The following is a 72,089-nucleotide window of genomic DNA, read 5'->3' on the forward strand; positions in this document are numbered from 1 at the left end:
TTATGTTGTGCATAATACTGCTACATTTTAATGCAGACCATAACCTTTACATAGGTATTTGTAGCCTTGGGGGCATGGGTATAGAGCATGAATAGATAAAATCATGTATTTTTTCATTGTAATATCTCTTATTGGTAGTTTTTTAGAGGATGGCAACACAATAATTTATCTTTAGTTAATTTATATAAAAAACATTTTTGAGATAGGACTTTAAGAAAATTAACTTGCGAGCTTTTGTCCCAGAATGCATTTTGCTCTCATATCAGACATGACTGTACAGTAGGCGCGGCTAAAATGAGATGATCAGTTCTAGGAACGTTTACATGATAAGGATTTTTCATTATAAGAATGTTAACATACATGTAAATTGTCTAAACCATTTCAGGACCTTTCCAAACTCGCTCATGTGAGAATCCGACTTAAATTCTTTTGAATGTATTGGCGGTGCCTTAACTGTATTATTGGTTTTCATTGACAACTTTTCATGATCAACCTCATTGGTTTAATAGACCATGATTGTGGTAATTTGACAATAATTTGATGAAGAGCGCATAGTTTGACGCGACAGCGACTTACAACAATTGACTAAGAAAAAAAGTTTCACTATAAAAAAGCGATAGTACCTTTTCGTCATCTATTCGTTCTTAAGAGCTCAAGATTGCAACTCCAACTTATGACATTCAGATGCACCGACCAATAGCCTTAAAGTATTTATCAACAATTGCACTGCTATATGTACCTATTCTCTGTTCCGTTGTCACTTCAGACAAATTATCACAAGAGTCAGAATGTCATGGAAATTGTATGTATTATATGTATAATGCTTTATGTACAGTGTTGGGAAAAAATCTTTGTCTGCCTGTTTAAGTAAGTGTAGCACTGCAATAAATTCATCATAATTTGGAAATATTTTGCACTGCATACATAAAACCCTGTATCAAAACAATCCTAATGAGCTGAAAAATAGAAATAACTAGATTTTAAAATTGCCAAATATCTTCTATTGTATCAACCGCTGCCTACTACTTCGCACTGCATACCAGAAAATATGTCATCGCAAATTTTGTTATTATCTCTTCTTTAATTATTTTCTAAATTGAAAATAACAGTCTTTTACTGTTATGGGCCCAGAAAAAAGCCATTGGGGTTGTTTTGCATTTTAATATTTTATCTGGTAGCCTTTGCAGACTATAACCATTCTGCAGCCTTAGGCATGCTGTGAACAAGCCTCACGAGCGCTTGAGTGTTCATAATCTGAAACCAGCAATCATGTTGGACAGCTGGTTTTTTCAAACGCCTTGATCGTGGTAGATCTTTGGTGGTTTGATGCTGCATTCATTTCTTTTCCACTTAATTTTCTTTTGATTGAAATACTCTAAGCTTCTTCGCTATTTTTCCATTGCTCAGATTGCCCATCGTATGCAGGCGAATGATGAGGTCGTTGACACATTTCTTATCCATGGTTGATGTTGACGCTGGTATGAATTCTGGGATCTCTAGCTGTTCCTCTTTTAACAAGCAAAACTGTAAACCTTTGCTGCACATGCTGTCCAACAGGATCTCTATTGTTGTGATAATATTCCACTTGAAAATTAATAATGTCATATTGCGTTTGAAAATGAGTTAATAAGCACTGATTCACATTGATTGGCCTAAAAATGATTATTGATCCCTGATTAACCGTAATTTTATTACTGATGGTGTCAACAAGATGTAATGTTAATTTACTTTTAAATGATGCATGGTTTGTCAGGGTTCAATCCCTCTACATGACTACTACAACAAATTTACCTAAAATGGGCAGTGAGGTTTGAGGTGGACAAATACTTTCTGACACCGCTGTATGTTGCTTTCTTTTCTCGCAGGTGTGGCGAGACAGACTAACACTCAAATCAAACTTTAGAACTCGCCCGATGATACACTTTAAGTTATATGGAGTTTTTTACGCGGTACGAAGCAAAAACTTCACAAAATTGCCCGACTTTTTCTAGAATTTATGCTATAGGAGGTATACGTTATAGGAGCATCTACTTTACTCTAAAAGACCATGTGAGTTTGTGAGGTACAAATATCATGTTTAAAGTGTGCAATAGCTCCCATGTAGGATACTTTTGCTCCCTCATCACTAATTGAACTTGAAAGTTTATTGTGTATTATCTAATTTTTATCACTTTTAGCCTTGCTTGTCCTCTAGCGCAAAGCCGACCTATTGCTCCTAGATGTGACTCTGGCACTTATGGAATAAAAGTGCAAGCTGAGTTATCAGTAAATTTTTTGACAGAACTGTTCATGAAGTGAGTGTGAGAGTGCTTTAATTTCAATGCTGTAGTTTATCCCATTTTCTTTCCACTTAACATGGAATGTTTGATTAGTACGATATTTTAGGCAGTTTGAGGCCGCTTGTTTTTGGGACAATGTTTAATTATGACTGCTGATGTACTGGTGGTTAAGACATTTGAAAAGCTGATAATGGTGTTTTTATAAAACCCCGACAACAAATTCAGAGTAATTTTTTGCTTTGTAGCATATTTGACTCAATAGAACAAGTGTTATCGCTGAAGCATTCTCTTAAGGTGAAAACAAATTAGAGCGGTATTGCGTTAGAGCTAATTAAAATTCACTCAGCGTGTTCATGCAGAGCGATAAAGCTAGAATTTCTCTACACAACTTTATTGCTAACGAGATGCATTTCGATTGGTTAGTTCTTACCAGAATGTAATTTTACGGCGGGTAATTATTTCTTACCGATGTTCAACAACGTACATCAGCTCCAATTTTCTATTTTGTTACGAAACATCTTCAGAACGAACACTCAATTGTTCATGAATTTAATAATAGCACTCCCAGTTCTGTCCATCATAACAAAATTTAAAAAAATCCGAGTTGAAAACCAACATCCGGAGTCAATCGTTGCGCCGGTTGACCATCTTGAGAATGGTAAATATTTAATATATTAAATATAAAAAACCACTACAAAATAAAATATGTATAAAAAATTGTAAAAACAATACAGCTAAAAATACAAGAATCGTTTTTCTTTTGTCTTCTTGTAGTGTAGGCAGTGTACACTCTTTGAAAGGGAGATAGGTTTAATAACAAATGTGGAGGTTGTTTATGTTGTAGCTTAGACGACGACATTTTGACTGGCCTAAATTTATCAACAACTCCGAAAAAACTAATGATACGGATTTTTATTGGCAGTTTGTGAGCGTGCCCATTATATCATTTGCTAGTAAATCGCTCAAGTGTGTTTATGCACGCACCAGCGATATCTTCGCCCTCATGACGCTTGCAATAAAATCGCCTAGTGTGTTTGGACCTTAAAAGCTCCTTGCTATATTTTCACAAAAGGCGAATATACCTAAACCTATACATATACTGATAAGGTAACTTACCTCCTCAAATAGAGTTGGCGTTCATTAAAAAGATGGCGCTCGATTTTCAAAGCAATCTCCTGATGTGGTCCCAAATAGCGGTGCCAATCAAATCAAGGTGCATTCAAATATAGGTTTAACGGTAGCTCACTTTCAACATTTTTTCCAATACCAAATTGAAGGTGGTCAGAGACTCTGTGCATAAAGTCCTCATCAACTTATTTTTTTATACAATGTTAAAATCTTTGTTCTTTTGTAGAAGTTGTTTAATCTGGAGAACGAAGATGAGCTCACCACGCAGAACTATTGTTCTTTAATCATGTTCTCACAGAACTAATCATATTGGCCTACAAGTGTTTTGAAAAACTGAAGGGTAAGTTGATGAGTCCTCTACTTTTTGTAGTCCTAATCTTCTGATAATTAAATTGGGTTTTGATGACTAAAGTGAGCTCTGGAGACTGCAGTCATTACATTGGGTAGTTGGCTACACTAAAATACTATAGCACTGACAATCCGCAAAAACAGTAAAACAATAGTTATGAAGCAAAATAACCATGTAAGGAGTGGCATGTACAATTGATATTTAAATTGTACAAATACAATATCAAAGTATTAAAATATTAACCATTTTTTAAAGATTGAATGTATTTCTTAATGAGTGTAGCCTGGGTTTTCCGAATGGAAAAAGTCTAAAACACAATCAGATTTTGGTCTAGTCCATTAACTGAGTGCGTACAACAGCCTGCGCAGTGCAGCTCAGCACAATGTACGCTTATAACCAAGAGCAATGCGCTAAAACATCTTTGTACAAAACATTTCTTATTAGTGAGTAGGCAATTAGTTAGCCGGTCATATGTGTACCTAACAGGAAAAAACCAATCGCCATCCTGCATCTAACTAATAGAAAACATGTTAACAGCCAACAGCGACCAAAGTTTTTTGAGAATCATTATTTTTGTTTTTACAGTTTATTATTGCAATAAACAGCTGTGTTAGACCTTTACAGCTACCAAGGTTTTAGAAATGGGCAATAAATAAACCTTTGGAAAATGGACTACTGATTGCTACCTATTGTATCAGCAAAAGAGGATGAGAACCTGACCAAGCTCATACTGCAACACACTTTTTAGATTTTTTGTCGGTAACATTAGGCGTAAAACCTTCTGCTGATTAATGTGTATGTTAAAAAACTCTGATAGGCGGTGTGGTTCATAAATAAGGTCATCTTAATCTGAGGGCACACTTCATTGGTGAAAATTAGGTTTTTAATAAGAGCCATCACATGTAGGACAAATTAATGTACCAAAGTCTGTTCTATTCTAATAAAAAGTGTATTACGTTATTCAATAGAAAAATGATATGGTAATGATGCTACCACTACCAGGCACAATAGCCTTTTGGCTTTTACTTTGAAACAATTTTTATTTACCCTTTATGGCCACAATGTTTGCGCTTTAATTCTGGAATTGTCTGTTTGTGTAATAATGTTCTATCTACCAATCTTTCATAGAAATAAAAGTGTCCTCAAGAACCCTGGCCATCATTTTTAGCTGTTTTTTATGAAATCTAGAGGCATTTGAAACGTTCTCTCTTCCAACAGCGTCAATAATTTTTTAACCTTGTCTTAGCATTTTACAACATATTGAAGGGTAAAGTAACAATTTGTTCAAAACTTCATGAACTTGTAGTATGGCTCTTACTCTGTTTTTTTTTACACTAAGCCTGCTTATAAAAATGCTGATGAAATGCAGTTGCATTTAAGTTCTGCATAAATTGTCTAAATTGTTTTTTATCACGGCTTCATTAACAAATTAAAGACTTGGTAAATTTTGATCTTGCAGCCATTTTTCCTAATTGTGCATCCTTCATGCCTTGTTGTAATGATGCTCAATTACAACAAGGCATAAAGTAAATGTAATACGAAGCAGTTTCTGCACTGATTTCTTATGTCTTAATTTTATGTTGAAGCTGTTTCAGTGTGAACTCTTAAACTACCAATAGTACAGCTCGTTTGGCAGTGTGTTTCTGTATGGCCAAGTGCTGCATGATGCGGCTTTAGCAAGCTTTTGTACAAATTGTTTCCGATTACTGATTAATTAGTAAATTATCTTATTACATCTATACCTGATTGAAAAAAGCTATTATTTGCATATGTTGAGCAAATAAGAATGCGTTTACAACCTGAGCATAGTTTTGCTTTGCAAAAACTTGTTTTATGAAATCTTCTTACTGATGACCAGTAATTTCAGAAGCAATACAGCCATAAATGGTTACTAACTTCAGATCTATAGACTAAGCAACTTTATTGAGCATTAGTACTAATGAGAGTAATTATGTTCATCAGATTAATTAACATGTAAACTAATAATATTCATAAATCATCCGACTAGAGTTTTGTGCTTACCTCACAGTAATTTCAAAATGGACGAAAAGTGGTCCCTCTCACTCGACAACTCGTTTGTAATATTTTTGGGGGCATGAACTAACATAAAAACTTATGCTGACAAACTTGCTATAAAAATATTGTTAATAAACAATTGGGGTGTAAAGTTATAACCATTTATACACTCTTTTAGAAAATAAGTTTCACGAAACACTTATGTCGCGGTAGAGAGATCCATTTGGTAGTAAAGGAGTTGAAGTTATCAGCAGGTAGATCATATGGGTTGCGGTCACAGAAACCATGGTTAAGTCGCAAATCACGAAGTTGAATTATTCGACTTTGAAGTTGCACCAACTGAACTTATAATATTGGTAACAAATTTTGTAACCTGTAGGTCTGTACCAATCAAAGAGTGATCTTTCTGAATCTGAAGTCAGTTTAACCAATAAAAGTATTTTACCATTGAAAAAAAACTTAAAACCGCTGCTATGCTAAACAAGAAGTACTGAAAAATGGTGTCCGCTAAAAATAATTGTTTCTTTTTTGCCGATTTTAAAGGTAACTTTGACATTTTGGACGCTTGTAATGAGTACTTTGGTATTCTAACTGATGTCAAAAGCAGTGAAAGTAAAGGGAGTTGTGGTGATATTTTCCTAACGATTCTTACAAGATTACTACAATATTTAATAATAAGAATAATTATTCAATTTTTGTGAAATTATAATCAGATTTAGTTATGAGAATAATTATTCGAGTTTGCAAGGTCGAAGTATATAGTGACCGATGGTGTGCAATATGTTACTGTTGTTAATTTTCTAAAGATTTGGTTGATGATTTGGGTGTGCCCAATATCGCGATACAATCAAGCTGTTTTTTATATCGGCAAAAATAAGTAATACACTTTCTTATAAATATACAGCTATTTCTTTGACAACCAGCTAAAATCTGTTTAGATTTTTAAATTCAGCATAGGTTTTTGGATCCAAGTACAGAAATCTAGATAAATCACAATATCTTGATATTGGTTGCTATGTCATGTTGAAATGTAAACAAAACTTTACATTGGTTTTCGTTTCTCAAACTTTAATACCAGTTTTCTTGGAACTATGTTTTTGCACTAATGGTAAACGTTCTTCAGTTTTTTGACCATATAATCTGCTGTAATTAGGCTAGAATCAAAATTTTGTTTGCTAAATCTTGTAATCCCGACTTACCATGAATTCTGTGATCATGACACATTAATAGTTAATGCACTGTTTGGAACTTATAGTGCTATTGTAGAACTACAATAAAAAATATGTCATCACTAACAGAAATTAACTACCAGTTTTGATTTTGTATAGGTGTCTTGTTTTCTATTACAGATTTTAATGTGTTTGCAGGACAAAATGAAGCAACTGCAAGAGGTTTATTATAGAATTTATTTCAAATTATGTTCTTATGATAGAACTTTCCGTAACAAACTTTCATTTGGCTAATACTTGTATCCATTTTTGACTAAAATAAGTCGAACCAATTTGTTTCACTCCTACTACCTGCCCTAAATTGGTGCAAATGGTCATCAGAAATGTGCTTTCTTTGCGCTGCTAAAATGGCCCATTAAATGTACTTTAATTTGATGAAAACTCAAATATTGGTTAATTATTGGCCTTTCCAAAATACCGTAAAATACTCATCTGATTTGCATGTACGACTTAGCTGCCCAAGTTGTCAATGCATGGTACTGGAGCTTGTTATCATTTTGCTTGTTGAAGGTTGACTTGCAACAAAATTTCATTATGGTGATTTGATATCAAAAGATTCACCATGGCTTACTCTGCTGTGTTGTGGGTGCAAAATATGGAGAACTGTGATTACAAGCTCTTAAAAGCTAAAAAAGAAACAGATAATCTCCGCGATCCCGAAACCGCCGTAGATTGGAATCAATTCATTTCTCTGACATAGTAAAATGATTTGGTTATTGTTTTGACACGTGATCTTCTCACATGAATTGTAAGTTCTGTAAAAGGCTCAATATAAAACTTCTTGTAGCACTAGTTTATGACATAAACTTTGGGTTTCGCCAAAGAGCTCTTACCAATTATAGATGCTCGCTAGTTTACAATTTTGTTTTGGGTTGATCTAATCGTCTAGTCGCAATCTGATCATGTGACCCATGCTTCCTGCCAAACAGCGCGCATAATTTTCGCAGCATTTTTTGACTATCACAGGTGACCAACAGGCTTGTCATGCTTATCAGATGATGATATGCAATCCTTCGAGCTAAGGTTAAAAATTAAACTATTTTTTACGGTAGGTTTTGAGATATCAGTGCTCAAAGTGACATCAATACAGTGATGAGGAAACAGATGCTTGAAGACAATAGACATCGTTTCATTGAATGCGTGAAGTGTAATTGTGAAAATATTTGAATGAATGAGGTTGCATGAAAGTGTAAACAGAAGCCATCTTGTTGAGCTACGTTCCATTTGACCCATTTTTGGAACGGGATTCTAATCTTCGGCAATTTCGTGATGGCGGCGATTAACTTTTCGCTTTTGAGCTTTTAAGAGCATGTTATCACATTTCTACATATATTGCACATGCAACACAACAGAGTAAGACATGGTGAATCTTTTGATACCAAATAACTGTAGCGTGAATTTTGTTGCAAGTCAACCTTTAAGCATTAGTAATCTTTTAGAAAAATGACAAGATTTTCTTTTGGAAACATACCTTTCAAGCAACAACGGTATGCGAGTGCCACTGTACGTAATTTTGATTAATATTCTTAAACGTCATAATCATTCTTAGTATTGACTAAGTATAATTGCTTTTTAGTTTGTGTATTTTCTTATGTAATTATTATCTGTGAATGTTTAGCTGAAGCTTGTGCAGAGCTGTCATCAACAACAATTTAGTTGAATGTCATTTACTAGTTATTCCGTTTTACAAATTGGACTATGCCTTGTGAAATAACTGCTTTATTTTAATTGTGTATACAGCTCCTATTCACCCTTGCATGTTTATAGTTGTCATGTTCTTGCATTCTGGTTGCCTGTCCACTGACGATAGCACTTGTACAGACTATATGTAAGCATAGTGTCTGGGATAGGAACTGAAACTCACAGTTAAAACCTATGGTGATCAGCTCTAAACTTTACTTTGCAATAATATCTAAAAGCCAAGTCCAGATCAGGGTCAGACTACTGACTATCAATTTTACGAATGAGTAATTGCTTTTGAAATACCACTCAATATTTGAAGTCCTTTTTTTTAATAGGATATGAATGTGTTTACATTGCTTAACTCGCGTTCTTCTATTGCCTACAAATCACAATGGTGACAAATATCAAAGCGGGGATTGAGAGTCATAAGCTAAAATATCAGATGCACTTCTGCTTGCTCAGTTTTTTCCTTTTTTTGCAGCAAGCAATGAGCTTTCAATTGATTAGCTATGAAAAGAGTTTAATTTAAATCGGAAAATCATTCATTCAAAAAATGTGATATTTCAATTTTGTTATTACTAATTGCAGGGTGTTGCTATAACATGTTCTGCACCCACTCTGGTGCTAGACAAGTTATCTAAAGAATTGGCGATTCAAGGTTACAAAAGCTTACATATTTGGGGAGGTTTCTGGTCAGAGGAGAGCGGACAAAGGAACTTAGTGAAGGTAAATTAGGGTGTCAAAACACCAAAATATTGAGTGACATAGAATGAACCTTGGTGAAAAACCATATTTTTTTAGATGTATTTTACAAATATTGAGATAAAAAATTTTGTGCTAGTCCGAAAATTTCAATAATATGTATTTGGACAATGTATCTAATAGTATGCAACAAGCTATAGCTTTTTTTAAACTCTGAATGACACTCGTATTGCTTAACTTGCATTTTTGTACCATTTACAATCTCTGTTTGTGAGAAATGTACCTTTTGTTCCAAATCCTGTTCGGCCTGTCATAGCTGTTTTCTGCAGTCACCATTCAATTTTCGGGATTAACGGGGACCAGGGTCTTTTGTGGACAGTGAAAACCCACAAAATAAAAAGTAATGTTTTTAAGTATATACATAAATAAGCCAAACTTTAAGGCCAAAACACTTGCATTGTTTCATAAGCATAATGTATTTGTTTCCTATGTGAAAAGTAAACTTAAGTTCCTTTCATTGACTTTTAGGTCATATGCTAACTTAAATCCAAGTATTTTAACTCAAATTATGAATTTTTTGTAGTATGGGCATAGGTCAGATTTTTATCTGGTTGAAATAGCTGTACAGAAAATTTTGCTATAATGTACATGTATACCTATTATAACGCAAATTCCTCTCAATGTAATGAATTTATGTAAAGCTTTTGTTTGACCAACATAAGTAATGCCATATAGGGTAAAGTGTCAAGTTGGTGAAAGTTCCCAAAATTATTAACAAAATTTTCATAGTTGTCCTTAAAAATATCGCTTACATTCTTGCCAAACTTGAGCAATGATAAGATGCATAGGGTTCGCTATTATAGATACCAATACATTGTTAAACTAGTTTGTCATTAGAGATTGTCATTTTTGTCAAAAATATGTAAAATGATTCGCCTCGCAAGAAATCAGAAATATTTGAAGGGGATCTATCAGTGAAAGCTTTGGAGTGTTAATACAGACGGTTTCCTACTTACGAACATTCGAGTTACAAACAATGGTACATACGAACAGGTCTGCGCGTATATTCATCGATAATACCGACGGTATTACCGATTTATTAGCGGCAGAAAGAGGCGCTACATAGAAGCATCACCCAGCATCCACCTTCCTCTGCCCAGTTCGTTGCAGTGCATAAGTGCGTAAACGTATCTCCAGTGCGCAAAGAACTTTTTTATTTTTCCTGTATGTATTGTAAAGGAGTTTGCCGACCTTTACTTGGCACGATCTAGACTAATAAATAAAAAGAAGAGAGTGTGTGTAGTCCCATTCAGCTTTTTTATTAGCGAAGGAAATTTCACTATTCGAGGAGCGTACATCTATCTGCTCTGCTCAAATAAATGAGAGCGCTCCGTTATATTCAGTAATATCAACTGTTCCGTCCTAACGGCAAACGGTGAGAACACCGGCTAACAAGGTGAATAAATAGGACCGCTAGCGAGTTGGTATGACAACAATAAAAGTGACGATAAATGATAGTGTTATAACATGATATCAGATATAACAATAGCATAACGAGTGAAACAACGGTATAATAAAAGGACAACACATAAAAAGGACAACAAAGATAAGTTCTAGCATAACGATTAAATCAACGATATAATAAAAAAGGACAACACATACGATCAATAAGAAATGCTGTGTCATGGCCTGGCGTCCACCACAGTATTCTCTCCATTTTATTAAAAAGTTTTTTCAGTACAAACCAATTTACAGGTTACTTATACAAGCCTTAAACATACTAATATAAACCTTCAATATACTTATATACATGTAGGCCTTAAGCATAAGTTATAATACAAAATATAGCACTGAAGCAACTTACGAACAAATTCACTGTACAAACAATTGTTCGGAACGTAACTCGTTCGTAGGTTGGGGACCGTCTGTATACCAAGCTGAATGTCATGATATCTAGTCTCATCAAAATCTATCTTGCTCTCAAGCTCTTCCCGACGATGGATAAATGATAAGTCATACAGACACTGATTTTACTTTGTTAGCTAGCCGCAACAAGTAGCAGTCTGTCTCTTGTGGCTTTTATTCACCTCACCTTCTGTTTGATCTCCAAATTCATGTTTACTACCTTCAAAACTGAATGTTTTTTAATTGTCCAATCAGTTGATATGAGCATCAGAATTAAATTTTTTGCTGAGCTAGAATTTATTTTGATCATCTCAAATAGTCTACGAAGATGAACTGTTATAAACGAGCGCATTTGCACAGACATGCTAATGGCAAAGAGTAGCTTTATCATATAAGCAGAGACTAAATGGTGTAAACAAAAGCTGAAAATCTGCTTTAATAGAAACTTCTAAACTATTTAAAGAATTTCAATAATGTCTATATAATTAATGAATAATGTATAATCCTAAATATTTAGGATTTGTTTGGAGTGCATGAGAGGACAACTCTGCTTTGCAGAGTAACCTGGCAGTAACCCTATGCTTAATTTGTACACGTATGCATTGCAGTGAAAGGCATATTCATACACACCAACCTTACAGTGTTAAAGGCCAACTGAATGAAAAGGGACTTTTATACAATTCATAGTCAATCTGTGCATGGAAAAAATTGACCGTGTAGACAGTTAGGAATTTTACTCAGCTCAAGATTTGAATCAACTTGGCTTGTACCAACAAATACCCTGGCAGTGTAGAGTGCTGTAAAAGATTATCAGTTGCAATAATTATGCATTCAAATATTGTAAATTATTACAAGGTTAATTAGCATAGTTTTTGTAGTGTCAGTCTAGCAAGGTAAATGTTGCCAGTTCAAATCCAGCGGGATGCAATATTTTTTCCATTATCCAACGGTGGCTTTATATGGACAGACACGGTTCTCATCACAGTACAGGCTGAATGTGTAAAATTTTGTAGATTTTGGTGCATTTTGCTTAGAAATAAGAGGAATGGCAACGCTGTAATTATTAGGTTGTAAAATAAAGCTTTTCTTAACCCAACTATTCATTACATTTTATATTTAAAAGATACCATTCTTACCTAATAGTTTGACAAAAAAGCTTTAGCTTAAAAGAAAGCATTAATGATAATGTTTGTTGTTTTTTACTTTTATTGAGTTAACTTGTGTTAACAACATCGAAACAAGAATTTTTTAAGGCTTACTAGGTTTATTTCTTTTAGGCAAAACATCAACATAGTGAGAACTGCAATCTCTTTAGGGCAAACATAATTATGCAGAGTTTCAGTAGGAAAGCATCTTCTGTGTGACCTACATTTAGTACAGCCACCAATATAGCTAGCTGCAAAAGCCTACTCTTCAAGTTTCTGGCCAATCTCCTAAGCGTTCTAAAACAACATGATGGAGCACACTTTTTAGTCAGTATTGTTTTAAAGCTGGTTTGATATCTTGGGAAAGTCTGTAAAATGAGTAGTGTTCAACATTCTCCTAATTTTTAACTATACTAACAGGTTAATGACTGGTTTCTTTGCAGGTAGAGCAGCATATTTACCAGTGGAGGCAAAGTGGTCTAGGTTGCCTAACCTTCAAACAACAAGTTGATGTTCAATTTCCAAAAAGGCATCCAGTGACTGGAATGACATCCAACCTTAAAGTTCTTTCTGTAGCTGGGCGTGTCTACAATCAGCAAAGTTCTCTTGCGAATCGCTTCTAAGATTTCTAGCTAAAATCATATTTTAAACGTTCTGCAGAGCCATTAGTTACAGCTACCACAACTTCACACATTATACTCGAGGTGCCAGGAGATGGTCACACAATTTGCAAGACAATTATAGAGCTCAGTGTTTTGAAGCTCTACAGCTTTATTTGACAGAAATAAAATAGTCCACTTTTGTTGATAAATGTTTTATGGTATTCTTGTGAATGCTTTGATTTTTAATCTTTTGGTAATGTAACAGCTGTTTGGCCTGCTTTTGATAGGTTGCTCCATTTGCACTAAAGACTTTTAGATTTATACAAACTCATTGTGTTTTAAGAATATTTTATTTGTCACCGTTGCACTCACTTGAGCAATTTGTTTGACGTACTTATATTGAGCTTTCCTTTTCTGTAAACTCAACTCCTTGACGGGGTTGCTTAAAGAGTCAATTTTTTTCCTTTTGAGTAAGTTTGGGCTTTTTTTAAAGAAATATGCTGACCAATGTTGATAAATGCGAGTTAGATATACATGCATGCAATCTGCACAGTGTGTTCAATGTTACTGCATGGTTTCATCGAAAGCTCTTATCTGAAACCTTTTATAATCCAAAGGGCCCCACATATGCTATATTTCCCAGTTTTGCCTCAGTAGCAATGAATTGACTAAATCAAATTGTATAAGTAATAAATGTGGCCACAGGTATGCAAATCTCCCATGTTTGACATTTATGTTTTAAAAATTGGGTGTCTCTGACTCTACCAGGCATATTTGGCAGCATGAATATATGCACTGTTTTAATTAATATACGTTTTAAGTTTTCTATTTGACAACTAGGATGGTTTCAATACCAATTACTTGATGTCAATACCATCCTAGCTTTTATAGCAACTTATTACAACTTTTTTTAAATGGACAAAGTGCTTGTTTTTGCCATGCATGCCCACTAACAAGCTATTAAGGGAAAGCATAAGTTTTCAATTTTATGAATAATATGTGTGATAAACTTTAGATCAAAGCACACACAGATGTGCCTGCAAATCGGTTTTCTTAGGTTCTGTTGGCAAAATCCCTGAAATGGGGTTTCAGGGATTAGTTTGCCTTTTTAACCAATTGATAGAAAATTAAATGATGCAATAAAGGTTCATTACAAGTAAAAAGAACCAAACTAAATATCATAGTTAGCTAAATTTATATAAAAAGAAAAGAAGTAGAGCTTGGAACTAGGACTATCTAATTCAAGATATAAAAACATAATAGGAGGCCCTGAATTTAATGAGAAGATAACTTCTCTTGCAAAAGAGAAGACAACTCAAAATTTTGTATAAAAATTTTCAAATTTTACGCTAATGGGAGGTCCTCCATTTCAAACTACAGAGCCTCCTAACCTGCAAAATTTTCCAAAATGTTGAACTCTCCGGCAAAATTTATGCAAAATGCAAAATAGATACGTATGCGATCAGCATGACGAGTAGAGTTGTTTAAGCATGTTTCTAGCGAAGCCTCCTATCAGAAGCCTCCTATTATCCAAAAGCCCTATATCGTGGATATATTTTCCAAAGTGGCCTCCTATTCAATCTAATTTGACTATATATATATATATATATATATATATATATATGGTGGGAAGCTCGTGGTAAGGTCAATGAAAATGACCGCGCTAAGATCCTCTGGGACTTCTACATCCAAACTGACAAGCATGTCCTAGCAAACCAACAAGATATAGTGGTGGTAGACAAGGAGAACAAGAGGGCTACTATAATAGATATATCAGTACCCAAATGACTACAATATAGCCAGCAAAGAAAAAGAAAAGGTAGAGAAATATCTTCCTCTTGGAGAAGAAATTGAAAAATGCTGGAATGTAAGAACAACTGTAATCCCAGTTGTCATTGGGGCATTGGGCGCAATAACACCGGCGCATAAAATGTGGCTTGCCCAAATACCAACAACAATCAACTCAGGTGAGTTGCAGAAAAGTGCGCTATTGGGAACAGCTAAGATCTTGAGGCGAGTGCTCAAACTCCCAGGTCTCTGGTAGGAGACCCGAATTAGAGCAGAATTTACCACCCATACGGGGTATCCGGGATGAGGAAACAATTTATATATATATATATATATATATATATATATATATATATATATATATATATATATACATATATGTATATATACATATGATATTGAAACAGTTAAATTGGAATTATTTCTATCACTTCCAGCTTTAGTTCTTTTTATAGATATATAAGAGCATAATAAGAGCATAGGAAAAAAAGAAAATATAATAGTCTAGTTTCCATCTAATAGCTACTGCTAGGTTAAACATTTATTTTTGTATATGCATTTTTATCTACATATCCATCTAAATCATTGTACATTGTGATATATTTCTTTGTCCTCCAGTCTGCTTGCCTGGGCTCCTCTTTTTTCCATTTCAATATTTCATTTACATATCTATAGAGAAATACTCTCTACAAGTGGAAAACCTTAAACAAGTTTCCCAAGTTTAGTTTTGCTTTCAGAAACCTCCTTAGTCTTTAGAAATATTCATGAAGTGTTTTCACTAGAATGTCTCTAATGCTAGCCGCCTTTAAAATTCCAGCGTATTTACATTCATCATTTTTCTCTATTCTTTGCATTTCAAACCTCTCTAATTATACCACCGTTCTTCCCTCCAATAAGTTTTTTTTCTCAACATGATTGTAGCACACTGATCTAGTTTAGACTGCATTCCATTGTTAGAACTGCATACCTTCACAATAAATATAAATGTTTCCATATCAGTCCATATCATTCCATGGTTTCCCGTACAGTTTTAGATCAGCTATATAAACAAAATAGTTAATTTTATCCTTTGTTTTATATGCTGGTGTTAGTCTTCCTGGTACAATAGCAAGGGGAACCTCGTGATCGCAAACTACCATAGGGTTTGGGATAGTTGAACTCTTTCATGCATATGTGATATAGCCTGTGTGATATACATGTACATGTATACATTGTCTTTTAATGTGCATCTAAAATTTAATGGCATATTCATAATTCATTAGTGCATTTGCTGCGATGTTTGACAGAATCTTCTCTAATATATTCTCTGCTCTCTGGTTATACAACTTTCAGAATCTCTCTCTTTGTCATATGTGCTAGATAGAACCATAGATATATAAACCTAGATTGGCCAATAGGGAAAAAGCCTGTCAGACTTAAATAGCATGACGTAACGTCATTGTATTGTACCTCATGCTTGACTGCACTATTGTTATCAATGGAGCTAATGAGAAGAAGCTGACAAAATCACATTTATTTTCACATAAAAACGTTCTTGGATACATAATCCAGTAAACTAAAGCAATTATGTGATAATATCTGATAACCACCATAGATTAAAACTATAAAAGCTATGAATTGTTGCACACAAATCATGAGCCATCAGGGCTATATTTGCCACCCTCTCCTATCCCCATTCTCTATTTTCTCCTTTTCCAAAAAAGAAGTGAAAAGGAGAAAAGAGAGAAGGGGGAAAGGAGAGAGGGGGGGGGGAGGGGTGGCAAATAGCTCACCCACCCGAAGAGCCAGACCCTGGCTAAGTAAAAAACTAATATCATTTTGAACTAAACATGACTAAATGTGATGAGCCTGTGAAGTTTTGATCTGATCAGGGAAATAGACTCAATGGCTTTCTTAGCTAGAGCTAGAACATGACCAAGGAATGCAGGGTCGGACCAGACTCAGGGTCAGCAATGAGGGCCAAGATCGGGTCGGACCGGGTCAGCACGTGCGATTTATTATTCATTTAAGGTTAAGAGATAGTTCTATTACAGCCTAATGTAGTGACATCAATAAACTACGATAAAAGAAACCATTATCACACCAATCATTATATTTTGTGGCTTGGTTTATAGATGCAGTCTACAATTTATGGCTAGACATTGGTGGATCAATGCTATTCAATGGGCGATAGATTAATGGCATGATTTGGCTAGTGTTTTTATTACAGATTTTATTTTCAACTGCTACTATAATCAACAAAAGATTAGTTAAGAAATTTTTTACAAATATAGGAATAGATAACCCAGCATAGTGGAAAGAAAAAATCCATCACTTCCCTAAAACTTCTGGTATTAGTGAAAGAAACTAAAAATAAAATAAATTTGCTGGATTGAAGGTTCTTAGACGCGCTTTTAAGTTCCTCAGGACGCCATCGTTGTAAATGCCTCAATAGTATTGAGATGAACCCTTCTTTTTAGCTTAAAGGTTGACTTGCAACAAAATTCACATTACAATTACTTGGTATCAAAAGTTTCACCATGTCTTACTCTGTTGTGTTGTAGGTGGCAGATACGTGGAAATGTGATTACAAGCTCTTAAAAGCTCAAAAACGAAAAGCCGCCGTAGATTGGAATCTGTTTATTTCTCTGACGCAGTCATTACAGTTTGGTTATCGTTTTGTCACGTGATGTTCTCACGTGAATTGAAAAGCCAATAAAAAGCTCAATATAAAACTTATCGTAGCACTAGTTTATGACAAACACTTCGGGTTTTACCGAATACCCCGTATCAAATATAGTTACTCGCTACTTTACAGTTTTGTTTTGGCATTATTCAATCGTCAAGTGGTAATCTGATCACGTGACCAAATACTGAGAAAATAATTTTTGCAGCACTTTTCTATTATCACAGGTGACCAACAGGCTTTTCAGGATTATCAGACAATGATATGTACTCCTTCGAGCTGAGGTTAAAAAGTTTACTGATTTTTTACCATAAGTTATAAGATATCAGTGTTAAAAGTGACACCATTACGATGACGATAAAACAGACGCATAAGAACAATAGACATGGTTTTATTGAATGCGTGAAGTATATTTGTGAAAATATTTCGACAAATGAGGTTGCATGAAAGTGTAAACAGAAACCATTCTGTAACAACTACGTCCCATTTGAGCCGTTTTGGAAAGCGAATCCAAACTATGGCGGTCTCGTGTGGCTGCGATTAACTGTTCGTTTTTTAGCTTTTAAGAGCTTGTAATCACATTCCCATATATTTCACATCTACAACACAACAGAGTAAGACATGGTGAATCTTATGATACCAAATAATCGTAATGTGAATTTTGTTGCAAGTCAACCTTAACTTGCTTTTGCATATTGTACAAATAACTTGGTATTTTCCTTTTGTGACTGGCTTCTTCATGAACTCCTTGACCACCGGCATGTTATTTTTTGCCAAAAATTGTTGTGAAACCTATAATCCAAAGACTATTGTAGCAGATGTAAAAATATAGTCTGAACTCACCTTGTTTTATTCCGCATGGTCCTTCCGCGCAAGGACTACATGCGACTTCATTTCAATCGCACTTAAAAAGCGATATACAACCACTGTTGTTTAGCCATAAGCCTACCCATGTCTTTGTATAGGAAGACCTGAGGCTCGGGTGGCCTGACCCAGGCACCTCTGACGCGATGGGTCAAAACCAGACAAGCTACCCGTGCCAGCTCTATTCCTAGCTTCATAATGCGCCCTAATCGAAATATATCTCTTTGCTATCTCACGAGCCAGGCTACTAGTATGATTACACTTAAACAATAGCATGATGTTGAATCTCAGCAAATTCTCCATAGTGGCAATTAGTGCTAGCCTGGGAAAGTTTTTCACTAATCCAACACTACTAAGCAACACTCTCCACGCTTTCTCCCTGTGGTTGCAAACCTCAATCACCACAGGCGAAGACAAAGTCAAGCCACCACGATTATTAACCTTGATTAGGGAATTGGTTGCTTGGTTTACATCATAGTTGGTAACATCCACGATGCTAGTGATACAATTATTACACTTCAGCTTTGGTGACCTAGACAGCTACATAGCCAGCAGTAAAGTAATCATTCTGTCTCATTTTTTACTTAAGACATGCTTGCATACTCATCATATTTAGTCTTGTCTAGTTCAGCATGATATTAGTCTATTTACCTAGCCAGGGTCTGGCTCTTTGAGTGGGTGGGCTATTTGTCCCCCTCTCCTTTCCCCCTTTTCTCTTTTCCCCTTCTCACTTTTTCTTTGGAGAAGGGGAAAATAGAGAATGGGGATAGGAGAGGGTGGCAAATATAGCCCGGATGGCTCATGATTTGTGTGCAAAAATTCATAGCTTTTATAGTTTTAATCTATGGTGGTTATCAGATATTATCACATAATTGCTTTAGTTTACTGGATTATGTATCCAAGAAGGTTTTTATGTGAAAATAAATGTGATTTTGTCAGCTTCTCTTCATTAGCTCCATTGTTAACAATAGTGCAGTCAAGCATGAAGTACAATACAATGAAGTTACGTCATGCTATTTAAGTCTGACAAGGAAACTGATGGGAATAGCTATTATTGGCCAATCTAGGTTTATATATTTATGGATAGAACCTTATCAGCACTCAGTCAGACATAAACTTTGTATAACTTTTGAAGTTTATCATATAAGTCTTTAAAGTTTGTTGCATTATCTTTTTCATTTCAACTAGCATTTTTTAAACATAATTGGAGTCTAATGTTGCCATTGAAGTTTAAACATTATTCATTTTCCTATCACTGTTTTTTATCCTATTACTTAGTTTCCAATCTTTATTATTAATATTAATTTTTCACTTAACCATCTTTGGCAGACATTGTTCTAATAAAATTTCAACTACAAAATACTACCATATTCTGTCATATTTTTTATCAATCTGTTAAATACATGTATTCGCAGAAGTTACACATTGTCTAATGTACATGTATCTAAAGAAAAGAACCTGTTCTACACAAAATCATTTCTTCATAATATAAAGCTTGAAAGTTACGGTTGTTTGACAAAGTTTGAAATTAATTAATTAATTTATTAATTTATTAAGACTACACAAAACACTTCTCTCATGATATATATTTTGAAAGTTAGAATGGCAAATGTTGTTATATATGTTAAATACGAATCAATTTTTTGTCCAATGACTTTTTTATTACCCTAGCAACGCCGGGTAGCACAACTAGTATATATATAGATAGTCATAGGTCATAGCATAATGTCACGAAAAGCTGTTCACTCACGTTATTAAATGTACTGGCTGATAGCGCTCAGGCTAATAGCAAGCAACTCTCATTACTTCTCATTGTTTAAAAAACAAAACATTTTTTTCATGATATGTAGTTTGTAAGTTAGAATGACAAATTTTGTTATATTTTAAAAACAAATCAATTTTCTGTCCAAAGACTTTCCTATTACCCGGGCAATGCCGGCTAGCACAGCTAGTATATATATATATATATATATATATATATATATATATATATATATATATATATATATATATATATACATATATTAGATAAGTGGTCAGGCCTACTTCGAACAGAACTCTACGCTTTAAAAATGCGTATATGTATATATATAGCTATTAAAATCTTTGAATAATTAATCTGTACCAATGAAGATTTGATTTCGGACCCAACTGTTCACCAGTCCAACGCCCTACCCATTTGGCCACAGAGACTAGGTAGTTTGCTTGCCGATATAAGTCGTTATATGAGAGATATTACCCAACAATTTTGCATACCATACCGTATATAAACGGCATAAAATCTGTCTGTATATTTATGTGCTTGTGTATGCGAGCGAGTGTGTGCATGCGTGAGTGTGTTTGCCTACCTTATAGACCAAATACAAGTATATGTATAGATATATACTTGTATATAAATTACATATATATTTTTATATATATAAATATATATATATATATATATATATACATGTATATCTAAATATATAAATGTGAAAGTCTATCCTTCAGTACTTCCAGCTATAGCTATTATTAGAATAGCTGTAGCTGGACAACGCTGCCACAATGTCATGGTATGGCGTCGTTAGAAGCCTAGTGCTTATTAGCAAGCTTATTGGAACTTCCATTGGCATTGTGTCAGGCTAATAGCAAGTGGCAAGCAACTCTCATTACTTCTCATTGTTTATAAGCTGATTCTTAATACCATTTTTCATTGGTAATGTGCCAGGCTAATTGAAGGTAGTAGGCAACTCTCATCATTTCTCATTGTTTATAAGCTGTTTTTTAATACCCGGCAATGCCGGAGGCACAGTCAGTCTATATCTATATATGAAATAGAATATATAATATAATCATGCTTGCTGCAGCGATATCAATGAGTTGTTGTTGATGAAGTCTATCAGTCAACCTATTACTAGGTTGACTGCTTCTCTGCCAATATTCCTGCCTTGGTGAATATTACTACTTGTCTCTACGTTTTGTAATCGGAATAGGTTCTGTTTTATTCTCAATCTGCAGTAAACACAAAAGAAGAAAATTTTTTTTAATAAGTGTAGAGGAAGTACAAAAACAATAGCTGAAGTATTTAATGAAAACAATCAGTTTTTAAACAAAAGAATTAACTAACGCAGTTAATTATGGAAAAACGTATCTGCACTGCAAATCAAATACATACCATAATGTCCAGATCAGAATCATTATCGTCATCAAAATTGGTATTAGAGGTTGATGGAGTTGATTTCAATGTAAAAAGACTGTAGGGGAGATTTTTGCGATGACGATGCCATGCCGAATAACTTGTGAAAACCTTGAATAATTTTGTAAAAAGTTTGATTCATTGGCAATGGGGTTAACTCAAAGTCCCGGCGATGATTTAAAAATAGTTTTGGAACTCAGCTACATTTAGTATTTATGCCTAGCGGCTAGTTTTTAATTTGAGGCAGTAGTTATTCTCCCTTGTGATTAAAAAACTTTCGCGAAAGCGCGACTTTTTATATCCATCGAATATTTTCATCCTGTAGGGTATATATATTTACCAAATGTTGTGTATGCTTATATGTGTGTGGTGTGTCCAGTTATTCTTTCTAGCACGGCGCTCACACATTACGATACCTCTGTTAAGAAATATTTTAGGAACTAAGTATATGTAACACAGTGCTTCTTCGTCTTTTTTCATTAGGGCAAATTTGTTCCATCTCACGATATCAACAATAATTGATCTCGAACTTAAAATTAGGCTATTTGTATACTGATCATATACGTCATAAAATGTATTATAAATATTATATATATATAATATATATAAATATATATAACAATAAATATATTCTGTAATGTATATATGACTATTATTACTGTTATCAGTATTATTACTGTTTATAAATATATATATATATATATATATATATATATATATATACCAGTGCGTATAAGTAAATATATATAAGTATAAATACATATATATATATAAATATACACTATATATATTTATTTATTTACACTATTTATTTATACATACTGGTATATATATTTATAAACAGTAATAATAATGATAACAGTAATTATAATAGTCATATATATATTATATATGTATTATTTATTTATACTACAGTGATGGCCCTGCCGATGCCTTTATATGTGCTTGCTTAGCTTTGAGTTGTGGTTTATTGCACACTTTGCTTTTTGGCCTTTCTTCTTGGAGATTTGCCAGATTGTCTTTGGTAAGACATTGGTCTATGTGCTCGTTTACATATAAAGGAAATGTGACGATTTTGGTGATGTATAAATATGATTAGACAAAAAATGTTGTTTAAAATGTACATTGACAATTGTATAAACATCATTATATCATTATACAATAAAAGCAAGCTTTCTAATTAAATCAGTTTTAATCAGTTTTTTCCTGTTGTTTACTTCCAATAAAGCTTAGTACAAAATTTACGTATCTAAAAATGACCAACTAGTTTAGCAAACCGTTAAACATTGGTATCATTTATAACTTAAAACAGTTATGTCATCACACCCTTTTTAAGTACTCTGGTTGCTAAGCAGTGTTCAGATGGCAGGTATTAACAAGTTCTTGCAGTTATTTTCATCATTCCTTTCATCAGCAAGTTGCCTATTCCTCTCGGCGAGAAGAGACTCAGGGTGATTGATGCTTTTGCAAAGGCCACAAGCTTGATGTTTTCTGAATGATGAAACTGAGTAATGCTGACGCCACTCATGGTACCTGTTGTAGGCAGCATCATCTGTCATCAGGTGCTGGAGATATTTTCCTAAAGCCTCTACTGATGAGAAATTGTAGACGTGAATAAAAGAATTTGGAGGAGCAATGTCCGTATATTCTTGCACTGATAAACCTCCGAGAGCAACGGGAACAAAATTTCCTTCACTCTTCAAATTTTTCCAGAATTTCTCGGTTATATACTCCGTACATAAGGAATTCTCAAATGCTAAGTAGAACCGGTAGGGATAGTGTTTGTCAGCCTCGCATTTGGTGTCAAATCGTGAAGGACAAGGTCGTTGTTTGGTGCAGCCACCAAATATGTCTACATTTATGTACTTCTTTAGCTGCCTCATAAAGGGCAGTCTGTTATACTGTTTTGAACCGCAGTGAGAGACGTATGCAAATGCCCCTTTAGTTTTACTCTTTGAATAGTTGATAGCTGGTTGTTGCTGAATAGGTTTACGCTCTTTCTCTGTGCGCCCGTAAAAAAACTGCACAGGTGTGGAATTGCGTAAGTAGGTCATGCTTCCATTAAAGTTGTTGACAATTTTGTTGAATCTATGCCAAGGGTAAGCTGGCGGCTCCATGCTTGTTACAAACCAGAGTTGTCGTTGACGGATAGCTCTTGGAAATTGTAACAAACTCTGCGTTGTGTTTGGAACGAATATAAGAGCGTCGGCTTGCAGAGCATAACTGATGTTATCTGGACTGTAGATGAGGTCACAGTTTGAATATTCACATCCATTAAAGTGGATCTTTGAAAGCACCCAAGGTCCTCCCTTGTCTATACTTAGTATTACTTTCCTTACCTCAATTTTCGCTGTCTGGGCAGTTTGATTTGTAACAATTTGTTTTAACTGATCTCTATCCAAATGCTGATCCGGTTTCTTAGATGATTGCCATTGATCCAAAAGCTGATATCTTGCCTGAAAAGTCTCTGTTTGGTCTCTTCTGTAAACGATAGGGATGATAGCAAGTATAATTGTAATACTAATAATACTGAATGCCTTGGATGAGTTGTTCATTTTTCTGTTCTTCAAACCTACTCCTTTTTACTAGCAGCTGCTTATCAATGGTATCATGGCGTGCATTACAGCAATTGAGTGGAGTTAATACGCTATATCTATATAAAGATTTTAAAGCATACATTCATATCTTTTAGTGAGACCAAAATGTGTAAACAGCGAATGTTGTTATCTCGCTGCTTTCACCATACTTATCTCGTCAATACTTGCGGGTATTTGAGATGAACCGTTCACCTAAGTAAACATAGACCTAATTACGCTGATATTTAGATGAGTGTGTTAAGTAAGCTGTAAAAAAGTTTAAGAAACTGGCTCATTGGAACATGGTAAAAAAGTTGAGTAAATTGATCAGTATCGAAACCTAATATGGGAAATATTAAGACTAAGGTAAACCAAGACAAGTTTTCCAAATTGCAAACAGGGCCGTAATATGTTGCAGAAACCAATTGTCTGACTTTATTCCTGACCATGCTTGGAGGAGCAGTTTCATTTGAAACAACTGGTACCAGCAAAAAATACACGGATAATGATTAAAATTAAAGAAATATCAGGCAACCCTGGGACTTATTGCATGAGAATATTATTAGTAATATTCCTGCACCAAAAGTTTTTCATGTATAGGGTAAAGGAACTTATTCTTAAAACTTTTTCATGTGTAAAAAATGTGACAGCAATCAACATGACATCATCTATGACAATAATAATCCCACGACCAAAAGAGCGGAGCAAAGTTTGAGAGTTTTTTATGATAAATGCATGTGCACACAACTTACGAAAATTATTCATCAACAACGTCGCAAACCCTCCTTTCGAAATCCCATCAACAAATTTAACCATCGTTTTGTAAAGTCGTTTAAGTATAATAACAATACAAAACACATATAAACCTATTCAAATATATTACCAAGTCTTTGAAAAGTGTCAACAGTATCTTAAAACTTACTCATCTGAACAGATTATACACAAGTAGACATATTTATTTGGCCAAAAATTGTTATTAAAACTTGCTAAGCCTTACTTTTATCAAAACTGAGACCGGAAATTGAAACGCCGAGCGACAGAGAATAGAACGATTAAGTCGTGCGCATTTCACGCGCATTGTTGCGTGTGAAATGCGCACGGCAATTCAACAATGCGCATCGTGCACATTGTTGAATAGCCAAAGGTTTCTGTAATTAACGTAGGAGTACTGAAATCGTTTCATTTTTGCCGATTTCAAAGTAACTGACATTTTAGACACTTTTGAGTACTTTGGTATTCTAACTGATGTCCAATGCAGTGTAAGTAAAGGAAATGACCATGATATTTTGTTCTAACTATTCTTATGAGGTTATTACAATATTTAATTATAAGTTTGGATGACTACAGAGCAATGACTACGTATTTCATATTTTCTAAAAATCTATATAAATATTACAACTTTGTGATATTATTAGCTATGACGCTTTGAGATGTAAACAAAATTGTGCATTGGTTTTATATTATTACTATATTAATAATATTGGTTATTCTTATAATAGCAGTGCATTTTACTTCTAATATTGGCCAATATTGCATTTTTCTTATTGCAGGGGGAGTGATATAAACATATAATCTTTTCCTTTCATTATTGCTATTTTTTGTATATAATAACACCCACACCCAGTACATTTCAGCTACCATTGCGGTTATCCTATTGCACTGCAGTGCCAATTGACTGCTAATATTGCATTTCTCAACCATCAGTACATTTTCTTTTTTTTTCATTATCACTCTGGTCGTGGGCTGTATGACAGGGGAATTTCTAGTAATAGTAATAATAGTGTATAATAATAAACACCCTAGTCATTGAGAGGGTCTGTTAGTCTTCGTAGGTGGTATGTTTTTCTACATTTTTTAGCAAACCTTACAAGCTTATGCTTAATGCTTTCTGCCAGATCTTCAAATATTTAGTTTAAAAATTTTATCTAATTCCTGAAAAACAGTCCTTCGAAAACCCACCTACCAGCTATCTGAATGAAAAGAAAAAAAATACCAAGAAGCACACTTCCTGCTTCCTGCTAATCAGCTGATAATTTATGAAATTAAAACTTGTTAATTTTAACTAAATTAAATGGTGAGGGCAACAACAAAGAAAACTGAAGCAGTAGTCTGTAACAAGTGAGTCTCTGTTGAAAATAAGATAAATCACTGATATAAAAGCAGATAAGGAAAAAATGGCTACTAAAGATGAAAGAAACATCAATCATGTCTGAAAAGACGATGGTGAGCGTAACTAAATCTACCAATGATGTTTTATATGCGCTTGACTGCTCAGTTGTTTAGATCGTGGGTAATAAAGAGGTAGACATTTTTAGTGACATCTCTAAGATCAGTGGTTATCATCTAAAAGAGTATTGGAAAAGTGTCACAATTAGGGACAAATCGAGTTGGCATCTGAGTCTGCGAGTCTGCATCTGACTTTGGAATGCACCCTCGTCGAAGGCTTCGAAGGTTTCGCTAACGCTGAGATGATAACTGAGGGTGAAGAACTGCTGTATTACTTTATAAACTTTTCGGCTGATGATACTATTGCCATTTATTCTCCTAGTGGCAGACTAAAGGCATATCTTTCTGGAGACACCTTCTTTAATAAAGTGCATAAAGCACACCTGCAATTAAATGAAAAAGTTTCTGAAGAACTAAAAACACTCCTCCGTGTAAATAGATAGGGTAAGAATGTGGAAACATAAATCTTGTCCGCAGATGGTTTAAGGTTCATGGTCTTGATTAGGCAACGCAAGTGGGCTGTGTCTGTTTACATTCCGATGTCAACGTACGGGTCTTTAAACTTTGCAATTGTTGCCACAGTTGCCCTTGAAGCATTTTGTCAAACTTATGGTTTTGATAAGAAAGTTCACCCCGAAATCCCGTATCGTTACGCAACAGCAAATCGAGATGCTAAATATATTTTAGGTAGTTAGCAAAAATACAACTATTATATCACTAGAAATTTCCCTGTCATACAGCCCACGACCAAAGTGATAATGGAAAAAGAAAGGGTACTGCCGGGTGAGAAATGCAATATTAACAGTCAAATGGCACTGCAGTGCAATAGGAGAACTGCAATAATAGCTGTAATGTACTGGGTGTTATTATTTACAACAAACAGCAATAATGAAAGGAAAAGATTATATGTTCATATCTCTCCCTTGCAATAGGAGAAATGCAATATTAGAAGTAAAATGGCAAGCTGCTGTGTAATGTACACAGGCTGGGGCGAGGGGGGTCTGTATATCATTGGTCATAGCAACCAATATCAAGAAGTTGTGATATTTATCTAGATTTCTGTATTTATGTCTAAAAAATTATGCTGAATTTAAAAATTTAAACAGATTTTAGCTGGTTGTCATAGAAATAGATGTATACCTATAAGAAAATGTAGGCCTATTACTAAATTTTGCAGATATTAAAAACAGCTTGGCAGTACCGCGATGTTGGGCACAGTCGCATTATCATCGCCAAAATCTTTAGAAAACTAATAACAGTAACATATTGCCCAACATCGGTCACTATATACTTTGATGTTATAAATTTGAATGATTATTCTTATAACTAAATTTTATAATAAATCGAATAATTATTCTTACAATTAAATATTGTAATAATCTTATAAGAATCGTTAAAAAATATCATCATCATTTCCTTTACTTTCACTGCTTTGGACATCAGTTGGAATACCAAAGTACTCATTATAAGTGTCCAAAATGTCACAGCCCGGTAAAATCAGCAAAAAAAAGAAATGATTACATTTGCAAGGCTTTTACGTTTATTACAGTTGGACCTTACCTTCGGCAGTTGGAAAATGCCATAGACTGGTGAAATTTGCACATTTTTCTTGTAAAATGAGCACGACTTTATGGTTCTACTCTCTGTCGCATGGCCTTATCAGTGTTTCATTGGCCAGTCTTAATTTTGATTAAAAAACGCTTGTGAAGTTGTAATGGCGATTTTAGACCAAATTAATCTTTCTAGTTATGTATAATCCGATCAGATGGGTAAGTTTTAGGATATTGCGTCAACTTTTCAAAGACTTGGTAACATATTTAAATAGGTTTATATGTGTTTTGCATCATTATTATACTTAAACAAACCTACACAAAAATGGTTAAATTTTTTGATGTGATTTTGGTACAAGGGTTTGGTCGTGGCTGTCAATGGATAATTTTTCGGGAGTTGTGTGCGCATAAGCATTTATCATAAAGCTCCCAAATATCGCTTCGCTCGTGTTTGGTCGCGGGACAATTATTTTAATAATTCATATGTGCATCTTCATTCACTTTTGCCTATGTCAGAACAATATACTACCCTAATAAAATTAAAGAAGCAGTCTGTTTCCTGTTTATTGTGTCTGTGACCTGGAAATACATAGTATTATAGAACTGCCGGTTTCCTTTACTCTTCACAAGGCAGTCAAAGACCAACACCGAGTGTTAAGTGCCAATGAAATATATATTTACTAGATAAATATATAAGTTTCCATGCATTACAGGCAATAAACCACATTCAAAGTATGCAGAAAGGGTGCGCTTACTGCTCTTCCAAAATAATCCAACCTTCTTTTTATGGTTATACTTCTGTTTCAGGCTCCCCTATTCCTTTGTTCTACTCTTGGTTTCTCTTTCACGGTCTTCTCTTTTTTTCTCGATCTCTCGGTTTTTTCTCAGTAGCCCGGGGTGCCTTAACAGTGGCCAAGCCTTCCTTGTGTCTTGAAGACTCGGCCCTAAGTAAGGAAAAACTTGATCGCGGCGACCAGAAGGCCTATCGATACGGCTTTTGCCACAGCGTTCCGCTGCAGCACTCTTCAGAAGTGGACGCCTTGGAGCTGTTCTCTCTGAGCTAGGAGGAGAGAGATGATGTGACCAAAGCCACTGCTGACAAGCACTGAACTCCAACCTGGCCACCTTGATCTTTGCAAACACTCGGTCTGCTCCTTTCAGGCATTGATACATTGGCTCATTTGCAGCCCATGGGGCCAATCGGGCCGCCGGCTCTCTAGGGCGGTCGACCATGGTCAGTGTTAATTAGCAAGCCAGCATCTCTAGATCAACCGACTGACTCTCTGGCATGCAGAAAGGGTTGCCAGTGGGCTTGGTCGACTAAGTACATTGCATGGTTTCGGTGCACATACCTGGGACCCCTACAGCCTCCCAGGGGTCCTCAGGGGTCCCAGGGGTCCTCAGCACTCAAGAATCTTCTACTTTTGAGACCAGTTCCTTTCTTGTTAAAGCTGCGGCACTTGTTATGCCATTTGCTGCATGAGCCGGGCCAGCTGACCAACTGCCTGGTCTTGCACCATGACTGCCTGTTCATTCTAGGCTTTTTCCACAGCCCGGATGTCAGTCGAATCTCTGTCCTTGGGCTCAATTTTCAAGAACTCTGTCACTGCACACATGGCCTCCATTAGATTGGCTAAGGGCATAACCAGCAGATGTCGCTGCAGGTCGCCATAGTTGACCAAGCTACAAAAATGCTCCTTGACCAAGTCAGCTCCATAGGGGTCTGGCAGGTTGCTGAATGTTACTTGAACCAGCCTTTCTACTTGGCAGGCATACTTTTGAAGAAAGGGTGCTGCGGCTTGCCTCACAGGGCTCAGGTTATTGAAAGCCTGCTTGAGCAAAAGGCCAAACCAGGCAAGAAACGCGATGAAGAAGGCTTCCACGTGTTCAACCTGTTTGCATTCATTGGCCTCTTCTTCAGAGCATCCCAGAGTTGCAGTAACCTAGCTTCCTCAATCAAAGACTTGGCTATGGATACCGTCTACAACCGGCTAATAAAGTACTCTTCATCTCTAGTTCCTGAATACTGAAGTGCCTTGAACTGATGGACTGGGGACCAAGGTCGTGGTGCCATTGCGAGTCATTCAAGGATCTCTGCCAGCCGATGCGTCTCTTGGTCCACGCTTCTTGAACGTTGGCCATCCACATTTTATTTAATCAAAAAAGCTTGCTGAACTCCAGTTGGCACTGCTCATGAACCACGGCTTACCAGGATCAAGGAAATTTGTCTCCCATTTAAAAAAGCTTACCAAACTCCGAAGCACTGTTGCTCTTGCAACACAGCCTACTGAGTTCAACAAAATCTTTTTCCACTACTCACTTTAGCAGTGCTCACCACACTGCCTGCCAGAGATCAGGAATGCTCCTGCTTCTTGATTCAGTCTTGTAGAGCTGAAATCTTCAAATTCTACTGCGGCCACCAGAACAAAAAAAACTGATGGTTCCTTTTACTTTTCACAAGGCAGTCAAACAATAACACCGAGTGTTAAGTGTCAATGAAATATTTATTCAATAAATAAATACCGTAAAACCTTTAATTGAAAGCAAAAGTGCTCTATTTTTCTGTTTTCCTTTATAATAGTGACAGTCAGTTGGAGGTGGTGTTCAAATAAAGGCTAGCGTTGTATTTTTAAAAAGACTCGTCAAAGTTTTGATAAGACAAATTTAGCCCTTTTACGGGCAAAGTGAATATTGCCTATATTTTGCCCTCTCTGTCCAATGAAGTGATATTAAACCTTCTAAATGCAATGAATCTGCTAACATAACACTAACTTGTCAAAGACCTCTCAATGAATATGCATTGATAATTGAATAAATACCTCTACCAAATGGTATCTATTGCTTACGATTAAACTGTTGATATTATAGACTGTGTTCTGCTTTGCAATTTGTCGGAGCTTTCAAATTTCATTTCATTCTAAATTTGACAATAATTCTTTATTTTATAATTATATTTAGCGATGTTGCATTAGAGTTCATTGCACTCATTGATATCTTTGCTACAGTTTGAAGCAAGAACTGGCTTTTTATGTGTAATAGAGGAGGAGTTGTGAGTGTCAATCCACTGTAAGCTGTGTTGAGATAACCGCAAGGAAGCTATTAAATAGTAATTATGCTATAAATCTGCAAGTTTATAAGTTATATAACAATAAATGATCAAATGCTACAAATATATGTATTCATAAACAAGTGACATAAATGAACTATACTTGTGATACATGCAGAAACAAAAAATAGTGTTTTTAAAACAAAATTATTTGCATCGTTTGCTCGGATAGCTGCATTCTGATGGGTGCTCTTGATGAAACAAACATCTTCTGGCTGTTCAATACCTTCCACAATGTCTTCTAACCACAACTCTTTTTCTGCACTGTTGAACTAGTAGATATTAGTGCTTAAACAATCTTTTAGCACAGCAATACTTTTACCTGTTGCATTTAGCACAAATGCAATTTGTAAAATCTTTGCTCGCTAAATGCAACCTTTAGCCTAAAACTAGTGGTTCATCTAATATAGAAGATATAAACCATTTTTAGGTACATGTACTTCAAATATCAAGACTGCGTTAAACAAGTAGGTGCTATTAGCCTGAGACAGTTATTAATTATTTTTATGGTGTTACTTTAAAAAAACTAAAAGCCTTGGAGTTGGACAACAAGAGAATGAATTGTTATTGATGTAAACGATTCAATATTAATACAATTTGCAGACAATTTTCTACTGATCAGTTGATATCATGGCTTCATAAAAATCAAAGATTGTCAGAGTGGCGGTCCAATGAAGTTGGCGTTCAAATAGAGGGTGGCGTTCAATTAAAGGCTCTACGGTATATTGCATTTAAAGCATTAAGAGATGGTACGCATACCGCTCAGCCAAAAGTGATCAAATCTTCTTCCTTTTATACTTTTAGTTTCGTTTCAGGCGCCACCCCTTTTACTTTGTTTGAAGCACAGTTTCTCTTTTATGGTCTTCTTGGTGTCTCCTTGGTGATGGTATTACTACTATTATTATTGTCTTTGTTAATATCCTCAGTTCTTCAGCCGGTGATACATTGGTATTGGGCTAGGGTCCCTAACCTGGGATATTCAACAAATTTTTCACTGCTAGCTGATCCTAATAGGGCAGAAAATTGTACTCTATCTACTTCCTTCTTGTCTATGTCCAGCAGCTGCATTTGCTCGTGCTGGTTTACCACTGCTCCTAGTGCTCCCACGATGATTAGTACTACCGTCACTAATGTTCTCTATACTCTTCTTATTTCTCTTGCCAGGTCTTGATACCTCTCCACTTTTTCTTTCTTTTTTCTGTGTTCTTTGCATCTCTTGGCACGGCTGTGTAAATGATGCATGTGTGGTCAATCTCTTTGTCTTGCACAACGATGTTTGGTCCGCGGACTGGTATGATTTGATCTGTTTGTATAGAAAGTCCGACACTGTCTTTGCTTTGACGGTTTTTTTCACCCTCTCCACCTGATGAAGGTACTAATTCCTCTTGTAATCTAATCCATACCGCTTACACAGATTCCAATGAATCAACTGTGTAGCCTTGTTGTGTCGTTTCTTATATTCGCTCTATTATTATAACTATTATTATTATTGTTACTATTATTATTCAGATTTGCCATATTTTCTCAAAATTTTGTCGTGTCTGGCTTTGTTTGTGGATATATAACGTAGTTTGCTGTAACCACTACATAGTTTATTTTACTATACTCTGCGCATGACCACTGCGTGATCCAACATGCATTTCCCATAATCGCGCCATTGATGTTGAATGCTCATGTCCATTGAGGAAATTTCCAAGAGTTTTATTTTAGTCTTCAACCAATCACTGATCTTCAGTAAGAATCAATCCTATTTCAGATGTTATTCAATCAGGATACTTAATATTTTGCAAAGACATTACCTGTAAATAAACTTAGTTATATTCAAGTGACAGAGTGACTTCGTTCATCTTATTGACACAGTGACATTGGTGCCATCCCAAAGTGACATTGGTGCAACCCCAAAGTGACATTGGTGCCACCCAAAGTGACATTGGTGCTACCCCAAAGTGACATTGGTGCCACCCAAAAGTGACATTGGTGCCACCCAAAGATCAATCTCTAAACTTTTGAAACAGCAAAGACTATTGTTGATAAATCCTTGCGCTGTGTTCTATGAAATATCTGCAATACGAGATTATATGCTTGTGCATCTCTGCAGAGTGATTAGCGTTAATGTAAAATTAGAAGTGAGCTCCCCTGTTTCTGTAGATATTCTACTCCGTTACTTCGAATTATGAAATACAAGATGTTCAATGTATCAATTTGCCGTACGATACTAAGAGTCTCACTCAATAGACGGTAAAGTAACTGATTAGTGTACATATACGGTGTATATATATATATATATATATACACCGTATATATACACCATATATAAACATATATATGGTGTACATATACATTATGTTTCCACGAAGCGCATGTTGCGCAAGTTGAACCAATCCGCAAAATATCCGCATCAGAGAAACGGCATAAATCTGCAAGCTAAGCGAGTTTTGCTACTCACAAAACATTATCAAATCTCTCATGCTTGCGAATGATAAAAACAGCACTTGTGAATGATGCGCATTAAAATATCGCCCAAGCTAATCCATTCGAAACATTTTCACGCTTTAGTAATTTTTGATTCGATTTGAGTAGTACCAATACGCCAAAGTTTGGAGTGAATGGTGCTAAGCATAAAAATACTGAGTAGCTTTTTATGGGATCATTTATTAGGTTAATACTTGACCTATGGTGACAAGCGCTCATGTTGAATGCGCTTGATGCCATAGGTCAAGGTCATGCACCGTGCGGATGTTCATTGAAACGCTTAACTTCAAAGTAACTTAACTAATTGACCGCTTTAAATGCAAGACAAAATGCAAAACAAATAAGAAATGAGAGTCAGAACTTACAAAAGATCCTCAATAATCTTCAAGAGAAGAGGAAGAGAGTTGGAAAAACAGCTGAAAGTCGAGCAGGAAAAAACTAGCAGTAGAAGATAATTAGAGAAAAGAAACATCCAGCAGAAGATATAAAGGCGTAACATGCCATGAATAACATAAACTACAAATACGGAAATTACAAACTCGAATTTGATATAACTCAAACTTCATAGAGTTCAAAGTTCAAATGGCTATGTCAAAAGTTCATGACAGTAGTAGCACGCTTCCAAAGTCCCAAAAATTACCGACTTTTAATTATAGTAAAGACGATACACTTGAGCGTTATCCACAGAGAATGGAGGGTTTTGCGACCGTTAATAAATGGGATGAAATGTGTGGGCTACCTTTATGTGTAATTTTCAATGAGCAAGAAAATGGAGGTGTATACTCTCGCTTATCTCACAGTGATGGAGGTAATTACAACACCTTTAAAATAGAGTTACTTTATGGATGTGACCTCGGTAGGGAAGGTTATACGAAAACGTTTAGAAAAGAAAAGCCTGATAGCACTAAATCTCCGCATTAGCTTTTAGCTGCATTGAACACATTGCTCAAGAAACGGGTAAATTCAGCAGCTGTCATGGCTGTTCCATCAGCTTTGGAACACACTGTATGTGAACCGCTCTTTATAGTGTGCTCAAAGAATTTAGCCATTTATTTAAAAGAACCGCAATCTGATTCGAGCGAAGGACTAAATAAAGTTGCGGATAGATATTAAATTGCTCATGAAAGTAAACTTACCGAAGGTTAAAAAATAATGTCAAACAAAAATATTGTACTCAAGGTCAACTCCCGAGCTAATCTGTTCTATGTCGTAACAGCACTGAGTTTAGACATAAATCTCACTACCGTAAAGTTCTAAAACGAAAGTGTCTCAAGTGAAAACACTCTTTCATTTACCCAATTTTTATTCACAAAATGCCATCAAATGTGACCAAAGTAAGCAATTGATTAAGATTGATGCAAGCAAAGAAGGATGAAGATCAGGTTGAATATGATAGCGAGTCTTGGGATTCAGATGTTAAAGATTTGGAAGTTGTCAAGGGCTGCAAAAGTAATCAGGAAGTTAGAGTCTGATAGATTTAGGTCGCAGTGGTAGAGGGGTTATTGATAAGCTTATGAAACCTGAAAAGCTGTGAGATAGCTATTGTAATTTAGTGTTTATGATTGGAATTAAAATATATATCTAGTGAGTGAAACTTCAAATAGACATCCCACATGTCTTTGGTATTGTAAAATCTTACAGTATGAAATGTTCTATTTATGACTCGATAGTGGACAGTTTAAAATCAGCTGATAAAGGTGAATATAAAGTTAATAGTGTAGGAGCAGGGATGACACAACTCTAATCGACATCTAGTAAAAAGCTTTTCTCCTTTAAAAATTAAAGAAATCACTGAAATGAAAGTAGATCGAGAAGATATTGCCAATGTGTGAAGAGAGAAAAAACTCAATACAGTCATTATTGAAAAAAAGTAGACGTAACTAGTATAGGCGCAGGAAACTGGCTTTAACATAAACAAGATGTGTTGTATTGCTCCCTTGTGGTCTAAAAAAGAAATCATTGAAACAGTTGGTTTGGCTTGAGCCATTTAGGAAGTGTGTGATGAAGCAGCCTCAGCCATTTTTTTCAGTGGTCATCTGAGCGTGGCAAAAACCTGCGATCCTATTTTGTCATGCTTTTATTGGCTCCGTTTTTCAGCGAAGGTGGTCAAATTCTGTAGGTGATGGGACATTTGTTAAAAGACTATACCTAATAATAAAGTGAGTAAGGTACCCCTACAAAATATGTCATTGAAAGATGTTCTATTCAAAAAAGTAGCAGTAGATTTAATTGAACCAATCTATCCTCTTAGTGAGGAAATCCAATGTTAAAGCTTGACATTAGTTGACTTTGCAGCTTGGTATCTAGAGGGGGTTCTATTAAAAACTATTGATATTTAAACTGTTTTAAAAGCCATGGTTGATATTCTTAACTGACTAGGTGTTCCAGATAAGGTTCTAAGTGACATGGCTACTCAGTTTGTGTTCACATGTATGAAAGAAGTTGGACCGCCGTTAAGTATAAAACAGATGATAATGACTTCTTATCATACAATGCGCAATAGTTGTGTCAAGAAGTTCAATGGTACCTTTAAGCAGACGCTGAAGAGATAATACAGCAAGCACCCAAGCAATGTTATAAATATGTTAATGCTCTGCCGTTGGTTCACCATTAAGTTATACAAGAGGCAAGTAGTTTTTCGCTATTTGAGTTATTCCATGGTCATGCTGTGTGCGAAACTACCAAAATTTTTTATGAGTTGTGAACTTTGGAAAATCTTGAAGCAGAGGTAATGAGTACATAGCAATATGTGTTTGAGCTGAGGGATAAACTTGAAAACACCCCCAGCAAACAAAAACATCTATAGAAGACTCAGAGCTGAGATAAGCATGATCACGGTCATACAAGTATGAGGGAGTGCCTGTGGTCCAGTGTTCAAGTTCTAATCTTGTTGCCAACAGTTGAAGATTAGTTGTTGTTGCAGTGGATGAGTACTTTTGGCATTGTTGATCTGGTCAGCTTGAATGGCTATGCTATGGGGGCAAGTGAAAAGAGGACAATCTTTCATGCCAATCTTTTGAAGCAGTATTATTCTGAGGTCATTGTTAGTGGGGGTGTCCTAAAGAAGGTTAGTTGCTGTTGATATTGTTGATGAAAATGAGAACGTCAGCTTTTAGTTAGAACCTAGAATGTTACATTTTTAGAATTACGATGCTCTGCAAAATTGAATGGAAATACTACAGTAGTCACACAAATCAGTAAAATTGGTAATGTTATCTTGATTGATTTTACACTCTCATTATATTAAAATTACTTTTACTTTTTCTGTACATTATTCAAGTTTTATTTACAAACCGTTTGCTGTCAGTTCAAGTTTGCTGATTTAGAACTGTCAAAAAAAGAATGCTTATAATTTTCAGTAACTTGCTAGAACAGAAAAATGGTCTTATACTAATATAAGAAATATATATATAATATATATATAAAATATATATATAATATAAATATATATATAATATATATTATATATAATATATATAATATATATTATATATATATAATATAAATATATATATATATATATAATATATATATTATATATATAATATATAATATAATATATATATTATATATATAATATATATAATATATATACATTATATATATAATATATATATGTATAATATATATATATATATATATATATATAGTCAAATTAGATTGAATAGGAGGCCACTTTGGAAAATATATCCACGATATAGGGCTTTCGGATAATAGGAGGCTTCTGATAGGAGGCTTCGCTAGAAACATGCTTAAACAACTCTACTCGTCATGCTGATCACATACGTATCTATTTTGTATTTTGCATAAATTTTGCCGGAGAGTTCAACATTTTGGAAAATTTTGCAGGTTAGGAGGCTCTGTAGTTTGAAATGGAGGACCTCCCATTAGCGTAAAATTTGAAAATTTTTATACAAAATCTTGAGTTGTCTTCTCTTTTGCAAGAGAAGTTATCTTCTCATTAATTTCAGGGCCTCCTATTATGTTTTTATATCTTGAATTAGATAGTCCTAGTTCCAAGCTCTAATTCTTTTCTTTTTATATAAATTTAGCTAATTATGATATTTAGTTTGGTTCTTTTTAGTTGTAATGAACCTTTATTGCATCATTTAATTTTCTATCAATTGGTTAAAAAGGCAAACTAATTTGGGTTTCAGGGATTTTGCCAACAGATCTTAAGAAAACCGATTTGCAGGCACATCTGTGTGTGCTTTGATCTAAAGTTTATCATACGTATTATTCATAAAATTGAAAACTTATGCTTTCCCTTAATAGCTTGTTAGTGGGCATGCATGGCAAAAACAAGCATTTTGTCCATTTTAAAAAAGTTGTAATAAGTTGCAATAAAAGCTAGGATGGTATTGACATCAAGCAATTAGTATTGAAACCATCCTGATTGTCAAATAGAAAACTTTTAAAATGTATATTAATTAAAACAGTGCATATATTCATGCTGCCAAATATGCCTGGTAGAGTCAGAGACACCCAATTTTTAAAACATAAATGTCAATCATGGGATATTTGCATACCTGTGGCCACATTTATTACTTATACAATTTGATTAAGTCAATTGCTTGCTACTGAGGCAAAACTGGGAAATATAGCATATGTGGGGCCCTTTGGATTATAAAAGGTTTCAGATAAGAGCTTTCGATAAAACCATGCAGTAACATTGAACACACTGTGCAGATTGCATGCATGTATATCTAACTCACATTTATCAACATTGGTCAGCATATTTCTTTAAAAAAAGCCCAAACTTACTCATAAGGAAAAAAATTGACTCTTTAAGCAACCCCGTCAAGGAGTTGAGTTTACAGAAAAGGAAAGCTCAATATAAGTACGTCAAACAAATTGCTTAAGTGAGTGCAACGGTGACAAATAAAATATTCTTAAAACACAATGAGTTTGTATAAATTTAAAAGTCTTTAGTGCAAATGGAGCAACCTATCAAAAGCAGGCCAAACAGCTGTTACATTACCAAAAGATTAAAAATCAAAGCATTCACAAGAATACCATAAAACATCAACAAAAGTGGACTATTTTATCTCTGTCAAATAAAGCTGTAGAGCTTCAAAACACTGAGCTCCATAATTGTCTTGCAAATTGTGTGACCATTTCCTGGCACCTCGAGTATAATGTGTGGAGTGGTGGTAGCTGTAACTAATGGCTCTGCACAATGTTTAAAATATGATTTTAGCTAGAGATCTTTGAAGCAATTCGCAAGAGAACTTTGCTGACTGTAGACACGCCCAGCTACAGAAATAACTTTAAGGTTGGATGTCATTTCAGTCACCGGATGCCTTTTTGGAAATTGAACATCAACTTGTTGTTTGAAGGTTAGGCAATCTAGACCACTTTGCCTCCACTGGTAAATATGCTGCTCTACCTGCAAAGAAACCAGTTATTAACCTGTTAGTATAGTTAAAAATTAGGAGAATGTTGAACACTACTCATTTTACAGACTTTCCCAAGATATCAAACCAGCTTTAAAACAATACTGACTAAAAAGTGTGCTCCATCATGTTGTTTTAGAACGCTTAGGAGATTGGCCAGAAACTTGAAGAGTAGGCTTTTGCAGCAAGCTATATCGGTGGCTGTACTAAATTTAGGTCGCACAGAAGATGCTTTCCTACTAAAACTCTGCATAATTATGTTTCCCCTAGAGATTGCAGTTCTCACTATGTTGATGTTTTGCCTAAAAAAATTAACCTAGTAAGCCTTAAAAAATTCTTGTTTCGATGTTGTTAACACAAGTTAACTCAAAAAAAGTAAAAAACAACAAACATTATCATTAATGCTTTCTTTTAAGCTAAAGCTTTTTTGTCAAACTATTAGGTAAGAATGGTATCTTTTAAATATAAAATGTAATGAATAGTTGGGTTAAGAAAAGCTTTGCTTTACAAACTAATAATTACAGCGTTACCATTCCTCTTATTTCTAAGCAAAATGCACCAAAATCTACAAAATTTTACACATTCAGCCTGTACTGTGATGAGAACCGTGTCTGTCCATATAAAGCCACCGTTGGATAATGGAAAAATATTGCATCATACAGGATTTGAACTTGCAACATTTACCTTGCTAGACTGACACTACAACAACTATGCTAATTGACCTTGTAATAATTTGCAATATTTGAATGCATAATTATTGCAACTGATAATCTTTTACAGCACTCTACACTGCCATGATGTTTTTTAGTACAAGCCAAGTTGATTCAAAATCTTGAGCTGAGTAAAATTCCTAACTGTCTACACGGTCAATTTTTTCCATGCACAAATTGACTATAAATTGTATAAAAGTCCCTTTTCATTCAGTTGGCCTTTAACAATGTAAGGTTGGTGTGTATGAATATGCCTTTCACTGCAATGCATACATGTACAAATTAAGCATAGGGTTACTGCCAGGTTACTCTGCAAAGCAGAGTTGTCCTCTCGCGCACTCCAAACAAATCCTAAATATTTAGGATTATACATTAATCATTAATTATATAGACATTATTGAAATTCTTTAAATAGTTTAAAAGTTTCTATTAAAACATATTTTTAGCTTTTGTTTACACTATTTAGTCTCTGCTTATATAATAAAGCTACTCTTTGCCATTAGCATGTCTGTGCCAATGCGCTCGTTTATAACAGTTCATCTTCGTAGACTATTTGAGATGACCAAAATAAATTCTAGCTCAGCTAAAAATTTAATTCTGATGCTGATATCAACTGATTTGGCAATTAAAAAAACATTCAGTTTTTAAGGTTGTAAACATGAATTTGGAGATCAAAAAGAAGGTGAGGTGAATAAAAGCCACAAGAGACAGACTGCTACTTGTTGCGGCTAGCTAACAAAGTAAAATCAGTGTCTGTATGACATCATTTATCCATCGTCGGGAAGAGCTTGGGAGCAAAATAGATTTTGATGAGACTAGATATCATGACATTCAGCTTGGTATACAGACGGTCCCCAACCTACGAACGAGTTACGTTCCGAACATTTGTTTGTACAGTGAATTTGTTCGTAAGTTGCTTCAGTGCTATATTTTGTATTATAATTTATGCTTAACATGTATTTATTTATTATTGATGCCTACATGTATATAAGTATATTGAAGGTTTATATAAGTATGTTTAAGGCTTGTATAAGTAACCTGTAAATTGGTTTGTACTGAAAAAACTTTTTAATAAAATGGAGAGAATACTGTGGTGGACGCCGGGCCATGACACTGCATTTCTTATTGATTGTATGTGTTGTCCTTTTTTATTATATCATTGTTTTAATCGTTATGCTAGAACTTATCGTTGTCCTTTTTTATGTGTTGTCCTTTTATTATATTGTTGTTTCACTCGTTATTCTATTGTTATATCTGATATCCCATCATAACACTATCATTTATCGTCACTTTTATTGTTGTCATACCAACTCGCTAGCGGTCCTATTTATTCACCTTGTTAGCCGGTGTTCTCACCGTTTGCCGTTAGGACGGAACGGTTGATATTACTGAATATAACGGAGCGCACTCATTTATTTGAGCAGAGCAGATAGATGTACGCTCCTCGAATAGTGAAATTTCCTTCGCTAATAAAAAGCTGAATGAAACTACACACACTCTTCTTTTTATTTATTAGTCTAGATCGTGCCAAGTAAAGGTTGGCAAACTCCTTTACAATACATACAGGAAAAATAAAAAAGTTATTTGCGCATTGGAGATGCGTTCACACACTTATGCACTGCAATGAACTGGGCAGAGGAAGGTGGATGCTGGGTGATGCTTCTACGTAGCGCCTCTTTCTGCCGCTAATACGTCGGTAATACCGTCGGTATTATCGATGAATATACGCGCAGACCTGTTCGTATGTACCGTCGTTCGTAACTCGAATGTTCGTAAGCAGGAGTCTGTCAGTATTAACACTCCAAAGCTTTCACTGATAGATCCCCTTCAAATATTTCTGATTTCTTGCGAGGCGAATCATTTTACATATTTTTGACAAAAATGACAATCTCTAATGACAAACTAGTTTAACAATGTATTGGTATCTATAATAGCGAACCCTATGCTTCTTATCATTGCTCAAGTTTGGCAAGAATGTAAGCGATATTTTTAAGGACAACTATGAAAATTTTGTTAATAAATTTGGGAATTTTCACCAACTTGACACTTTACCCTATATGGCATTACTTATGTTGGTCAAACAAAAGCTTTACATAAATTCTTTACATGGAGAGGAATTTGCGTTATAATAGGTATACATGTACATTATAGAAAAATTTGCTGTACAGCTATTCCAACCAGATAAAAATCTGACCTATGCCCATACTACAAAAAATTCATAATTTGAGTTAAAATACTTGGATTTAAGTTAGAATATGACCTAAAAGTCAATGAAAGGAACATTAATTTACTTTTCACATAGGAAACAAATACATTATGCTAATGAAACAATGCAAGTGTTTTGGCCTTAAAGTTTGGCTCATTTATGTATATACTTAAAAACATTACTTTTTATTTTGTGTGTTTTCACTGTCCACAAAAGACCCTGGTCCCCGTTAATCCTGAAAATTGAATGATGACTGCAGAAAACAGCTATGACAGGCCGAACTGGATTTGGAACAAAAGGTACATTTCTCACAAACAGAGATTGTAAATGGTACAAAAATGCAAGTTAAGCAATATGAGTGTCATTCAGAGTTTAAAAAAAGCTATAGCTTGTTGCAGACTATTAGATACATCGTCCAAATACATATTATTGAAATTTTCGGACTAGCACAAAAATTTTCATTTCAATATTTGTAAAATACATCTAAAAAAAATATTGTTTTTCACCAAAGTTCATTCTATGTCACTCAATATTTTGGTGTTTTGACACCATAATTTACCTTCACTAAGTTCCTTTGTCCGCTTTCCTCTGACCAGAACCTCCCCAAATATGTAAGCTTTTGTAACCTTGAATCGCCAATTCTTTAGATAACTTGTCTAGCACCAGAGTGGGTGCGGAACATGTTATAGCAACACCCTGCAATTAGTAATAACAAAATAGAAATATCACATTTTTTGAATAGATGATTTTCCGATTTAAATTAAACTCTGTTCATAGCTAATCAATTGCAAGCTCATTGATTGCTGCAAAAAAGGAAAAAACTGAGCAAGCAGAAGTGCATCTGATATTTTAGCTTATGACTCTCAATCCCAGCTCTGATATTTGTCATCATTGTGATTTGTAGGCAGTAGAAGAACGCGAGTTAAGCAATGTAAAAACTTATTCATATCCTATTAAAAAAATGGACTTCAAATGTTGAAGTGGTATTTCAAAAGCAATTACTCATTCGTAAAATTGATAGTCAGTAGTCTGACCCTGATCTGGACTTGGCTTTTAGATATTATTGCAAGGTAAAGTTTAGAGCTGGTCACCATAGGTTTTAACTGTGAGTTTCAGTTCCTATCCCAGACACTATGCTTACATATAGTCTGTACAAGTGCTATCGTCAATGGTCAGGCAACCAGAATGCAAGAACATGACAAATATAAACATGTAAGGGTGAATAGGAGCTGTATACACAATTAAAATAAAGCAGTTATTTCACAGGGCACAGTCCAATTTGTAAAACGGAATAACTAGTAAATGACATTCAACTAAATTGTTGTTGATGACAGCTCTGCACAAGCTTCAGCTAAACATTCACAGATAAAAATTACATAAAGAAATACACAAACTAAAAAGCAATAATACTTAGTCAATACTAAGAATGATTATGAAGTTTAAGAATATTAATCAAAATTACGTACAGTGGCACTCGCATACCGTTGTTGCTTGAAAGGTATGTTTCCAAAAGAAAGTCTTGTTATTTTTCGAAAAGATCACTAATGCTTAAAGGTTGACTTGCAACAAAATTCACACTACAGTTATTTGGTATCAAAAGATTCACTATGTCTTACTCTGTTGTGTTGCATGTGCAATATATGTAGAAATGTGATAACATGCTCTTAAAAGCTGAAAAGCGAACAGTTAATCGCCGCCATCACAAAATTGCCGAAGATTACAATCCCGTTCCAAAAATTGGTCAAATGGAACGTAGCTCAACAAGATGGCTTCTGTTTACACTTTCATGCAACCTCATTCATTTAAATTATTTCACAAATACACTTCACGCATTTAATAAAACAATGTCTATTGTCCTCAAGCATCTGTTTCCTCATCACTGTATTGATGTCACTTTGAGCACTGATATCTCAAAACCTACCGTAAAAATTTGTTTAATTTTTAACCTTAGCTCGAAGGAATGCATATCATCATCTGATAAGCATGAAAAGCCTGTTGGTCACTTGTGATAGTCAAAAAATGCTGCGGAAATTATGCTCGCTGTTTGGCAGGAAGCATGGGTCACATGATCAGATTGCGACTAGACGATTAGATCAACCCAAAACAAAATTGTAAACTAGCAAGCATCTATATTTAGTAAGAGCTATTTGGTGAAACCCAAAGTTTATGTCATAAACTAGTGCTACAAGAAGTTTTATATTGAGCCTTTTACGGAACTTACAATTCATGTGAGAAGATCACGGGTCAAAACAATAACCAAATCATTTTACTATGTCAGAGAAATAAATTGATTCCAATCTACGGCGGTTTCGGGATCGCGGAGATTAACTGTTTCTTTTTTAGCTTTTAAGAGCTTGTAATCACAGTTCTCCATATTTTGCACCTACAACACAGCAGAGTAAGCCATGGTGAATCTTTTGATACCAAATAACCGTAATGAAATTTTGTTGCAAGTCAACCTTCAACAAGCAAAATGATAACAAGCTCCAGTACCATGCATTGACAACTTGGGCAGCTAAGTCGTACATGCAAATCAGAAGAGTATTTTACGGTATTTTGGAAAAGCCAATAATTAACCAATATTTGAGTTTTCATCAAATTAAAGTACATTTAATGGGCCATTTTAGCAGCGCAAAGAAAGCACATTTCTGATGACCATTTGCACCAATTTAGGGCAGGTAGTAGGAGTGAAACAAATTGGTTCGACTTATTTTAGTCAAAAATGGATACAAGTATTAGCCAAATAAAAGTTTGTTACGGAAAGTTTTATCATAATAACATAATTTGAAATAAATTATATGATAAACCGCTTGCAGTTGCTTCATTTTTTCCTGCAAACGCATTAAAATCTGTAATAGAAAACAAGACACCTATACAAAATCAAAACTGGTTGTTAATTTCTGTTAGTGATGACATATTTTTTATTGTAGTTTTACAGTAGCACTATTAGGTTCCAAACAGTGCATTAACTATTAATATGTGTCATGATCACAGAATTCATGGTAAGTCGGGATTACAAGGTTTAGCAAACAAAATTTTGATTCTAGCCAAATTACAGCAGATTTTATGGTCAAAAAACTGAAGCACGTTTACCATTAGTGCAAAAACATAGTTCCAAGAAAACTGGTGTTAAAGTTTGAGAAACGAAAACAAATGTACAGTTTTGTTTACATTTCAAAACGACATAGCAACCAATATCAAGATATTGTGATATTTATCTAGATTTCTGCACTTGGATCCAAAACATTATGCTGAATTTAAAAATCTAAACATATTTTAGCTGGTTTTCAAAGAAATAGCTGTATATTTATAAGAAAGTGTATTACTTAATTTTGCAGATATTAAAAACAGCTTGATAGTATCGCTATATTGGGCACACCCAAATCATCAACCAAATCTTTAGAAAAATAACAACAGTAACATATTGCACACCATCGGTCATTATATACTTCGACCTTGCAAACTCGAATAATTATTCTCATAACTAAATCTGATTATAATTTCATAAAAATTGAATAATTATTCTTATTATTAAATATTGTAGTAATCTTGTAAGAATCGTTAGGAAAATATCACCGCAACTCCCTTTACTTTCACTGCTTTTGACATCAGTTAGAATACCAAAGTACTCATTACAAGTGTCCAAAATGTCAAAGTTACCTTTAAAATCGGCAAAAAAGAAACAATTATGTTTATCGGACACCATTTTTCAGTACTTCTTGTTTAGCATAGCAACGGTTTTAAGTTTTTTTTAGAGGGTAAAATACTTTTATTGGCTAAACTGATTTCAGATTCAGAAAGATCACTCTTTGATTGGTCCAGAACTACAGGTTACAAAATTTGTTACCAATATTATAAGTTCAGTTGGTGCAACTTCAAAGTCGAATAACTCAACTTCGTGATTTGTGACTTAATCATGGTTTCTGTGACCGCGACCCATATGATCTACCTGCTTATAACTTCAACTCCTTTACTACCAAATGGATCTCTCTACCGCGACATACGTGTTTCGTGAAACCTAATTTCTAAAAAGAGTGTATAAATGGTTATAACTTTACACTCCAATTGTTTATTAACAATATTTTTATAGCAAGTTTGTCAGCATAAGTTTTTATGTTAGTTCATGCCCCCAAAAATATTACAAACGAGTTGCCGAGTGAGAGGGACCACTTTTCGTCCATTTTGAAATTACTGTGAGGTAAGCACAAAACTCTAGTCGGATGATTTATGAATATTATTAGTTTACATGTTAATTAATCTGATGAACATAATTACTCTCATTAGTACTATTGCTCAATAAAGTTACTCAGTCTATAGATCTGAAGTTAGTAACCATTTATGGCTGTATTGCTTCTGAAATTACTGGTCATCAGTAAGAAGATTTCATAAAACAAGTTTTTGCAAAGCAAAACTATGCTCAGGTTGTAAACGCATTCTTATTTGCTCAAAATATGCAAATAATAGCTTTTTTTTAATCAGGTATAGATGTAATAAGGTAATTTACTAATTACTCAGTAATCGGAAACAATTTGTACAAAAGATTGCTAAAGCCGCATCATGCAGCACTTGGCCATACAGAAACACATTGCCAAACGAGCTGTACTATTGGTAGTTTAAGAGTTCACACTGAAACAGCTTCAAAATAAAATTAAGACATAAGAAATCAGTGCAATAACTGCTTCATATTACATTTACTTCATGCCTTGTTGTAATTGAGCATCATACTGCGTGCACAATTAGGAAAAAATGGCTGCAAGATCAAAATTTACCAAGTATTTAATTTGTTAATGAACCCTGATAAAAAACAATTTAGACAATTTATGCAGAATTTAAATGCAACTGCATTTCATCAGCATTTTTATAAGCAGGCTTAGTGTAAAAAACAGAGTAAGAGCCATACCACAAGTTCATGAAGTTTTGAACAAATTGTTACTTTACCCTTCAATATGTTGTAAAATGCTAAGACAAGGTTAAAAAATTATTGACGCTGTTGGAAGAGAGAACGCTTCAAATGCCTCTAGATTTCATAAAAAACAGCTAAAAAATGATGGCCAGGGTTCTTGAGGACACTTTTATTTGTATGAAAGATTGGTAGATAGAACATTATTACACAAACAGACAACTCCAAAATTAAAGCGCAAACATTGTGACTATAAAGGGTAAATAAAAATTGGTTCAAAGTAAAAGCTAAAAGGCTATTGTGCCTGGTAGTGGTAGCATCATTACCATATCATTTTTCTATTGAATAACGTAATACACTTTTTATTAGAAGAGAACAAACTTTGGTACATTAATTTGTCCTACATGTGATGGCTCTTATTAAAGACCTAATTTTTACCAATGAAGTGTGCCCTCAGATTAAGATGACCCTATTTATGAACCACACCGCCTATCAGAGTTTTTTAACATACAAATTAATCAGCAGAAGGTTTTACGCCTAATGTTACCGACAAAAAATCTAAAAAAGTGTGTTGCAGTATGAGCTTGGTCAGGTTCTCATCCTCTTTTGCTGATACAATAGGTAGCAATCAGTAGTCCATTTTCCAAAGGTTTATTTATTGCCCATTTCTAAAACCTTAGTAGCTGTAAAGGTCTAACACAGCTGTTTATTGCAATAATAAACTGTAAAAACAAAAATAATGATTCTCAAAAAACTTTGGTCCCTGTTGGCTGTTAACATGTTTTCTATTAGTTAGATGCAGGATGGCGATTGGTTTTTTTCTATTAGGTACACATATGACCGGCTAACTAATTGCCTACTCACTAATAAGAAATGTTTTGTACAAAGACTTTTTTAGCGCATTGCTCTTGGTTATAAGCATACATTGTGCTGAGCTGCACTGCGCAGCCTGTTGTACGCACTCAGTTAATGGACTAGACCAAAATCTGATTGTGTTTTAGAATTTTTCCATTTGGAAAACCCAGGCTACACTCATTAAGAAATACATTCAATCTTTAAAAAATGGTTAATATTTTAATACTTTGATATTGTATTTGTACAATTTAAATATCAATTGTACATGCCACTCCATACATGGTTATTTTGCTTCATAACTATTGTTTTACTATTTTTGCGGATTGTCAGTGCTATAGTATTTTAGTGTAGCCAACTACCCAATGTAATGACTGCAGTCTCCAGAGCTCACTTTAGTCATCAAAGCCAAATTTAATTATCAGAAGATTAGGGCTACAAAAAGTAGAGGACTCATCAACTTACCCTTCAGTTTTTCAAAAAACTTGTAGGCCAATATGATTAGTTCTGTGAGAATATGATTAAAGAACAATAGTTCTGCGTGGTGAGCTCATCTTCGTTCTCCAGATTAAACAACTTCTACAAAAGCACAAAGTTTTTAACATTGTATAAAAAAGTAAGTTGATGAGGACTTCATGCACAGAGTCTCTGGCCACCTTCAATTTGGTATTGAAAGAAATGTTGAAAGTGAGCTCCCATTAAACCTATATTTGAATGCACCTTGATTTGATTGGCACCGCTATTTGTGACCACATCAGGAGAGTGCTTTGAAAATCGAGCGCCATCTTTTTAATGAACGCCACCTCTATTTGAGGAGGTAAGTTACCTTCTCAGTATAGGTATAGGTTTAGGTATATTCACTTTTTTTGAAAATATAGCAAGGAGCTTTTAAGGTCCAAACAGGGCGATTTTATTGCAAGCGTCATGAGGAGGGCAAAGATATCGCTGGTGCGTGCGTAAACACACTTGAGCGATTTACTAGTAAATGATATAATGGGCACGCTCACAAACTGCCAATAAAAATCCGTATCATCAGTTTTTTCGGAGTTGTTAATAAATTTAGGCCAGTCAATATGTCGTCGTCGTCTATGCTACAACATGAACAACCTCCACATTTGTTATTAAACCTATCTTCCTTTCAAAGAGTGTACACTGCCTACACTATAAGAAGAAAAAAGAAAAACGATTCTTGTATTTTTACCTGTATTGTTTTTACAAATTTTTTATACATATTATATTTTGTAGTGGTTTTTCATATTTAATGTATTAAATATTTACCCTTCTCAAGATGGTCAACCGGCGCAACGATTGACTCCAGATGTTGGTGTTCAACTCAGATTTTTTTTAATTTTGTTTGTTATGATGGACAGAACTGGGAGTGCTATTATTAAATTCATGAACAATTGAGTGTTCGTTCTGAAGATGTTTCAATCGTAACAAAATAGAAAATTGGCGCTGCTGTACGTTGTTGAACATCGGTAAGAAATAATTACCCGCCGTAAAATTACATTCTGGTAAAAACTAACCAATCGAAATGCATCTCGTTAGCAATAAAGTTGTGTAGAGAAATTCTAGCTTTATCGCTCTGCATGAACACGCTGAGTGAATTCTAACGCAGATTAGCGCCTAATTTAGCACCAGATTAGCGCCAATATCGCCAGATTAGCGCCAATATCGCTGTAATTATCGCCTAATTTGTTTTCACCTGAAGATAATGCTTCAGCGATAACACTTGTTCTATTGAGTCAAATATGCTACAAAGCAAAAAATTCCTCTGCATTTATTGTCGGGGTTTTATAAAAAACACCATTATCAGCTTTTCAAATGTCTTAACCGCCAGTACATCAGCAGTCATAATTAAACATTGTCCCAAAAACAAGCTGCCTCAAACTGAGAAAATATCGTACTAATCAAACATTCCACGTTAAGTGGAAAGAAAATGGGATAAACTACAGCATTGAAATTAAAGCACTCTCACACTCATTTCATGAACAGTTCTGTCAAAATCTTCACTGATAACTCAGCTTGCACTTTTATCCCATAAGTGCCAGAGTCACAGCTAGGAGCAATAGGTCGGCTTTGCGCTAGAGGACAAGCAAGGCTAAAAGTGATAAAAAATAGATAACACACAATAAACTTTATTTGTCTACAAAAAATAGAGCATAAATGCTGAGACATTGTGACAAAACGTGGTAACCTGACCAAAATTTGGAACAGAGTTCAATTAGTGATGAGGGAGCAAAAGTATCCTACATGGGAGCTATTGCACCCTTTAAACATGATATTTGTACCTCACAAACTCACATGGTCTTTTAGAGTAAATTAGATGCTCCTATAACATATACCTACTATAGCATAAATTCTAAAAAAAGTCAGGCAATTTTGTAAAGTTTTTGCTTCGTACCGCGTAAAAAACGCCATATAACTTAAAGTTTATCATCGGGCGAGTTCTAAAGTTCGATTTGAGTGTTAGTCTGTCTTGCCACACCTGCGAGAAAAGAAAGCGACATACAGTGGTGTCAGAAAGTCTTTGTCCACCTCAAACCTCACTGCCCATTTTAGGTAAATTTGTTGTTGTAGTCATGTAGAGGGATTGAACCCTGACAAACCATGCATCATTTAAAAGTAAATTAACATTAGATCTTGTTGACACCATCAGTAATAAAATTAGGGTTAATCAGGGATCAATAATCAATTTTAGGCCAATCAATGTGAATCAGTGCTTATTAACTCATTTTCAAACGCAATATGACATTATTAATTTTCAAGTGGAATATTATCACAACAATACGGGTCCTTTTGGACAGCATGTGCAGCAAAGGTTTACAGTTTGGCTTGTTAAAAAAGGAACAGCTAAAGATCCCAGAATTCATACCAGCGTCAACATCAACCATGGATAAGAAATGTGTCAACGACCTCATCATTCACCTGCATACGATGGCCAATCTGAGCAGTAGAAAAATAGCGAAGAAGCTTAAGAGTATTTCAATCTAAAGAAAATTAAGTGGTAAAGAAATGAGCGCAGCATCAAACCACCAAAGATCTACCACGATCAAGGCGTTTGAAAAAACCAGCTGTCCAACATGATTGCTGGTTTCAGATTATGAACACTCAAGCGCTCGTGAGGCTTGTTCACAGCATGCCTAAGGCTGCAGAATGATTATAGTCTGCAAAGGCTACCAGATAAAATATTAAAATGCAAAACAACCCCAATGGCTTTTTTCTGGGCCCATAACAGTACAAGACTGTTATTTTCAATTTAGAAAATAATTAAAGAAGAGATAATAACAAAATTTGCGATGACATATTTTCTGGTATGTAGTGTGAATGAGTAGGCAACGGTTGATACAATAGAAGATATTTGGCAATTTTAAAATCTAGTTATTTCTATTCTTCAGCTCATTAGGATTGTTTTGATACAGGGTTTTATGTATGCGGTGCAAAATATTTCCAAATTATGATGAATTTATTGCAGTGCTACACTTACTTAAACAGGCGGACAAAGATTTTTTCCCAACACTGTACATAAAGCATTATACACATAATACATACAATTTCCATGACATTCTGACTCTTGTGATAATTTGTCTGAAGTGACGACGGAACAGAGAATAGGTACATATAGCAGTGCAATTGTTGATAAATACTTTTAAGGCTATTGGTCGGTGCATCTGAATGTCACGAGTTGGAGTTGCAATCTTGAGCTCTTAAGGACGAATAGATGACGAAAAGGTACTACCGCTTTTTTATAGTGAAACTATTTTTTCTTAGTCAATTGTTGTAAGTCGCTGTCGCGTCAAAACTATGCGCTCTTCATCAAATTATTGTCAAATTACCACAATCATGGTCTATTAAACCAATGAGGTTGATCATGAAAAGTTGTCGATGAAAACCAATAATAATGCAGTTAAGGCACTGCCAATACATTCAAAAGAATTTAAGTCAGATTCTCACATGAGCGAGTTTGGAAAGGTCCTGAAATGGTTTAGATAATTTACATGTACAAATGTATGTTAACATTCTTATAATGAAAAATCCTTATCATGTAAACGTTCCTGGAACCGATCATCCCCTTTTAGGAGCGCCTACTGTACAGTCATGTCTGATATGAGAGCAAAATGCATTCTTGGACAAAAGCTCGCAAGTTAATTTTCTTAAAGTCCTATCTCAAAAAATGTTTTTCATATAAATTAACTAAAGATAAATTATTGTGTTGCCATCCTCTAAAAAACTTTCAATAAGAGATATAACAATGAAAAAATACATGATTTTATCTATTCATGCTCTATACCCATGCCTCCAAGGTTACAGATACCTATGTAAAGGTTATGGTCTGCATTAAATTGTAGCAGTATTATGTATAACATAATTTTGAGTAGTGGCAGTATGCAGCAGTCCATACAGTAGCATACCGTATGAATTTCTGACCTTTCTGAGAGTCATAGCACTAATGACGGTGTGAGAGAGACTTGATGCAACACGCTTGGTACTCTACACTTTTGTGAAATCGCATAAACAAACTTAAAGTATAAATTTAATATAACTGAATTTAGCTTAATAAAACATACTTGAAAAAAATGCTCTGATCTTATATTAGAGCTAATTCTATTTTTTCTTCATTTTCATTTTTAAATCATCTCTTCTTGGATTCAAACTTTTCGATTTGCTTATACTCTCATTTTCAGCCAACCTTTTTAAAACAAAATTAAAGCAGACCTGACGGGAAAACCAAGTGATGTAGTTTCCGTAACTGGCCTCTCGCATCTTTGGGCATTTAGTGATACATCAAAAACCACAGTGCGAACTCGCATCTCTAATTTTCTAGAATTTCAAGGCGAAAGTGGGTAGCGAGATAGTGAATGGTACAGAATTTGTGTAAACATTAATTGCTTGAATTCTTAAATCTATTCATTGGCTATTGTTATATATATATATATATCAATACATTTATTTTGAAGGTTTGGGGTAGACTGACACAATCTTCTGAAGAATCAATTGATTTCCTATAGCCTGTTTGTGGATTGACTCCGGTTTGTGTATTGACTCGTGTTCGCTTCAAATTCTGTATCATTTACGATTTTGCTACCCATGAAAGTTTATTATAAGTTATGACTAATGTGTTGAAAGTATATGGGAGGTCATTAGGTACAAAGCCCATCGAGTCAAGTAGTCAATGATGACTTACCAGCTGTTTAAAATTAGGTTGGGTACATGTCTAATGACAGGGAAGAAGCGTTCAACTGACATTTATGATCTACTAATCGCCAAAATCTTCGCCAAAAGACAATGCAAGGAAGAGGACCTTGATGACCGCCCAGGCCTATATAGATGAAGGAACCGTGAGTCACCACCGGTTTATATGTCGATGAATTTGATATAGAAATACATAAAGTGCTGGTCAAATGAAAAACAATACACGAGATATGGATGAATAGCTATGCAAATGGCTTTGTACTAACCCTTGGTATGAAATATTACCCAAGCCTGTGTCATTAGGCAGCAACCACATTTGCTAGTTAAAGCTCTATAATTTTCAAATAAATTAGACAATGCTATGTAAATACATGTAAGATAATATCATAGTTGTTAAATATAAATACAAACTTGTAAAAACCCATGATACAAAACCGAGTTTTAACCCATTGATCCTTGCTCGATCTAATCAATGCGTGTCAGTAAACCTAGACAATATGTCCAGCAATCCGAAGTTATTAATTTTTTACCAAATATATCTAAACGTGTTAACAATGCAATCATATTTGGTGAAACAGCAGTACAAAAAGTCGGACAACCTACAGCAGATGTCATCAAACAGAAAAAAACAGTATGCCACCATTATTCGGGCTAAAACTATAAAAGTTCGCACGATTTTAAACACTGATTAAACATTTACAGATAATATTCATCCATAGCACACTCATCATCCTTTCATGACTCAAAATATACTGGAAATTTATATTTATTGTCATAAAATTCTACATTTGTATCACAGTCATTTATGACCTACCAACGAATGAGTCGTATTGATTGTTTCGCGATATCATTCTAATAAAATGTGTTATTATAATGAAGGAAGTAGATAAAGATAAGTGAAAAATGTTACAAATGGAAGAGAAATTTAGAATCTAACATCCTGCGAAAGAATTAATTTTATTAGTTTTTGCTTTTGCTTAAAAACATATTTTGTAAACAGAACCATGTGGAAGCCTGTATTCCGCCGTTAAGGTTTCTGCCACAGCCTACGCGATTCCGTAATACCAGCTGTGAGGGTTCAGAGGGCTAACATTGATGAGATACTGCGTTATTTACTCTTTTGGTTAGTATTGTTCCTTATACCTAAATTGTAAAAACAAATGAAAAATAATTTTCTTTTGTTTTGCAGGTACAACTACAAAAACATTGACAACAAGCGTGATAATCTCAAATCAGAAGATTGGAGACTAAAATTATAAAAACACTACACCATTCTATGTCATTTTAATTGAACAAGTTGAACTGACTGAAACATGCTACATCTCCGGTGTTTTTTTTTGTAAAACCTAACTTAAGACATGACACCAGCATAGTCAGCGTGATATTTAAGTGCAACTATAATTATTTCCCGAGTTGCATTAGTCCATAGCAAGCATAGTTGCTGAATATTGCACATCTTTCAAGTGGAGTAAACCCAGCACTTATACATTCTGCTCAAAGAGTTCTTGTGCCAAATCTCAAACTCAGCAGACAGAATTCTAGCCAACAAGATAAAAATACTCAAACTTTTAAATATCAAGATTTGAGAGAAGATAATTCTCGAATTTCCAGTGAGTATAATACTACTTTGTACTAACAAAAGTCAACCACAATACCATGAGAACAGTACTACACAGTGTGGGTAAGGTTAGTCGGCTAGGCTATTGAAAACTAGATGAAATCATAATTGTTATATACAGGGTTTAGCTTTATAAGAGGGTCAGTATGGTGTAATCTCAAGAGTTCAAAACTTTCAAGTTAGAAACAAGTTGGAAAACATTGAAATCAATGTTCAGAGGCTAAGCATGACACTAAACCACAAAAATGTTAATTTTAATGTCATGACTAGAGCTTAATCAATTGCTAATTATGATCTTTGTTATGTGGGCCTACAGAGAAAGGCTATTTTAAATAGTATTCCATAGGCTCTTATTATAATTATTTAAAACAACATGATTTTTAAATTTCTTGTTGGCATGAATAACAGTAAAAAAATAACAAGAAAAAAAGGCGTTCAGCTAATGACTAAGTCACAGTTGTTGTCAAAATTATAGACCATATAATTGAACCCTGAAAAACAAAATTGAAAAAAGAGGCAGATTGTTTTATCTTGTCAGTACATACCTGCAACGAAAGCAAGTCGGGCATCATAGCACCATTACGAAACACAATTGCAGAATCTACAGGAAAAAAAGACAATTGATGGTTAGCATGCATTCTTGTTGACCAAGACAAGTTCGACAGTAAATCACAAGTTAGACAAAGACTATGAGTAAACCATGTAACAAGTGCCAGCGAGGTGTTGACAGTGGCTGATGGGATTAGCCATTTCTCTGAACCAAACAATCACCAGCCACGCTATTACATAATGCCATACACTCAGCTAAACACAAATGGATGTTTAAATAATGCTAGCTACTAGAATATGACCTTCAGTTCTTGAACTGGGTAATGTCTGGCTCTGAAAGCTAAAGCTCGCAAGATACAAAAGGTGTCCCACAGCACATTGGAGAACTATCAAGCAAATTTAGTCATTGATTTTGCTAATGCTACACACAAATTTGTTGCTAACTAGCATATTAATGTGTATACAGAGAGCTTAATTATTTTGCATGTATCTGTATCATGGTTCAAAAGCTAAGCTTGCTGAAAAATTATTTAGTAATTCATATCTACCAAAGCATTACGAATTATAGCAACTCTCGACTACTGCTAATCGCTTGAAATTTCTACAGTTTCTTCGACTTTTATGACTACAGAGGTTTTCTTGGTTTGCGATTAGGTTATCTGGAGTGTTTTTGTCCCTGCATACACGTATCTTTCTTGATCACTCAAACCTTATCTCTATCTCTTCTTCGAGTATATAGAACAATTTAAGTATTATTCAATATATATACTTAAATTGTAATTTTACAGGTAAAAATAACTTTTTATCATTTCGCAGGTAGAACTACAAAAACATTGGCGACAAGCGTCAGAATCTCAAATCAGAAGAACGGAGACTAAAATTATAAAAACACTACTTGGCTTCATGTCATATTTAATTGAACTAGTAGAACTGACTGAAACATGCTATATCTATGGTGTTTTATGTGTACAACCTAATTTATTACAAGACACCAGCTTAGTCATCATGATATTGAAATGCAATTATAATTATTTCCATAGTTGCTGTAGTTCATAGCAAGCCTGGTTGTTGAATATCACACATCTTTTAGTCCCAGTAAACCCAGCATTAATCCATTCTGTTCAAATAATTCATGCGCCAAATCTCACACGCATCAGTCTAAATTCTAGCCAACAAGATAAAAATACTCAAACTTTTAAATATCAAGATTTGAGAGAAGATAATTCTCGAATTTCCAGTGAGTATAATACTACTTTGTACTAACAAAAGTCAACCACAATACCATGAGAACAGTACTACACAGTGTGGGTAAGGTTAGTCGGCTAGGCTATTGAAAACTAGATGAAATCATAATTGTTATATACAGGGTTTAGCTTTATAGGAGGGTCAATATGGTGTAATCTCAAGAGTTCAAAACTTTCAAGTTAGAAACAAGTTGGAAAACATTGAAATCAATGTTCAGAGGCTAAGCATGACACTAAACCACAAAAATGTTAATTTTAATGTCATGACTAGAGCTTAATCAATTGCTAATTACGATTTTTGTTATGTGGGTCTACAGAAAAAGCTATCTTAAATAGTACTCCACCCCTTCCTATTATAATTAGTTAAAACAATGATTTTTAAATTTCTTGTTGGCATGAATAACAGTAACAAAAAAACAAGAAAAGAGGGCGTTCAGCTAAAGACTAAGTCACAGTTGTTATCAAAATTATAGACCATATAATTAAACCCTGAAAATAAAATTGAAAAATGAGTCACACTGTTTTATCTTGTCAGTACATACCTGCAACCAAAAGCAAGTCAGGCTTCATAGCATCATTACGAAACACGATTGCAGAATCTACAGGAAAAAAAGACAATTGATGGTGAGCATGCATTCATGTTGACCAAGACCAGTTAAACAGTCCATCACAAGTTATGGTGCGTTTACACTGGCCAGGACCGACTCCGATTAAGTGCCAATACCCTGACTCAGACCGGTACCTCCGACATTTCACGTATGGGTGCCGACACCGACCACCCTTTACATTGCAATGATCGAACTATTTTTTTCGGTACTAATAGCCAATCACAGCGCTTCGCCGTTCTGACCTTCACCCGACCACGCAAAGACGAGTACACATAAAAATCAACGCGCTTGATGTGGAAAATTATATACTAGTATTACACTATTACTACTGCTCCTACTACTACCGCTAGAAGCAACTACTGATTGCCGAATGGAATCTTCCGATGACGATTAGATTTTGTTGATGGCAGGATCGGCTGCGGGAGCTCTGACAGTCTGTATTATATGTAATTATATGTTTGTATATATTTTAAGTCTATAAATATTTTATTATATGTGTCTTCCTTTTTATTATAGCCTTGTTACTCGTTAGGCTATCAATTGTCGTCGTTTATGTTGCCATATCAACGCACTAGCGGGCCTAATTATTGGCCATTTAAACATTGTTACCTGGTGTTCCTACTCAGTCCCGTTAGCCGTAACGGGCAATTTTATTGTATAGAAGGGAGCAACGCACACTTAGTAGACAGAGCAAATGGCCGTATGCTCCTCGGCTAGTAAATTTCCTTCGCTAATAAAACATTGAATAAAATCACACTCAATTTATTTCTGTATGAAATAATTTAGATCGTGCCAAGTAAGGGCTGGCAAATTCCTTTAAAGTAGTACATGTAGTAGAACTAGTACTAGTACTAGTACTAGTAGTAGTCATACAACTGGCTATTCACTTTTAATTACTTTAAATAAAAGCTCACTATCAGAAAGAGCACTAGGGAAAGTTTAATAACAGTGTCCTAGCCTCTCATTAAACCTAGCCCTTTTGTTTCAGAAACTTAGAACTGTCATTAAAGCTTAGGCTCATTTAATCAGAGGCTCTTAGCTTCTGATTGGCTGATGAGCTGCTAGGATTCACCAACACCGACTTTCAAATCAGTACCAACACCGATCTCTTTGCTCACACCGACCGATGCCGACACCTACTCATCAAATTGGTCTGTGCTCGACAAAATGGGTGACAAAATCGGCCAGTGTAAACAAACCAATAGACAAAGACGCACGAGTAATGCATGTAACAAGTGCCAGCGAGGTGTTGACAGTGGCCGATGGGATTAGCCTGAACTAAACAACCACCAGTCATGCTATTACATAATGCCATACCCTCAGCTATATACAAATGGATGTTTAAATAATTTTAAATAATGCTAGCTACTAGATTATGACCTTCAGTTCGTGAACTGAGTAATGTCTGGCTCTGAAAGCTAAAGCTCACAAGAGACAAAAAGTGTCCTGCAGCACACTGGAAAACTATAAAGCAAATTTTAGCCATTGATTTTGCTAATGCTACACACAAATTTGTTGCTAACTAGTATATTAATGTGTATACAAAGAGCTTAATTATTTTGCATGTATCTGTATCATGGTTGATTAGCCAATCAAAAAAATATTCAAAAGCTAAGCTTATGGCAAAATAGTCATTTTCCCTAAAGTAATATCTGCGACTGGGAATATTAATAATATCATTCGATAGTATAAACATCCATGGTAAAAGATTTTTCTCATGTCATGCGTATCTAATATCCTTCACGAAGCCTTGCTAGCAAAGTTGATGCTACATGTAGTTCTAGCATTATACAATGTTGCTCATTTTACATCCATTTTTCGTCCTAAATTTCTATACTGAAAAATGAACTACTGCTAACTTTTGCCTTGCAATGGAAGCTTTGATAAGCATATGGTACGGAAATAACTTTTGTATGAATATTACAATATAAATTATATACCATTTCACTATTCAATTCTTAAATATCCTTCTGTAAACCATATTATTGAAACAGTTGCTGTACATTTTTGAATCCCTTGACATCTTTAAAAAGTTGAAAAACTTATCATGCGCGACCTTGAAGCTTTAATGTAAAGCATGCATCTAGCAACCAGTTAGCAAGACAACATTTTTCTGTAATCCATATCTACGGAAACATTACCAAGGATAGCGACTCTCAATTCCTGCAAATCACTTGACATTTCTACAGTTATCTGCAGCTTTTAAAACTACATATGTTGTCTTGGCCTGCGCGGTCAGGTGGGTTTTTGTACCTGCATATTTTTTGCTCCCTATAACTTTATATCTAAGCATTCATAACAGCCTTTATCTTCTTTGATTTTCTGCTTTTCAGTTGTTATATGACTAACACATATATTAAGTCAGAGTGACTACGTTAAAAACATGAATATAAAATAAATGCTAGGCTACAATCATTCAGGCTTCTAATAAAAGTCCTAATTTTTTGTTACTTTGGATGAGTGACAACCATAAATTCTTTAGTTCAATGTAGTCTCCAAAGTACATGGTAAGCCAGAGCTAAAGCATAAGCACACATACCTGCTACCTTCACTATCTGTCCTATTTCTTAAATAGAGTTTTAGCCTATCCTTGTTCGTCTAAATCAGAAACTAAAAGCTAAAAGCCTGACTGAAACGAGATGGAATGAGTTAGATTTACTTAGGCCTGGTTCGAACCAATATGGCATCTAAGACACGTGACACAGAGTACCTGTTATGCAAGCGATCGCTTATGGACTACAAGCTCAGAGTGCGCGACTATTATGTCCTACAGAAAGAAATGTCGTCATTTGCGCAATTAAATTAATTTGATGCCCATACGCAGCTACACAATTTGTTTGCTTTCCAGCTGTTGGATACATAATGAGTCGAGATTACGCAGCTGTCCCCAGGTCTGAACCCGGGCTCACCTTAGCATGCGCAGACAAAGGAGTGCCACACTGATAATTTCAAGATAAGATAAACTTCACTACAGGATTTGTAAATTTTTGATGGTTTTAATTTATACGCTACCACGTGCACAATAATATATATATACAATATATCATTATATTTTTAAAACAATAACTGCAAGAGACTTGCCAAATCATGAGTTCAAAAGGCAATGATGAAAGCGGGGATGAATTTGAGCACAAATTTAAAAAACAATATTTGCATAGTGCATGAAATGCTTTAGAAAAAAATATATTTGAAGCATATAGGTGCCTTTTAATGCTTTTTAAATGCTTTCTGGAAGGCTCACCTATCTGGTATGTCTATGAAATTTATTTTAAGACTGCAGGGCTTTCTGCAATGCTTTAAAACAGTATACAGTTCACAAGCTATCGGCATGCTTAATCCATCATGGCTAACTGATCGTCAATGACAGTAGTTTAAAAACACTGCTACATTAAGCGGCAGTAAAAGCTTTTGTTAAATCTTTTCTTTTGCAGTTTAATATATATGATATCTGAGTAAATACAACACCTTTAAAATTTATTGAAAGCCTTTTACTAAAAGCATTGGAGTAAGTAAGAACGTCAAAGTTCAGAGTGTCAGTGAAATGGCATTGCCTTAATTAGTGTGTCTCTATCAAAGCCGGGCACTGCTACACTTTTGCTGTGTCATTTGCTGTTAATTTCTCTCATCCTTTGTCGAGCTGGAGACACTCCATAGGTATTACGTAATTACTCTCGCATTGAGGGTCTGCTGCGCCAAATTGGACATTCACTGATCCCCATAGCTCGTTGCTCTGGCAGTGATTATTTCTAATCACAATCATTCTAAACATAGATGTTTGGATTCATCAAATTGAAAAACATTTAAAATCCCTAATTGGAAATTATGCAACTCCTAATAAAACATACATGATAATAATTGAAAACTACCGTATGATGGAACAATCTTCTGCCAACACAATCTGTTTGAACTATTATAGCAATAACAAGTAATAGTTATTAGCGGAGAACATTGGCTAAGAGAACATTTCAGGGGTTGATGTAGATCTGGCCATCCATAGGAGCCTATTTGAGAATTGAACAATGAACCACAGTTTGAATGCCAAGAGTTCTAATTGAACAGGCAACGGCTGTCTAAAAAGATAATGAAACTTATGAAAGGTTGGGAAGTTAAAAAGGAGCCTAGCTTAATCATTCTCCACGTTTGTGATGACAGCTCACACCTAAAAAACAGAAGAACATTGTTTGGTTTAATCCAAACTTGTAAATACTAATGATTGGATCCGATAAGCGCCCCTAGCCCATATAGGTTGCTGTTTTTTTTAGGTTTGGCTAACAGCTGAAGCCAAATAAGTAACTAATGTATTATTATTATTGTACCGGAAAATTTGGCTAATATCTTATTATTGGGTTATATAACATCTATAATAGATGTTATATAACTCAATTATAAGATATTGGCCAAATTTTATGGCAACAATTTCATTAAGAGTTGAAAAACATGTTTTCTTGAGTTGTTTGTGATAGATAGCCAAGCTACTTAATTGCAACGCAAATAAATGGCATTTTGTGCATTTCAAAAGCATAGTAGCAAGAGCTAATGCTTTCACTTCTACATATACAATTAGGTAGTTGGTATAATGAATCAATTTGGGAGTGGCTACCGGTTTCTGTCTAGATTGCGTAATAGCAAATGTGCTGAGGTTCTACCGTTCTGCTATGTCATACTCTGAACGTTTGCTGAGCCCTATAGTTTGTTGTTGATCTGTATTTCATTTTCATAACAATAATTTTATGAACCTATAAATCTGGAATATTTGATATAAAAATATTTCATTAAAGGCTTTTATAAATAGACTTGGAAACAATATTTCAGTTTGTTTTTATAACTTTTTTGTGCATTGATAAAGCGATGTAAAGTACAATCACTACAAAGCTAAAACAATCCTCCTCAATATTTCTTACTCTTACAAAAATATTACTTTCACTACCATCAGAGTCAGTGCTGCTATTTTTTGTCGGTTTAATGAAAAAAAAGTAAATCTGAATTAGATATAATATCATCAACATAAGTAATTATCTGTTGTCTAATGTAAGTTATGTATCTTGGTCTACTAAAATTCACTAAATGCCTCTCATCTTCAGCTCTGTTGTGATACTCTCCTTTACTGTTAAAGCATACGTAGCTCACTGACTCCAGCAAAACAATGCTACTAGCATAACTCATCAACGACAAAAACAGATACAAAAACCACAGCATAATTGCTTTATAATAGCATACCATAACATACCTTAGGCAAGACTAACTAATGACGAAAAACATCATGAATACTTTAACAGATGATTGAATGTGAGCCAGTGCTAAAACTAATATTAATGACATATTTAATGACAGACTTAATCCTACTCTGCTTATGATAGGTAATCCAATTCACATGTATCTCGGAAGGTTCTTACATAAAACTTACACAATAATGTTGGTTTTTTCGGTTGGAAATTTCCAAACAAAAATTTAAAATTACCTTGTGATTCAATGCTAATTTTATACAACAAATTTTGGACAACATTGTCAATACCATAAAAGTCCTAAATATCATTGGTTATGTTGTCAACGGATAATAAAATTAGGCTACTATGCAATTACTGGGAAGTTCGCGAAAATGCGCAGTCGACCATATATTTCACATAAATGAGCATACGGCAGTGAAAGAGTATACGACACTGTATATTGTTAGTCATATGTATATTTAGTGATCGAATCTTAGGAAAACCAGAAACATGAGTGTACCAGGACCTTTGAAATTGAAATTGAAAATTGAAAATTGAAATCCATTGAAAACTACCAACTAAAAATGTATAATGGTAAAAATTAGATTTAAAAAAACAAAACACCAAAGGTAATATCAATTAGCTACTTATAGGAAGTGCAACTTTGCTTTTCCAATCGTTGAAAGAATATACAGTAGGCCTACATTACGAGCTCCTGCAGCATAAATAATCTTTTCCAGTGAAGTTTACAATAATATATTGATTGTACAATATAAGAACAGTAAAATACATGTGAATTGCACAACCCATTCAAAGACCTTTCCAAACTGACCTTTCGGGCATACAAAGAGGAAAAACTTGACGTAATTTTTTTTAAATATGTGGGGTGTACTGTAACTGCAGTAATATTAGGGTGCATTGACAACTTTTCTCTGTTTTTGATCAACCTCATTTTTTTTACCATTTTTCAGTACTTCCACAATAACTTGGGGAGCGTACATCTTTGACATTCATTTACAACGATTTACTAATTTTTCTAAACAGCAATGTATAATCTGCAAAGGAAAACTAATAACAAATATTTTATGTCTACATGGAAACAAAACAACAAAACATTTTACAAAAGCTGATCTGCCTGCTCATCACCTATCTGTATTCAGAGGTCAAGGTTAGGAAAAAATAGAACTAGTGATGATACTCCCACTCGTTACATTCACATTGGTGGACTTACGCTGTAACACCTGCGCCAATCAATCGCCTTTATATTTATGAAAATTGCACAATTACCCTATTCTCTGTTTTGTCGGTACATCTGGCAATCTGTCACAACCAACTAGATTGCTACAAAAATTATATACATAATATGTATAATGCTATATGCACATAGTCTTCTCTCTTGCATATGAAGCAATCAATATAAACTAACGTTTAAATCAAAGTTGAGAACTTACTCGACTTAGCATGTAATATAAAATTTTTTTGGTAGTCGGAAGCAAAAACTTTACAGAAACGTATGTCGTCTAGACTTTAGTTCTAAGAGGTATAGGCCTACATTATAGGAGCGTTTACTGTATATGGTAAGAGTGATGGGAGTGATAAGAATGGCTTAGCCTTGTGGTTAGTCACTCTTGTTAGTAGACTTGCGGTCTGAATGTCATGAGTCCAATATACTGCAAGGCGATTTTCTCATTGCTAAAGCTTTATCACTATAATTTGGTGAATGAATGCCAGACAGACAAACATTGAGATTCGTGTATATATATATATCTGGATTTAACCCTGCATTTATTTATTCTAGCTTGTTCAAACTGCTATTGTGTTATCTTAAAAATTCTAGCAGCAAGGCCAAACGGCTAACATAAATAATATACAAGCTAGGGCCCAGACAGTTCTATTTTCCAAACAGCTTTCTGTAAACTGCATCATCTGATTTGCTCTAAGGTCAGCATATAGCATGCAAGCATATACCGTAACAAAAATAGGTATTTTTAATGTTTTATGTTTGAATGTACATGTTGGTTCTAGTAAGTGTTTCAGAGCAGGCTTTATTATTCACATGTGTGTTCTACCACTCTTTAACTAGCTCTGCCTTACAAACCTGGCCCTTCAGGCTGAGAGCCACATAATGCGTATATAACGAGTATGTGATAATATCGCAAAATACTAGATAAGCAGCTGTAATAACATTGGCCTTGCTTTGACTGCAGCAGCCGTAAATAACATCTTTGTCACATCTAGCAATACTGTGACGATTAATGTTAGTCTTGCTTCATAAATAGGTGTATTTATAGGCCCACAGGATAAACCCGGCAATCAGCTGAAACTTGACCACTCCGACCTATATTTCTCAGTCCATTGGTCACCTGCACCTAAATTAGGCAGGGCTAAGAATAAAGGGAGTAACAGACAGAAATTCGTGCCTGTCCCAGCAACTATAGGCAATGAATTGGTACACCACAATTAGCTTTAAAGGTTAGCTCTGAGGTTGATTAGGTAACATTGTTTTATGGGCTGGCTTGATGATCTGGCCAAATACAGAGCTGAATGCAAGCTGATGATACTAATTAATCTTGGCTTCACTCACATTTTCATTGCTACATCATCCAATATGACTAATGTTGAAGTATAATCAAAATAACTATATTATAGCATTTGTAGACTCCTCCCCTCCTGATACATGGAGTTTTTAAAGAAGGTGCAAACCAACGGTGAAGGCCTCAACATCGCTTCAAAATCTTATAAATAGCACCGTCAAATACTTAAAAACCACTCCTGTCTCTTAAATAACCCATCTAAGAACTGTGGTAACTGAAGGCCAAAACTTCATGCTGGTTGCTTTCATGACACCAAGGCCAACCTTGCGGGTTCTCAAAAAGGGCACCTGGCTCCATAGATGTTAATTAATATTGAGGTCAAGCCTTTTTACTTGTGGCTGCTACATGCCAACAGACAGCGTGTGTAATAAGAAAAAATGTGATAATAATTGAATTTTCGCATCTAGTTGCGTTTTTTCAACAATTCATCTCAACAACTATTAGACATGGTCATGATAAAAAACACTCTAAAATAATTTGAGTTATGACATACTAAACTTTGAAGTATAAAGAATTTATTGTATTATAAACATTTCCAAGTTTTCCTAATATTTTTCAGATATATGGTAAAAGTGAGAATCTTTTTGTCCCCTTGTTAATAGATGTTTGTGTGAATCCCTGTTGCTATCTTCGTTCAAATGTCATTCATGGACAAATTAAAAGTATGTTGGAAACTCATTAAATAAAAATGAGACTGTAAAAATCAACCATTTCAATTAAGCACACATGTTTTGGCTTTATTTTAAAAATTGGAGTTTTGCAAAAATATATTTGGCATATAATTTACCAAGTTTAACTAAAAAAACCTCATAGTCTCAGATTTTGATGATTTTTTTTAATATGTTGTTGCCTATGTTGAAAAGCGCTTATATCCCAAATTTTGATATTCTAGGGTCATTGGTTCAGGTGCTAAGAAGATTTGAACATTGACCATTTGTAGCCCGAGTTTGAGGGCATAGCACATCTACATGTAGCTGAATTTAGACTCATATGATCTGAAGAATATACAAGTTAAATATCTAGATTTTTGTGTCTACACAAAGTTTCTATATTTACACAAACAAATAGGTTTGAAATTTTTTGGATAAATAATGGGGGAGATAACTTCAACCAAAAATGAACGAAAATGCTATTTTAGCGACTATTCAAAAACATTTATCCCTCCTAGCATATAATTTGCCTTTGTTTCTGTTATTATTTCTGAATTTCCCCATGCCTCAGCTATTCAAAACTAGTCTCATCTTCTCTGTAGATGTATCAGGTCAGCGTCTGGAAGCCATACAAGAATAAGGTCTTTGTCGAATTATTGCAAAAGGAGAGGTCAAGGTCAACCTGCGGTTTCAACAGTCACACATTTTTCTCATGTTTTACACCAATTAGCATATGCAGATTTCATTAAAACTATCAAAAGTTTGTGTTTCAGCCTGTAAAATGCTGAAAATTGAGTTTCAAATGCCCTCCAAACTCCTTTAAAACTTGCCTCAATCAAATGAGGTTATATCCCCTTGTCAAGCTTTAACTTGGCTGATTATTAGAATATTATCCTATCAAGTTCAAATATGCCGTGTAATTGCGGTTTGTGATTGTGATAGTAATGAGCCTAAAATATTTTCTTAACTTACATTCCACAATGTTATCAATTGTTGTAGCTTCAAATGCATATGCTTGCCTGAGTTGGTGGTAGATGGTGGCGCCACAGCTAATAGAACATGCTCTTGTGGTACCCAGCAGATGTCATCTTGCTGTGGCCATGTGAAATTGTTTGTTGAGCCTTTGCACATGAATCTCACATTAACACAAACGTTCTCTCGATCATAGCCAATTGCCATCCCCATATACCATCGACCATCATATATACAGGCCAGATATTGTCCAGGTTGAGGTGTTAAGGTATTGCTGGTAACATGTGAGTCATCAGTCTTCCCAACTTTGTATTCTTGTAGCATACATTTTTCATCAACCAGTGGTGAAAGTTTGCAAACTTCAATGGCTGTTCTACTGAGAAACAGTAGAACAGTAGAACAGTAGCTTGAAACAGTGCTGGTTCTGAAAACCAATGACTCGTTGTGCTGCCTTGAACCTTGGTTTTTAATTCGCTGCTTGTTCTGCGGCTTCTTCAGTGAGTACATAAAACACCTCCACCCCGGCAATGTTTTCTCTAGCATACTTGCACAGTGGTTTAGCACTGAGCAGTCTTTCTTTTCCTGACTTAACTAACTGCTTGGAGTGACGGGTGGCCAGTCTCTTGACCACCCCACGAATCCCATCTCACGGACCTTTTTCATGTGAGATGGCAAAGAAGCTCCAAGATGCTGTAAGATTGAAATCAAGCTCATGGTAACATAAGTTGGCAAAGTTCTTGTAATTCTTGTATTGGGCGCCAGATCCATCACTGAAATAATTCACATGAGTCACTTGAGGTAGGTTTTTTTAATGAATCTGATGAGCGTTCTCTGGAATGTATGTATACAATCTAAAATGCGTTATCCGGATTGTACGCTTTGGATTGTAACCGAAAAGTGCTGCAGAAATTGTTTGCGATGTATTGGGTCACATAATCAGATTACGACTTGCCGATTAGACCAAACCAAAAGAAAACGGTAAAGTAGCAAGCATCTATATTTGATACGGTGTCTTCGGTAAAACCCGAAGTGTTTGTCATAAACCAGTTCTACGATAAGTTTTATATTGAGCTTTTTATTGGCCTTTCAATTCACATGAGAACATCACGTGACAAGACAATAACCAAATATCATGTCTACGTCCAAGAAATAAAGAGATTCCAATCTACGGCGGCTTTTCGTTTTTGAGCTTTTAAGAGCTTGTAATCACATTTCCACACATTTGGCACCTACACCGCAACAGAGTAAGACATGGTGAATCTTTTGATACCAAATAACTGTAATGTGAATTTTGTTGCAGGTCAACCTTTAAGTCAGGAAAAGAAAGACTGCTCAGTACTGAGCAACTGTACAAGTATGCTAAGGAAAACATTGCTGGGGTGGAGGTGTTTTATGTACCCACTGATGAAGCCGCAGATTAAGCAGCGATTTTGGAACCAAGGTTCTAATCAACACAACGAGTCATTGGTTGTCGGGAACAGCACTAGTTCAAGCCACTCAGTAGGAAAGCCATTGAATTTTGAAAACTTTCACCACTTGTTGAAAAAAATGTATGCTACAAAGATACAAAGTTGAGAAGACTGATGACTCACATGTTACCAACAATACCTTAACACCTCAACCTGGACAATATCTGGCCTGTATATATGATGGTCGGTAGTATATGGGGATGGCAATTGGCTATGATCAAGAGAACAATGATGTTAATGTGAGATTCATGTGCAAAGGCTCAACAAACAATTTCACATGATCAAAGCGGGAAGACATTTGCTGGGTACCACAAGAGCGTTTTTTTATTAGCAGTGGTGCCACCACCTACGACCAACTCAGGCAAAACATATGCATTTGAAGCTACAACAATTGATAACATTTAGGAATATATGTTAATAGAATAATTCAAGCTTCATTACTATCACAATCACAAACCAAAAGAAAACAGAAAATTTGATAATGAAAAGATAATAATCAGCCAAGTTAAAGCTTGACAAGCGGGATCATCTCATTTAATTAAGGCGATTTAAAAAGGTGTTTGGAGGGCATTTGAAACTCAATTTTAAGCGGTTTACAGTATGAAACACAAACTTTAGATGGTTTTAATAAAATCTGCATATGTGAATTGGTGTAAACATGAGAAAAATGTGTGACTTTGTTGAAACCACAAGTTGACCTGGACCTCTACTTTTGCAGTATTTCGACTAAGACGTTAATCTTGCAGGCTTATGGCTTCTATACGTTGACCCGATGCATCTACAGAGAAGACGAGACTAGTGTTGGATAGCTGAGGCTTGGGGAAATTCAGAAATAATAACAGAAACAAAGGCAAATTATATGTTAGGAGCAATAATTGTTTTTGAATAGTCGCTAAAAAAGCATTTTTGGTCATTTTCGGTCGGAGTTATCTCCCACATTATTCTTCTGAAAATTTTCATTCGTTTGCTTGTGTAAATATACAAATTGTGTGTAAACACAAAACAATCTATACCTCTCACTGGTATATTCTTGAATTTATAAGAGTCTAAAGTCAGCTAAATATGCTATGCCCTCAAACTCGGGCGAAAAATGGTTCAAGTTCCCCAAGTTTCATGATCAGATAACGACTAGATGATTAGACCAAGCTGAAACAAAACTGTAAAGTAGCGAGCATCTATATTTGATATGGGTTTCTCGATAAAACCCGAAGTGTTTGTCATAAACTAATGCTACAAGAACTTTTATATTGAGCCTTGTATTGGCCTTCAATTTCACATGAGAACATCAGTTGTCAAAACAATAACCAAAAATGCTTGACTAGCCTACGTCAGTAAAATAAATTGATTCCAACCGGCGGCGATTAACTGTTCGATTTATAGCTTTTAAAAGCTTGCAATTACATTTACACATATTTTGCACCAACAACACAGCAGAGTACGACAAGGTCAATCTTTTGATACTATACACCTGTAATGCGAATTTCTTTTGTGCAAGTCAACCTTTACAGCTTTTGATTAAAAGCTCTTAAATTAAAAATTAGATTAAAATTCTTGTTATATATGTTGGATGAAATGTGGTGTACTCTTGCATGTGTGACACAATAGTTATGATATAGTTAACCAAAAAATTCACAGACGTCTAAAACCATCACTTTTTGTGAGATTTACAATGTAGCTCTCTGTTTTAAAGTTCAATGTATTACACGAGCTAATTATATTTATCAAAGCGTTTTCATAAAAAGATTAAAATGTTGATATCATCGAAAATGTTGCAACTCTTACTTACTATTTATTGAGTAGGACGTACAACTAATATTGATGTCATTATTTGGCAAATACTTCCTATAAACCTTTTAAAACCAATATTTTGAAATTGTCCATTGCATCAAGTTTTAAAAATCGTTATATAATCGTTATATTTTCCTTCTTTTGACTTTCTGCATGTTGTTTTATGTGATTTGGCTGCAGGGATGTTTCAAAATTAAAATGGAGAATTTTTGATTGCATTGATAAAGTTCAGAAGAAAATGTTTACTCCATTGATGTCAATCATTGCACTTCCTGTTCTTCCTCCAGTGATGTCATCGGCTATTGCAGCTAAGTTGCGGTGTTATGCATATTTATTGACGTACATATTATTTGTGTTTGCTTATGAGTGTTTAGATGCAAATTAGAATGTAAGCCTATCCTTAGATACACCGCTATAGCCAGTTTCAAATATTATAAAGATAGTTTGATTAGAATTAGTCCCACTGTTTTCCTTTAAATACTGTATGAACACGTGAGTATCCATTGATAACGTGACAGTATGTCTATTTTTATAAACAACTAGCATGACTATGGATGTAATTTTTGGAGAGGTCTGAGCACTTTTTTTGTGTGAGCATTGTAACTGGAATTGAGTTTTGCTAATTTTAATCTTAAAACATCCTGTCTGTCAGAACACCAAAAACAACCAACAAAATTTCAAATGATGGAAAAACTTCAATACTTTTTGACCAACTATTTTTGAATTTGACAGGAAAAGAGTCCGTTAAGACATCAAAGCAAATGAACTATGTATTAAAATTGAGACTAAAATGTCACAAGCATCTTAATTATTGTTTAAACCGTATAATAATTGCTGACATTTCCGGAAGCACAGCAAGCGTTATATTAAAGTGTAACAGGCAGCAAGGAGAACCACACGTTTTCAAAAAGCTTGTGAAAAATCATGGCAGCTTTGACTATCCATCATCAGTGGCCTCTAAGCACAAGTTGTCTTATCCTGCATATATGCACAGCTACAAGCAAGGTGCCTGGATGATTGTATTGGTAGTTCATTAGTACAGCCTTTTCATTAGCCTTTTCTCCATCAAATACAAACTCCAAGCAGTTCTACTTGTAAATGTATGAGAGTGTAAACTGATCAGTTCTTTTAAATATTTTTTACAAATGTTTGTTTGCATCTCCTTGCTGATTTTCTACCAATAGTACAAGATTGCTGGGACTGTTCTTGATCAGTGTGAAAACCTAATTTTCTCAGCTGTCGCTATCCTTGTGTTTTTCCTCTAGCTGTCTCTGGCAGTGATGTTTCATGAACAGGCTGAATTCTAAAAACTTTACCTCGGGAAATTATCAAAGCAGCAATTTATTTGTAAAAAATAATTTTTTCTTTGCAACTTTTCAATCTTTACCCAGTATGAAACCTTACCTATTACGCAACGTTTTTCCCAAACCTCCAACCATGGCTTAGAGCAGAAAGAGGCCCAGAATTCTTATTACAGAAAAACTGGTACCCTGTCAGTCTGGCACGCTGAATTTGTAAAATTATTACACATAGGCTATGGGCCGAGCAGGAAAGACAGTTCTAGAAAATATGTTCCTTTGGCACCCCATTTCGGTGGCATTTTCTGCAGTGATTTAGACTAATTTTGGTATGGAGAGCTCAAAACTTAAGAGTTGCCGCAGCTGCCGTTCCCACTTCTATGATAAATTTGATAAAAAGAATATATTAGGATTTATCTCCCCTGTAAATTAAATTATTGCTATAGAAGCGTCAGATTAGCAACTTTTTATCATAATTATTTTGCTGTAATTTAGGATGTCATTGCTGAAGTCGAAATTTATCTTCTATCTATTTTCGAACATTCCATATCGTACTATTGTTACACCCACATGTAAACTATATACATGTATATATGAATATGTACATACATGTATGTAAATAGTTGTATGGTTTAATAGCTTTATTTTACAAAAATTATTCAAAACACTATAATTATGTTTTATAACCTGACACAGTTAGTTATGTTTTATTACCTGACACAGATGAATAATAGAAAATAATAAGATACAAGATAAGTGCATTCATTGTTTGAGCTTTGACATGATTTGTGTAGCTCACATACATGACTCTCAAAAAATTAACTTAATAAACCTTGACTAGTCACTGTCTAGAAAGCTGGAAAACACTTTTAAAGAGCCTGAATGGTCTGTTTCAAATAGTGTATGCTTCAAGTTGTCTGCAATCGCTACTAGATTCACAGAACATATGCCATCAGAGACGAATAACAGCAAAATTGAGCTTGTTATGAGAAAACACTGTGAGGTGAGTGAGTATTTCAGAAGTCGACCTTCAGCAAGTAATGAAAGGACTCTGGGAATCATTTAAGTTTCAAAGCGACTTTATTCTCTCTGTGAGACCTACACACGCAGACTCTATGGCCAAGGAGATAGCACCCAAGAAAATGGTACAGACTTCAACTGACTAACAGACTGGCTGTTTGTGTCTAGGTCTAAACCAGTCAGTCCCTCCCTTCAATCGCTGAAAAACCATGTGCATTGTGTCAATTATGTAGCAGCTATACATACATGTATATGGAAAGGGTCAACAACACAACTTGCCAAAGCACAATTTCCTTCTTTACATCGGTGGATACTGGGTAAGGAAATTGATGAGTATGCAGTAAAGTGTCATACCAGA

At 34.8% G+C, this 72,089-nt stretch overlaps 1 protein-coding gene and 2 long non-coding RNA genes across 3 annotated transcripts; 1 reads left to right on the top strand and 2 right to left on the bottom strand.

Moving 5' to 3' along the window:
* The first annotated feature begins 3,336 nt into the window (after positions 1–3,336).
* Positions 3,337–13,588, top strand: LOC137401518 (uncharacterized). Its single transcript, XR_010979347.1, has 3 exons — positions 3,337–3,747; positions 9,273–9,410; positions 12,880–13,588. It is a non-coding gene; the product is annotated as an uncharacterized lncRNA (long non-coding RNA).
* Positions 13,589–22,888: 9,300 nt separating this feature from the next.
* On the bottom strand, positions 22,889–24,085 carry LOC137402756 (glycoprotein 3-alpha-L-fucosyltransferase A-like). Its single transcript, XM_068089262.1, has one exon. It carries the CDS (start codon positions 24,083–24,085, stop codon positions 22,889–22,891), a length of 1,197 nt encoding a protein of 398 aa, XP_067945363.1.
* Positions 24,086–38,057: 13,972 nt separating this feature from the next.
* On the bottom strand, positions 38,058–59,391 carry LOC137402011 (uncharacterized). The gene is made up of 6 exons (XR_010979418.1): positions 59,276–59,391; positions 56,671–56,727; positions 54,881–54,936; positions 47,990–48,103; positions 42,332–42,468; positions 38,058–38,849 (listed from the first exon to the last, which is right to left on the bottom strand). It is a non-coding gene; the product is annotated as an uncharacterized lncRNA (long non-coding RNA).
* Positions 59,392–72,089: the final 12,698 nt, after the last annotated feature.

Source organism: Watersipora subatra, chromosome 8 (assembly GCF_963576615.1).
Source record: "Watersipora subatra chromosome 8, tzWatSuba1.1, whole genome shotgun sequence".
Lineage (NCBI taxonomy): Eukaryota > Metazoa > Bryozoa > Gymnolaemata > Cheilostomatida > Watersiporidae > Watersipora > Watersipora subatra.

Bases quoted from the DNA above. Each gene is read 5' to 3' on its own strand.
- LOC137402756 (XM_068089262.1), bottom strand. From the start codon at position 24,085: ATGAACAACTCATCCAAGGCATTCAGTATTATTAGTATTACAATTATA.